Here is a 72,089-nt window from a genome sequence, read left to right on the forward strand (position 1 = left end):
GAAGGCAAGGAGGCAAAAAAAATATGATTAATGTAAAGTTGCTCCTAAAAAAATAAAAAATGTCTGTGCCTCTGGGATCCAGAAATGAGGATCCACTTGCATATGACCCTGAGAGCTCCTGAAAGTACCCTAAAAGCAAGTCAAGGACTGTCTAAATCACAACCCAGGACAGCAAGCCAAATTCCAAACACTCGAGGAATTTGGAAAAAGTGCCCCAAGGAATTCACACTGTGCTGAGGAGAAACAATATGTATACTATTTGGAGAGCACAAGCACTAGCTTGTTTAAAAGCACTAGTTTGTTATGGAAGCATTTAGAAGAATGACAGGACCAGCTCATCCATATGCTTCTAGGATATTTAATGTAAATGATATACAGAGGAGACAAAAGATCTGTTACATAGAAGACTGTTAATAGTTTCAACAAACCATAGAATGGCTGGATAAAGGAAATGTGGACTTGAAGTTCATAAAACATCATTTCAGTTACAGTGGATAAATTTCTTACCTTCTATGAGATTGTAATTTTCCTGTTTCTATAGATTCAAAGATACACACACACATACACACACACACACACACACACATATGCACACACATATGCACACATTCACACTATCTTTGTAAGCAAAACCATGGTATGCCATCAGACATATCCACGTCTCCAAGTCTTCCCCTCCCCCACAATCATTTTAAAAGAAACTGAAATTAACAAGCCTAACCCTATCATGACACTTTGGGCAACCATTTCTTTTTTATATAAATTTATTTATATACTTTACATTCCAATATCAGCCCCCACTCTCCTCCCAGACCCGCCCATCTCACAGTTCCTCCCCTTATTCTGACTGCCCAGTCTCCTCTGAAAAAGGACAACCCTCCACCCCCCCCCGCCCCCCTCCCCCGTGCCCTGCCCTACGTATCACCCCCACAGCACATGCATCATTGCAGGACTAGGCATATCCTCTCTTAAGGAGGCCAAACCACACAGCCCAGTTAAAGGAACAGGATCCACAGGCAGGCAACAGATTCAGGGACAGCTCCTGCTCCAGTTGTTAGGGGACCCACATGAAGACCAAGCTTTCCATCTGCTACATATTGTGGGGGCTGGGGACCTATGTCCAGTCCATGCTCACTCCTTTGGTTGGTGGCTCAGTCTCTGGTAAGCCCCAAGGGTCTGGTTTAGTTGATTCTTGTTGGTTTTTCTGTAATGGCCCTATTCTCTTCAGGCCCCTCAGCCCTTTCTCTGACTCTTTCACAAGACTCCCCAAGTTTCATCTAATGTTTGGCTGTGGGTCTCAGCATCTGTTTAGGTCATCTGTTGGGTGGACTTTCTCAAAGGACAGCTATGTTAATATCTGTCTGCAAGTATAGCAGAGTATCATAGTGTCAGGGATCGGTTCTTGTCCATAGGATAGGTCTCAATTTGGGCAGTTATTGGTTGACCATTCCCACAGATTGCTCCATCTTTGTCTCTGCACATTTGGTAGACAGGACACAGTTTAGGTTGAAAGTTTTTTGGGTGGGTTGCTGTCCTTATCCCTCCACTGGGAGTCCTGCATGGCTACAGGAAGTGGCTCCTTCAGGGTCCATGTCCCCCACTGGTAGGAGTTTCAGCTAGAGTCACCCCCATAGCCACCCTGGGGACTCTCCCCCCCATCCCAGGTCTCTGGTATGTCTTAGAGATGTGCCCCCACTCTCCCGCACCCCCACCCCCACCCCCGCACCCATCACAGATTTCCATTCTCTCGCCCGCCCCTGGTTTTCCTACACCTTACCCCCCCTCATTCTACTCCCTTTCCCATCCCCTCTTCCACCTAGTTCCCTCGCTCCATACACATCCCATATCTATTTTATTTCCCCTTCTGAGAAAGATTGAACCATCCCTCCTTGGGCCCTTCTGGTTTGGTTCTTTGGGTTTGTGGATTGTAGTGTGGTTAGCCTGTATTTACTTACAAATGAGGATATACCACGCAGCACACTGATCTATCCTTAATGTTTAAAATATGTCACACTCACTCTCAAAACACTTAGTTTTTAAAAACCTCAACTTTATTCTTACTATTCAAGGTAAATGTGAATGCCATTTTAAAAAACTCTCCATACACAATATTTTGCTATAGACCATTAAAAAGTTGTTGCATTCCTTTTGTGATTAAAGACATTTTGTATTTTACTTTTCCTATGTTGTATTTGCTGGTAGATCATGTGGAGGAATTCTGGAATAAAATATCCCCCATCAGTGGAAAGACATTAGTATTCTATCTTTCAGAAGAGTTGACTCTCTGGGCATATAGAATTACATCTAATTAAGGGCATTTGCATCATTTAGTTCTAGCAAATGCAAGGCTGTCATTCTGTCACATTAATTTCATTCTGTCACTTTAATGTTTAATGGCTGGATCCCAAAAGCTAGGCTGCTTGGCCAGGTAGAAGAACAGTAAGCAAGATGTTAGTAACATAATCATCATTTAACACATATTTGTTGACTTATAATATTTACACAGTCATAGGAATCCAATAGCATAGCTCTCTACAATGAAGTACACCTCCAGAAAATTTGAAAATTTACCTCAGTAGACAAATGTGCAAAACAGGCTGATTAAGAGAAATCTGAGGCAGTGTGTGTGTGAATGTTACAGCTCCAAGAGGTGTTACAGTTCAGCGGAGAAAGGCTTCTACAATAAAAGTGTTATATCTCTGCTGTGGTTGGAGAAGATTTCCCCAAAGTGTTACAGCTCAGAAGAGAAAGGTATCAGGGCAGTAGGTAGCCAAGGAATATCAGTCACTGTGCACAACAAACCCCAAAAAGGAGATTTATTGGGGTTGAGGAAGGACCCAGGAGTCTCCTCACCTCTGCTTAGGTGAGGAGCAGCAAAGAACTGAGGAGCAGAGGGGGTTTATATAGGATTTCTTGGAAGGCAGAGCTTTCCAGGTGGAGATTTCCAAGGTGGGGATTGGTGGGATTTCAAGTCCAAAACTTGACGTGAGCCAGGGATTGATGGGATTTCAAGTCCAAAGCTTGAGGTAAGCCAGGGATTGGTGGAATTTCAAGTTCCAAGCTTGGGTTTTTACTCTGTAGTGTATGGCAAGAAGGTGGCCATTAAAGCAATTAGAGTGTTCTGTTAGTGGAACCTGGCAGTTGGAGGTCCTCAGGGGAGGGGTCTCACTACTCTGAGTCTGGAGAGAGGTTTACAATGTGACCTTTTGCTGGATACAAAGTAAAAGTGTCAAAGAGTTGCTAGATAACAATTAACCACTACATATAACTTGAAGCAATAGTCATTTGCAAATAAGTGCATTAACCTTACAGAGATAAATATACTTCACCTCTAAAAACAATTTTCCATGACTTATTTCCTTATTTCATAACTGTCTCCAGAAACCTTACTGTTAAACCTAAATCCTTAGTGGATTTGAAGTTGACTTCCCAGTGATAAAAGACAACAAATCTAGGCCTGTATGTCAGTAAGAAGTAGTAAGGCTAAATGAGAGGGTACAGGACTGACTTTACCACAAGAGTAGTGTTGCCTAGTTCTATCTGATCTGTTTCAAGGTGACATGCAGTTCTGAGAGAGCTTCTGGATGTTCAAAAGATTGTAAAAAGCCAGAAATTTTAAATTGACCTTTAAACAATCCAAGATCAAAATACTAAGCCAAAATTATAAACAAACAAGCAAATCTAGCCTGAAACTCACCACATTTAAATTTTAGAGCCAAAAGGAGTAAGGAGAGGACAAAAGGGGAGGGAGGGAGAGAGAAGGCTAGGAGAGAGGATTAAAATAGAAAGAGATAGAATAGTCTGTGTAGGTGCAAAATAAACAATTGCTATATGAAAGAATCTTCTAACCAAGACAAGAATATACAATGAGGACAAAATAACATTTTTGACCATTTAGGCTGAAGTATCAATGAGAAAGTAAATTTTTAAATGAGTCTGTATATGAAGTCTTAATTTCATCCAGTTAACTATACCAAGAAAGAAACCTCTGCATATACATGAATATATAACACAGGCCTGGATTGGTCACAACAAAAAAATCATTAAAGCATATATCACATTGCCATTTTTGTCCTATGTTCAGAATACCCCAGTGCTCTTAATCACTCTATATAGTTCAACTATTTTATTAACTTACTCAAATACCTCCTGAAATTAATTCAATATAAAAATTTCCAGCTAAGTCTGATTTTAATACTTTTGACTTATTCATAACAAAATAAAAATTTTAAAAATTGCTTCAAGTGACATGGTTTTTAATTCCACAGGATTGGAAAACTGATTGAGTTTCACAAGAGTTAGCTACTTCTCTGATAACTCAAAGCATGGCTATCCCTTTTCACATGAAACAAAAGAGCTTTAAAGAACTGTAAGAAAAAATTCAAAGATTGAAATAAGGCATGATGGGACATGCCTTTAATCTCAGCACTGGGCAAAGAGGCAGGCAGAACTCTGTGAGTTCCAGGCCAGCCAGGTATATATAGTGAGACTGTCTCAATATGGCAATATCCTTCTCCACAAGGGAAATAGTTGAAAAATAAAGTTATTTGAATGTCTGAGACCTAGAGCATAAGTATGCCTCTGTGTAAGCCAGCCATCAACCTCAAGTGTCATTTTTCAGGAAACATCTACATTGATTTTGCTCTGGATCATGATATCAGGCTAAGTTAGATGACCAATGAGTCCAGGAATTTGCCCAGCATGAGGATTACAAGTTCATACCACCATGAAGATTTCCTCTATAACCCCCCCACCCCAACCCCCACACATTTTATTGTTTTAGGTCCTCCACACTGTTTTAAGGTAGTTCTGGGAATTGAATTTCAGCACCTCATATGTCCATGGCAAGCATTTTATCAACAGTTATCTTCCCAGTTCCACTACTTTTAAACACCGTATTTCTTTGTGCTTTCGTGTTATACAGTTAAATCCAGTAGAGGTAAAATGGAAACATTTTGCCTTTATCATCCTCACCATGCAAAGATAAATAAAAAATATCAACCTTTGCAAAGGTAAGGATTCTTGCCATTTCCTCATTAGTAAATTCTTCATAACTGAGTAAATAATGAACTATTAGCCTGAATAAGTTACTTAGAATATTATGCAACAGTATGAATTAAAGTTGAAATGCATTGCTACATTTTAAAATTCTTGTTACTTTTACCTTTGCTCCAAGCTATAGAAATAAATCTGGAATAAATTATGATTCCTGAATTTAAGTCTTATAACTTTCTAAATATTCTCCAGTACTTACTAATGAAACAGGAGAAAAATTGCCTAAACAAACAAACAAACAAAAACAAAAACAAAAAACAAAAAACTAGGCCAGGCAGTAGGAGTCTCCAGAATGATCCAGGCATTTATATGTAGCTATCTTCTCTGGGTCACCCAACGTCTGGAATGATGAATGCTGGTGTTTTCCAATTTAGGCACAGCTATAAGGACATCAATAAGCATTGTTTTATTTGGTATCTATTCTTGCCTAATGGGGTCAAAAATGATTACTGAGAATTTAACAAGTTGATAAAAGGCTAAAGTTATCCTGACCCTATAATACCTATTAGCCCTTTAACAGGGCTGTGGGTGAGCCACTGTAGTCCCAATACTCAGGAGGCAGAGGCACGCAGATCTCTGTGAGTTTGAGGACAGCTTGATCTACAGAGTGAGTTCCAGGACAGCAGGAAAGATACAGAGAAACCCTGTCTCACAAATAAAAAGAGACAGAGAAACAGGTGTAAAGTAGAATCTTCTCAAAGGAAAATGGCTTAAATGTCACAGCAGTTTTAGAATAAATTTCATTTAGGGTTTCTGTTTTGAAATAACAACAAAAATAGGGAAAGTGGTTTGCCTTTCTGCCAAGCTTACACATACAAAGATATGTAATTATTTAACTTGGAAACAAAAAGTATGTATTGTCCCAAACCATTATTGTCTCATCCCATTGGTACTAAAGATAGGAAATGCCTCAAAGTTTGAATGTTCTTTTGCCAAAATGATGTCTAATACAATCTGGTTTACTGGTAACATACAACAAAAATTGTATGTACCATTATAGATACATTTTTCCTGCTTTCTGTGACATCTTAGCCAGGCTAAAGGTACAAGTCAGTGGTGTTAAATAAGGGATCCATTGTGTAGCCATCAGCAACAACCACGTCCACAGCTCTTTTCATCTCATGAAACTGAAACTCCATTAACAAATATTTGAACATCTATCTCTCCCTGAAGTTCCTAGAGTCCATCATAGAGCTCATAGAGCTTTTGTGACTTTGAATACTAGAAGCACTTCATATAAGAGACTCATATGATATACTTGTCTTTTTTATTGGGTTTTTTCAATTAGTATAATGTTCTCTAAGTTTACCTATCATATAGCATGTATCAGAATTCCCATTTAAGGTTGAATACAATTCCATCACATGGATTTTGTCAATTAATTCATCAGTCAATGGGCACATCATAGATTACTTCTATATTTTATTTATTACAATAATGCTGTTATGAAAATGAGTATAAAAATATCTGTAAGACACCACTTTTGATTTGGAGGACATATATCCAAAAATTAAAATGAAGGATATTTCCTGGAGAAAAATCCTTTCTCCCTATTTTAGTCATTCTTCAGAATCTTTATTGTATCTTAATAGTTTCCAAATACTTTTAGTATAGATCCTTTATCATATCACTGATTTGAAAATATTTCTACTTGCTGAGTTACCTTTTATACTGTTGATATTATCATTTAATAGAAAAAATTTAGATTTGTTCCATTAATTGAAACTTATCTATTTCTTTGTTCAGTGACATTGGATATCATACTCAAAAAAATCATTGTAAAATACTACGTCATGAAGCTATACCCTGTATTTTTAATTGTTTCAGGTCATACTGTTGATATTATCATTTAATAGAAAAAATTTAGATTTGTTCCATTAATTGAAACTTATTTATTTCATTGTTCAGTGACATTGGATGTCATACTCAAAAAAAAAAATCATTGTAAAATACTATGTCATGAAGTTATACCCTGTATTTTTAATTGTTTCAGGTCACATATTTATGTCTTTAATCAGTTTGGAGGTATTATTCGAATATGATGTTAGTTAACAATCCAATTTCATTCTTTTACAGGTAATTGATGTTTTTATCATCACCTCTAACTTCATCTGACAGCCTTAGTACTGCTATTCCCTCCAAGAGTTATTTGACCAGATATGGAGCAGTATTTTCCTGTACTCTCTATTCTGGAAAACTTGTCCATATTTCTGACCTTAGATTTTGGGTATTGTGGTACAGTGATTTCCATATGAATTTTAAAATGTGCTGTTCTAGTTCTGTAAAAATGTCATCAGGGATAAACTCTTAACATATAACTAATCCTTTTATTATTTTTATTTTTTAGTATTGTTTTAGTATGTGTATATGTGTCCATGTGTGTGTGTGTGTGTGTGTGTGTGTATGTGTCTTTATATTTATGTTCCTGCTACATCACATGTGTAGAGGTCAGAAGACAACTTGCAAAAGAATCAGTTCTTCACGTGTTTACTCTAGCAAAATATCATTTAACTGACTCTCCAAGTAACCCTTAAGTTTTTACTCCATAGATCTTATGATTGTAAAGAAACTAGTTTTCAAAGACTGCTATGAAAAAGTTTCTTCTAAGAAAAAAGTTCACTCAAATGAGTCATGTCAAAATCCTGACATTTAGATTTTAGTTCCAATAGAGTTTTGTGTCCTTTCTGGAATCAGGATTTACCTGTTCTCTAGTCTTCTTTTGAAAGTACCATTTTCCTTCTGCCATATCTCAAAGTCTTGGATTAGTTACCATTGTGTCTACATTTAAATTAGTAGTAGTAGTAGTAGTAGTAGTAGTAAATTATTTTATTTACATTTCAAAAGGTACCACCCTTCCTGGTCCCCCTATCCCAGAGTTCTTCACCCCACCTCCCTTCCCCACCCTCTGACAGGGTGCTTCCCTACCCACCCACATATCTCTACCTCACACCCCACCAGTATAACAGTATAATGGTATACTCTTCCCTGGGACATCAAGTTTCCACAGGATTAAGCACATCCTCTCCCACTGAGGCCAGACAAGGCAGCCCTCTGTTACACATGTGCCTGGGGCCATGCACCAGACAATGTGTGCTCCTTGACTTTTGGCTTAGTCCCTGAGAGCTCTGAGGGGTCTAGGTTAGTTGACACTGTTGTTCTTCCTGTGGGGCTACAATCCACCTCAGCTCCTTTAATCCTTCCTACTGACTCATGCTGAGGCTGAGGCCCAGCTGTTTCTGCTAAGTAGTGCTACCACTCTTGATTCATGTTTGCTATTCTGACTCTGCTGAACTGGATTACTGGTATATCCTTGAAATGTTTGCAAGTGGATCAGGCTGTTGCTGCTGACCTGTGAACTGAACTGCCAATTTGCAGACAACATAGGAATTGCCCCAAAGAACCTTTATAAACTGGTCCCCTTCTGCATGTCCTTTCTTTTCTACTGCCTCTGGAGTGTGGTGGAGTGTGGTTACAAGGGAGGTTAAAGCACTTAAGAACTATCATTAATTACAGATCTTCATGTGTTCTTTTATGCCCTGCATTAAAGTTCCAAAGAAATGTTTAAAAAAAAAATCATGTTTTTCCCTCCACCAGTTAGTAACAAGGGCCCTACCTACTCATCTTGCCAGTCCAAAATCTATCTTCTTAATGAATATTTAAATATAAAATATAGTATTGTTATTTATGTGAAGTGAATATTCCAGGGGGTATGGAGAGCCATAGCTGTAAAGATCCTACAAAGTTTATTAACTAATTAGAACTTTATGATGATAGAGTTTGAATATTGCAAATCCAGACACAAATTATCTGGTTTGTCTTCAGTCCCCTAGTATCTGTTCACCTCTGTGTCTGACCTAACATCCTTTGAACCATCACAATCCAAAAGTAAAGAATGTCCTCAAATAGTAACAAAAACATATAGAGTTGTCCCTGTTTTGCCATAACTCACTTGCCTGTTATTAATACTGATATATTTGGAGAAAAGCTTGATTTGTGACTTTTGGTTTAATGACTATAAATTCCATGTAATAAATTCCATGTTAGAACATGTCATTTGGAGAAACCTGAATAGATGTTCCAGACCATGCTTACACACACACACACACACACACACACACACACACACACACATTATATATATATATATATATATATATATATATATATATATATATATATATATATATATATCAGAAAATTAGTGATTATTCCCTTTGAGGATAGATGTATGCTTTATTATTAACAATTACAAGAGAATTTTGGAATGGTATATCCACATTTTAAAGGATATCTACAATTGATATAGGATCATGTATTGGTCGTTTCTTTCTCACTACACTGTGTTCTCACTCTATTTCTTTTGTTTCAATTAAAAAGCAGATGTCAATATTATATTTCTGCTCTTGAAGGTTATGTAGCTCTTTTATTCTGGATACTTTTAACACTATTTTTTTCTTTCTATTTCTTAAACTTCTAGTATAATGTACATTTAGACAGTTTTCTTCATATTTAAATTTATTGGCATTTGTATCATTTCTTTGTTCAAGGACTGACATCTTTCATCATTTTATATTTGAATTTTCTAGCCAAGTCCTCTCCAAATGCTATCTAACAATGTTTAACTCTTGTGCATTTCCTCTGTTTTGTCTAATCATGTATTCAATTGAATAATTTTAACTAATGCTACATGTAACTTCTATATTTATAATTCATAGTATCTAATCTGTCAGAATTTTCGTTCACTCAATTATCAATTTCAGTTATTACCTTTTTTCATTCCTAGTACTTTATAACACACACACACACACACACACACACATATATATCTTAGTAGTATTTGGCTTTACCATAGGTCTCTGGGCCATCCAATCTCTGGTTCTTGGTCACAAAAGCAGTGTTTTTTATGACTTCCATCTGAAGATGCATATTAGATCCTAGAACTAGAACTTGTCTTTTATTTTCTTAGTTACCTTATGTGATTGTTTTTATTATTATTATTATTATTATTATTATTATTATTATTATTTAACAAGTCAGATTTATATATCAATAAATTCTCAATTCACAAAATGCCTACACAATAAATTCAGGGCCAATTGGTAATGGTACAAACAGCCCACTTAGATTAGAAAAAGTTACCCAATGTCTTAGTCAGGGTTTCTATTACTACACAAACATCATGACCAAGAAGCAAGTTGGGGAGGAAAGGGTTTATTCAGCTTACACTGCAACACTGTTGTTCATGGCCAAAGGAAGTCAGGACAGGAACTCAAGCAGGTCAGGAAGCAAGAGCTGATGCAGAGGCCATGGAGGGATGTTTCTTACTGGCTTGCTTCCCCTGGCTTGCTCAGCCTGCTCTCTTATAGAACCCAAGAATACCAGCCCAGGGATGGTACCACCCACAAGGGGCCCTCCCTCCTTGATCACTAATTGAGAAAATACCCCACAGCTGGATCTCATGGAGGCATTTCCTCAACTGAAGCTCCTTTCTCTGTGATAACTCCAGCCTGTGTCAAGTTGACACATAAAACCAGCCAGTACAATTGACCCCTTGTCAACTTGACACACAAACACATCCCTATTAATCTTTAACCCTTACTTTCTTATTCATCATCAAGATCTAAATAACTTTAAAAGTCCCACAGTCTTTACATATTAAAAGTTTGATCCCTTTAAAATGTCCAGTATCTTTTAAAATACAGTCTTTTAAAAATTCAGTCTCTTAACTGTGGGCTCCACTAAAATGCTTTCTTCCTTCAAGATGGAAAAATATCAGGGCACAGTCACAATCAAAAACAAAATCAGACTCCAACTATCCAATGTCTTGGATTCAACTCATGATATTCTGGACTCCTCCAAGAGCTTGGGTCACATCTCCAGTCCTCCCCTTAATAGCACACACCTTGTCATCTAGGGTCCAGCTGCCTGTATTCCCCTGCTGTTCTTGGTGGTCATCTCATGGCACTGGCATCTCCAAAACACTGTTGTCTTCTGTTGTAACTAGGCTTCACCAGTAGCCTCTCATAGGCACTTTTCATGGTGCCAAGCCTCAACTTCTAAGGATGACCCCTCTGAAATTTCACAAGCCAGGCCTCCATTATCCACACTATTCTCAACATTACCTTCTCATACACAACATCCTACAGAGTTCTTAACACCAAATGTATCATCTAGCCCAAAGTTCCAAAGTCTTTCCACAGTCCTCCCCAAAACATGGTCAGATTGTCACAGGAATACCACACTATGATGGTACCAATTTCTCTTAATCAGGGTTTCTATTCTTGCACAAACATCATGACCAAGAAGCAAATTGGGGAGGAAAGAGTTTATTCAGGTTATACTGCAACCCTGTTGTTCATCACAAAAGTCAGGACTGGAACTCAAGCAGGTCAGGAAGCAAGAGCTGATGCAGAGGCCATGGAGGGATGTTTCTTACTGGCTTGCTTCCCCTGGCTTGCTCAGCCTGCTCTCTTATAGAACCCAAGAATACCAGCCCAGGGATGGCACCACCCACCTTGGGCCCTCCCCCTTGATCACTAATTGAGAAAATGCCCCACAGCTGGATCTCATGGAGGCACTTCCCCAACTAAAGCTCCTTTCTTTGTGATAACTCCAGCCTGGGTCAAGTTGACACACAAAACCAGCCAGTACACCCAATTATTCTCAGTGCAAGAGTATAGGGGAATTCCAGAACAGGGAAATGGGAAGGGGTGGATGGAAGATCAGGGGGACGGAAGAGGGCTTATGGGACTTGCAGGGAGTGGGGACCCAGAAAAGGGGAAATCATTTGAAATGTAAATAAAAATATATCAATAAAAAAAAAGTCATGTTGGCTCAGGATCTTCTTCCTGTCCATCCTCTATCTTGCTTTTCCCCTCACTCCTCTGAATTCACTCTCTGTCCCTGCAGCTCTTCAATCTGCCTTCCTTTTCCCTGTCCAATCACAGGCCTCCTGTTGCACTAATATTTTAATGTAATTGGACAGGGAAAATCCTTCCACACTGGTGGTCATCTACTTTTCCAGGAAAATTACCAAGTCACACTTCCCCAGCCCTTAGACTCTAAAGAGTATGAGCTGCCACTTTCTGAAATGGAATTGCTCAGGGCAAGGCACAGCCCGAAAGCCACTGATCTGCACAATATGAGGTAACTAAAGTAAGCAGTGCCCCTCTATGGCCTCGGCTTCAGTTCCTGCTTTGAGTTCCTGACCTTACATCTCTTCATGATAGGCTGTGACAGAGACATGTAAACTAAAACAAACCCTTTCTTCCCCAAGTTAGTTTTAGTCATAGACTGTGTCACAGTGATAGAAAGCAAATTCAGAGTAGTGTTTCAAATTGTGAAATAGATGTATACACAGAGACTTCATTTGCTCTTCAGGTTTGAGAAAATGAACTCTATCACAGAGAGTAGCCCTGAGTGATGTGTACTTACGTGGTACATGTAGCCATGTCTTTGTGGAAATATACTCTTTAGAACAGTGGTTCTCAACCTTCCTAATGCTGTGACCCTTTAATACAGTACTGCATGTTGTGTTGACCCTAACCATAAAATTATTTTTGTTGCTATTTTATAACTGTAATTTTGCTATGGTTGCGAATTGTAATTGAAATATATGATATGCTAACCCCCAAAGGGTCATGACCCACAAGTTGAGAATCACTGCTTTAGAATGACAGAGTTTGAAGCTTGACTTTGCTGCATGCACACTGTGCATCTTTTGTGGAGCAAATGTTGCCAGGTTCTTGCTAGAGAAAATTTCCTTTCTGGAGTTTCAGTTCCACTGAGTCGGGTGAGGTGCACATACATTGCTCCTCAGTTTGGAGGGCTTGTTTGTTTTCAGTTGAGTCTTTAAATAACATCAATTCATTTTCCTTTAAAAGGTGCAGATATAAAAGACAGTATTATAGTGTTGCTAAGTACTGATGTGTCTGGTTTCAAGGGACCACTCAACCTTTTTCAAAGAGGATCCCAGAACAGCATTCCTTACTCAGTGAACTCTTGTCATCTAAAAGACCATTACCATCGTAACTCCTTGGAGACAGAGACTTCAGCTTTTATAAACCAAAAGGGTTAATCTGATTAGAATCTCTGCAAAGCTCCTTTCTAATACCCATAGCCATAGATTTTTTTTTTAATTTTGGATGTTTTAATATTTTTTATAAGGATGTTTTATATCTTCATCCAGTTGGGATGTTACAAAATATTACAGGATGGGAAATTTATGAGGAAAATAAATGTATTTCTCACATTTTGGGAGGCTAAGAATTCTAAAACCAAGGAAGTAGGAGGCTTGTGTCTGGTGAGCACCCAGTCCTTTCTTCCCATTTTTTCTAAATTTATATATTACCCTTTAATAATAGTTATCAAAGAAATTCTTTGTATATAACACTTATACAACAATAAACATCTATAACATCTGTATTAGTTTGGGTTCTCTAGAGTCACAGAACATATGGATAGTCTTAATATAGTTAGAGAATTTGTCGATGACTTACAGTCTATAGTCCAACTCCCCAACAATGGTCACCTGCAGCTTGGATGGAAGTCCAAGGATCTAGCAGTTGCTCAGTCCCACAAGGCAAGCAGGCAAGGAAGAGTGAGAGTAAATCTTCCTTCTTCCAATGTCCTTATATATCTCCAGCAGAGGGTGTAGCCCAGATTAAAGGCTGTAGGTCTCCAACAGAGGGTGTGGCCCAGATTATTGGCATGTGGGTCTCCAGCAGAGGGTGTGGCCCAGATTAAAGGCATGTGCCTCCATGCCTTTAATCCAAAATGATCTGGAACTCAGAGATCACCTTGTCTTAGCCACTATGCTTCAAGATCTCCATACCAAGATCCAGGTCAGAAACTTATATCTCTGAGCCTCCAAATTAGGATCATAGGTGATCCTTCCAACTCTAGACTGTAGTTCATTCCAGATATAGTCAAGTTGACAACCAGGAATAGCCACTACAACATCTTATAATTTGAGTATGGATATACACACATGCAAACATACATGTACCATGCATATGATGACTATGTATGACTATGCATGTCTATACATGTTCTTTTTCTCATATTTATTATATGTGACTCATCTCCACTTCTATAATGTTTAACACTTGTCTGAGAATCATCCCTTAGTAAATTCAATAGACATCACATGAGTATGAACAAATTATTTATTTTCTGACTCTGCTCATCTAGCACACAGTGACAGCCAAGGCTCCCTGGTGTCCCTGAGAGCCCAGATCTACTCATTCTTCCCAAGATTTCTGGGGAATATTGTCTCCTGTCAGACTCTCTGAGTAAAAGACCAGGATGATGGAAGCACAGACTGGGCATGAAGCAACAATGATTAAGAAGCACATTCCCTCAAGAGCCACATTTCATAGGCCAGTAACGAAAATGGTGCTCTTATCACATTTAAGTAAATCAGTAGTTTACCTAATAGTGACAAGAAGAATCCTTTTCCTTAGGTATCTGGAGCAGGGGGACAGGTGGGAGGGAATTCTATCATTTTGTGAGTCATTGCAATTAAATATTATATAAATGTATTACTTTTGTGTGAGCAGCTATATCAAACACATCACATGAGTATGAACAAATTATTTATTTTCTGACTCTGCTCATCTAGACTCATCAAACACTGTAAGATTGCATGAGTAACAAGAGAAGGAAGGGCCAGGGCAGATGTGCAGCGAGGCTGGATGCTGTTGAATCCCTTGCTGGCTTGCAGACTCTTTGCTATTGAAGACCATCTTTAGTTGGTGGTGATCTGATAGGATGCATGGGATAATTTCAATCTTCTTGTATCTGTTAAGGCCTGTTTTGTGACTGATTATATGGTCAATTTTGGAGAAGGCCCCATGAGGTGCTAAGAAGGTATATTCTTTTGTTTTAGGATGAAATGTTCTATAGATACCAGTTAAATCCATTTGAACCATAACTTCTGTTAGTTTCACTGTGTCTCTGTTTAGTTTGTGTTTCCATGATGTGTTCATTGATGAGAGTGTGGTGTTGAAGTCTCGCACTGTGTGAGGCACAATGTGTGCTTTGAGCTTTAGTAAATTTTCTTTTATGAATGTGGGTGCCCTTGCATTTGGAGCATAGATGATCAGAATTGAAAGTTGTTGGTAGATTTTTTTTCCTTTGATGAGTTTGAAGTATCTTTCGTTATCCTTTTTGATAACTTTTGGTTGAAAGTCAATTTTATTCGATATTACCATGGCTATTCCAGATTGTTTCCTGGGACCATTTGCTTGAAAAATTGTTTCTCAAATTTTACTCTGAGGTAGTGTCTGTCTTTGACACTGAGGTGCATTTCCTGTATTCAGCAAAATACTGGGTCCTGTTTACATATGCAGTCTGTTATTCTATGTCTTATATTGGGAAATTGAGTCCATTGATGCTAAGATATATTAAGGAATAGTGATTGTTGCTTCCTGTTATTTTTAATGTTATTTTTATATTTGTGTGATTATCTTCTTTTGGATTTGTTGAAAGATTGCTTAATTGCTTTTTCTAGGGTGTAGTTTCCCTCCTTGTGTGGACATTTTTCATCTATTATCCTCTGTAGGACCGGATTTGTGGAAAGATATTGTGTACATCTGGTTTTGTCGTGGAATATCTTGCTTTCTCCACCTATGGTAATTGAGAGTTTTGCTGGGTATAGTACCCTGGGCTGTAATTTGTGTTCTCTTAGGGTCTGTATGACATCTGCTCAGGATCTTCTAGCTTTCATAGTCTCTGATAAGAAATCTGGTGTAACTCTGATAGGTCTTCCTTTATATGTTACTTTACCTTTTTCCCTTACTGCTTTTAATACTCTTTCTTTGTTTTGTGCATTTAGTGTTTTGTGCATTTAGTGTTTTGTGCATTTAGTGTTTTGTGCATTTAGTGTTATGTGACTGGAGGAATTTCTTTTCTGGTCCAATCTATTTGGAGTTCTTAAGGCTTCTTTTATATTTATGGGCATCTCTTTCTTTAGGTTAGGGAAGTTTTCTTCTATAATTTTGTTGAAGATATTTACTGGCCCTTTAAATTAGAAATCTTCACTCTCTTCCATACCTATTATCTTTAGGTTTGGTCTTCTCATTGTGATGTGGATTTCCTGGATGTATTGGGTTAAGAGCTTTTTGCATTTTGCATTTTCTGTTGGTAATCTATGACTCCTGATCTCTTTCCTAGGTTTTTTATCATCAGGGTTGTCTCCCTTTGTGATTTCTTTATTGTTTCTATTTCCACTTTTAGATCCTGGATGGTTTTATTCAATTCCTTCACCTGTTTGGGTGTGTTTTCCTATAATTCTTTAAGGGATCTTTGTGTCTCCTCTTTAAGTGCTTCTACCTTTTTCCTGTGTTCTCCTGTATTTCTTTAATGGATTTATTTACATCCTTCTTAAAGCCCTCTATCATCATCATGAGATGTGATTTTAAGTCATAGTCTTGCTTTTCTGGTGTGTTAGGGTATCTGGGGCTTGCTGTGGTGGGAGAACTGGGTTCTGATGATGCCAAGTAGCCTTGCTTTCCCCTTCCAGTAAGAGGGTGTAGCAAAGAGCAGAAGTTAGAGAACTTCAAAATCTCTGAACTGTTATTTAGGTACCAGATATTTTGAAGACTTGGAGAAGATGAAGACAAAATTTGCATGTGGCAACATTAGAGGGAAGGAAAACATCAGGAAGATGTTCTTGTTCAACACTCCCACAAGGAATTGCAAGAAAGCATTTAAAAAATTCTCCTCCTAATTTCATCTACTTGCTTCCAAATTTCATGATGTTATTTTTTAACAATTGAGTAATACTCTGTTGTGTAAATATATCAGTTTCTTTATTCAGTCTTCAGTTGAGGGACATCTAGGCTGTTTCCAGTTTCTAGCTATTATAAATAAAGCTGTTATAAATGAAGTTGAGCAAGTGTCCTTAAGGTAGGCATCTTTGAGTAGATATCCAAGAGTAGTATAGCTAGATCTTGAAGATTGAGTCCCATCTCCCTGAGGAAACAGCACATTGATTTCTTTAGTGGCTGTTTGATGTTACTTTTATGGCTCCCAGATTCCAATGATGGCCCATGAATAGTCATTTTTAAGGTCAGATCACAAAAGACTCCCTTGTTTGGGTGTGAGTGCTGGTCACAGCCCTAGGTGGTCCATCCAAGTGTTCCATGCTTGCCTTAGAACATGTGCTCATGTTCTCCTTCAGTCTCTGTCTTTTTCTAGACTTCTAACTTGCCAAATCCTGTGCAGTCCTGATAAAAAGTTTCTTCCACACAGCATAGATGTATTCTGTAGTCTCAGTTCTGTGTGTAGTCTTGGGTCACATTCTCTAAATTTCTTGAGAATGTGGTTCATGGAAGTTCTAGAGTAGGCAGCAGGCAAGAGCCTCATTAAGACTCTATATCCCAAATCCATTTCTTTCCACTTCATATTAATCTTCCTTTATTTAATTCCCCGTGCCATTTAGCAGGCCAGCTCTGTCTTGTCCTGTGTCCTTATTGCATTCTGGAGAATCCTCTGGGTATATGTCCAGGAGTGGTATAGCAGGGTCCTCTGGAAATAGATGTCCCTCAATGGAAGAACGGATACAGAAAATGTGGTATATTTACACAATGGAATACTACTCAGCAATTAAAAACAATGAATTCATGAAATTCTTAGGCAGATGGTTGGATCTGGAAAATATCATCCTAAGTGAGGTGACCCAGTCACAAAAGAACACACATGGAATGCATTCACTGATAAGTGGATATTAACTCAGAAACTCTGAATACCCAAGACACAATTCACATATCAAATGACTCCCAAGAAGAAGGAAGGAGAGGTCCCGGATCCTGAAAAGGCTTGTTCCAGCATTGTAGGGGAGTACCAGGACAGAGAAGTAGGAAGGGTTGATAGGAGAATGGGTGGAGGGAAGAGGGCTTAGGGAAATTATGGGGAGGGGGGAACCGGGAAAGGGAAAATCATTTGGAATGTAAACACAGAATATAGAAAATAAAATAAAAGAAAGTAGAAATAGAATCAATAAAGAAAACCCAAACCAAGATAAATCTGGAAACAAAAATTTTAGGAATTCAAGGAGTATCCTCAGAGGCAAGCCTTATCAATGGAATGCTGGAGATAGAAAAAAAATATTAGGCATTGAGGACAGTATAGAAAAATGGCAGCATCATATATCATAGACATCAACATGGTTTCTGAGCATGAATTATGAACACATGTTGATGTCTATGACACATGCTACTGCTAAGGACCAGCTGATGTCCATGATCCAAGATGCCTCAAGAAACAATTCTGAAGTACAAAATTATGTTGAAGTCCATGATCTGTGCTACCACTGGAAACCATGTGGAAGTCTATGATCCCTGCTGCCACTAGCTGCTATGGACAAAAAAGTTTCTTTTGCAGTGATATTGATGACTGTAGACTCATGACTGAGAAAAATAGACATTGAAGGCCTCTGTGACATCACACTCCTAAAAAACTAGTTCAGATAGGAAGCTATTATGGAAGTATTAAAAATGTGATAAAGAAGTATAACTTTTCACTCTTAATGGCTTCTAGTGGGCAGATATGGTGATGAGGGAGACACAGACACAGTGTTCTTTAAGAGGGTAGTTGGTGAGAGTTTGACCATGCTCCAATGAGTATAATGACAGCAGAAATTAAATTTGCGGGTAAAGTCATAAGGATGAGAGGGTAAACTCATGGGAATTCGAAGCCAGTATGACCAGGATACACTGTATAAAATAATTAATAAAACTATTATATTGGGAGAAAATAGGAAAAGGTTGCTTCAATTCAAAGAAAATGTTAAATCTAAAAAAAAAAACTTTTTTTCAGGCAAAAACATCCAGAAAATATTGGGAACTACAAAAAGACCAAATCTAAGAACAAAAGGAATAGAAGAAAGAGAAGAAATCCAAGTCACAGGCACAGAAAATAATTTTAACAAATATAGAAGAAATTTCCTCTAACCTAAAGAAGGAGATGCTTATCAAGATACAAGAAGAAACAAATCCAGCCATATAGAAGGCTCCAAAAGAAACTCTAACACAAAAAGTTGAATCAAATCCAAGAAAACACTGGAAATAAATAATCAAAGACCAGCAACTCAAAAGAGAACACATACACACACACAAAACAATGAAAGCACTGCTCATTGATAACTTCACAGCAGTGGTGTCAATTCCCCCAATAAAATGACACAGACTAGCAGAACTTATGCAAATTTCCAATCCTTCTGCTATATTCAATAAACTTACCTTAATATCAAGGATAGCCATTGCCTTTGTTTCAAATCAAAACTACTCAGAGAAGATAGAGGATGCTACATACTCAAAAAATGGGGGGGGGGGGGCATCTACCTAGAAGACTTTTTAATTCTTAACATCTATGCACCAAACACAATGGCATACAAGTTTATGAAGTAAACAGTACTATAGGTTAAATCACATATTGACCCTCACATAGTGATAATGGAAGATTTCAATATCCAGTTGTGGTAGTTTAAATATACTTGGCTAAGGAGTGGCACTATTAGGAGGTGTGGCCTTGTTGGAGTAGATGTAGCCTTGTTGGAGGAAGTGTGTCACTGTGGAGGTATGCTTTGAGACTCTACAACTGTCTATGAGATAGTCTGCTCCTGGCTTCCTTTGGATGAAGATGTAGAAAACTCTCAGCTCTGCCAGCACCATGCCTGCTGGATGCTGCTGTGCTTCCTGGCATGATGATGATGGACTGAACCTCAGAACCTGTAAGTCAGCCCCCAAATAAATGTTGTCCTTCATAAGAGTTGCCTTGGTCATAGTGTCTCTTCACAGCAATGGGAAATCCTAACTAAGTCACTTATTCTTACAAACATATGGCCATCCATACAAAAACTAGAGAGAGATATACTGGACCTAACTGATGTTACATACCAAATTAAATTTACTGGTATTTATAGAAGATTTCACCCAAACACAAAAGAATATACCTTTTTCTCAGCATTACACAGAACTTTCACCAAAACAGATCACATACATGGACATAAAGCAAGTCTCAAACAGAGAGAGACAGAGACAGAAACACAGAGAGAGACAGAGAGAGGAAAAAGAAGAAAAATAAGAAGTAGAAAAAGAAAGGAAGGAAGAACACCCTGCATTCTATCTAACCACTATAGATTAGCTGTATTTTAACAACAGAAAACGCAGAAAGCTTACAAAGTCATGAAAACTGAACAACCCTCTAGTGAGTGAAAGGTGAGTCAAGACAGAAAAAAAAAATAAGAAATTTAAAACCCTAAAACTCAAAGAAAACAATATACCCAAATGCATGGGACACAATGAAAATGGTGCTAAGAGGAAAGTTCATGGCACTAAAAGTTCTATGGGGAAAGTTCACCCCACCAGTAGTCCAATTCATTTTTAAGGCCACAGTTACTCTGATACCCAAACACATAAAGGCCCAACAAAAAATGACAGGCAAATTTCCCTTACAATTACTCCTCGAATTTTTCCACAAAAGTAAAACAGAAGAAACATTGGCCAATTCATTTTTTTAAATATTTTTATTTTCTATATTCTTTGTTTAAATTCCAAATTCCATGTAGGTTTGCCTACAGTAAAACCTAGAGAGATCTTAAACTAGCAACTTACAGGAGAGGATGGTATGAAATAATCAAAGTCTAGGCTGAAATAAAACACAAGCAACGAAAAAGAAATCAATACAAAAAATCCATGAAACAAAGTGTTGGTTCTTTGAGAAAATCAATACAATTTGCAAATCCTTATTCAAATTAACTAAAAGGAAGAAAGAGAAGATACAAATTAACAAAATGAGAAGTAAAAAAAGTTCATAACAACAGATAAAAAGAAACTCCATAAATCTTAAGGATATACTTTAAAAACCTGTATTTTGCCAAATTAGGAAAACTAAAGGCAATGGATAGTTTTGTAGATTCCACTTAACAAAGTTAAATAAAGTTCAGATAAGCAATTTGAACAGACATACAGTGCCTACCAGAGTAGAAGCAGTCATTAAAATCTGCCCCGCCCCCCCCCCAAAAGCCTAGGGCTAGATGGCATTAGCACAGAATTTTACAAGACTTTCAGACTTTCAATGAATAGCTAATACAATTACTCCTCGAATTTTTCCACAAAAGTAAAACAGAAGAAACATTGGCCAATTCATTTTTTTTAATATTTTTATTTTCTATATTCTTTGTTTAAATTCCAAATGATTTCCCCTTTCCCTGAAAGAAAACTAATGAATTCTATTTCCTTCTCTGACAGCAATCGGAGGTGAGCACAGGCAGCAATGATGCAATTGGCATTTGATTCATCATGCCCGCAGTTCTGCACCTGTGCCACTGGCAGCAGGGGTGAGGCAGTACAACATAATACTTTGCTCATCCACATCCCCAGGGACAGAAGAGTACACATAGCAAGGAAAACAAATTCCTATTGCAAATGGTTTCTATTAACAACCAATGTGTACAGTTTAGATGAACCATCCCCTAACACCTTTTATTTTGTTATAATGTTTACACAGTATTGTATAAATACTTGTTGTTTGAAGGATTCAAACTTTCAAGTCTGTGGAATTTCTTTTGTTCTGGCTATCAACAAGGCCACCAGTGGTTTAAAGGTCAGAGCAGATGGACTAGCAAAAATTATTGAAACTGTTCTCAAGATTTAACAAGAAACACCAAGCACACATGGACTTGGTAATCTGTTCCATCTTTTTTGAGATAGTAATCAAAAGGGCTCTTCCTCCTAGCTTACTTCTGCTCCAGCAGGACAAATCTCCTGTTGGTGCCACATCTCTAGAGGAGAGTCAAAACAAAAGAGCTTTGAATGACAACAGTGCCTTGTTGCTCTCCATGCCTGGTAGTCGTGCCTACTCCTCATTCTTACCCACACAGTAACACACCTGAACTCCTCACAGAGACAGAAATCTTTGTTCTTGTTCCTATGTGCTTTTCGTCTACCACCCAAATGCAGTAACTGCAGTTAAGATTATGGACAAAATAAAAAAAACCATTTGAGGGGTCATGATTGCCAAAAATTTGAAAAGAAGCAGTGTCATTCCTTTCAGAAAAGAAACAAAACTAGTGATTTCAAATAGGAAAAAATACAGTATAAGAACTGATAACTAGTAAAAGAGGTTAACACCAAAAGATACAAAGTGAGTCTCAGGAATACCAGAATAGGGAGGATGAAAAACAGGCTCTCCCTCTAGACCTGAAGGAAGATATGAAGGACTGCGTTTGTTCCCATCACAGAGGTATGATGTCAGCTGAATAGTAGAGAAGATCACTGAGGTGCCATAGGTAGAAGTGGTTCAGGATAGTGAAGAACCGACCCCCTTCCCTCCCACCCTGGATGGTGAATATTGCTTAGTCTGTCATACACTATTAGCAACAACATATTGAAAGCAAAGCACCCAAATTCAGCCAATCCACTTCCACTGTGATGCCTTGCAATGTACCTTCAATGCTATCTACTGACAATGTTTATACTATGCCTGTCGGCAGATGAAATATTTACAAGATCCATCTCCCAGATTATATAAAAAACATATATTCTCACATTCCTATTATGTACTAGACAATCACTGAAATAAGTAACTTGAAGTAGAAATTAAAACTGCCTTTGTTTCTATAAAATATAATTGTATGGATGGAAAAAATTACAAAATGCAACTACATAAAAGCTTTGAGAACTAATTAAAAATTATATAAAAGTATAGAATACCAGATTAATAGCTTAATGTAGAAAAAGCAAGATTCCTTTAAATTTCAATGAACAACTGAAATTTGAAACTAAAAATACAATATTATTTACATTAGCACTTAAAATGAAATGCTTTGGCATTAATATAATATATATACCCAAGTATGTATATATACATATATGCATATATATATATATATATATATATATATATATATATATATATATATATATATATATGACTCATATAAGGAAAACTATAAAACCCCAATTAAATAAGCCAAAGTTACCTAAATTTTAAAAATAGGTGGTGTTCATTAAAAGACTCAATATAGTCCAAGCGTTTCTTCTGACCAGTTTGATCTATGTATTCAACACAAAGCAAATAAAATCCCCAAGTGACTATATACAAGTGGTTCTGATGATAAGGTCCTATTCTCCAGTTGGTTCTTGATCTGTCAGTAAAGGAAGCCGTGGACCAATTGCTGGGACTTCCAGATCCCTGGAGAAAAGGGGAGATGCAAGGGAGGAGAAGAGAGTTCATGCTTTGAAGAGAAAAGGACTAAACAGCAATTTGAGGTTTTGGGAGGAGCATTGACAGAGGGCATTCTTATAGGTGGGTGGTCAGAGATATTTAGCAGGGACTAGATGTATTATAGCAACTAAAGTTTCGGGCAGGTGGGAGGAGCAGAGATCAGAAATTGAAAAGGGCATGCTTTTCCAGGCTGGCGATAGTAGCGCCCATCAATTGTGACAATAAGGCAAGTTGAAAACAAACAACTGTGTGTGTGTGTGTGTGTGTGTGTGTGTGTGTGTTTTATCTAAAGATTCTAGGGAAGCTGGGTGAGTGCTGGTAGCTCAGCCTGTTCCTGGAACTAAGGCAGGGTAGCAAAAAGCTACATGCAACACTCGAACAATAAGAAAATCATCTATTTTAAAGGTGGGCAAAATTTTGAATGCATACATGAATATACACAGGCAGAATATAGGCATCTGAATTGGTGTCCAATACTATATCATGAGACAGTTATAAATTGTAAACAATGGGATACTTAGAGTTATTTACTAGATATACCATCCATACTAGATAGCTACTAGAATGGCTAAAGTGCAGAAAAAACTTTGAACACCAAATTCTGACAAGAATAAGGAGCAAAAAAAGAGCTCAGATTTGCTACTTGTGGGAGTTGAGAGAAAAGGAAAAAAAAAAAGCACTTTGAAAGACAGTTTGACACACACATGTATATAATGATAAACACTCTTACCATATGATCCAGCAATTACATTAATTGTTCAAAACATGTCTATGAGAAACTTGCACAAGTTCATGATAGCTTTCTTAATGATTTTTTTAAACTTGAAAACAACTGAGATCCCTTCTAGTAGGTGAATGAACAAACTATATATAGTGTAGCTACATAATAAAAAGAAATGAATTTTTAGGCCATAAAAAGCATGGAACATTCAAGGATCCATGGCTCCAGCTGTATATGTAGTAGATAAAATCCTCAGCTTGAATCAATGAGAGGGGAAGTCCTTGGTCCTATGGAGGCTTGATGTCCCAGTTTAGGGGGATGGTAAGTCAGTGAGGCAGGAATGGATAGGTGTGTGGGGGTGTCTAGGTATGCATTATCATAGAAGCAGGAGAAGAGGGGTTGGGATAGTGGGGCTGTGGAAGGGAAACAGGGAATGGGGACATCTAAAATATAAATAAAATAACCAATAAAAAAAGGGAAAAAAAGCATTGAAGAATGTCCATGCCTAAGTGTAAAAAGGGTACACACTAGATAAATCCAACTATAGATGGTATGGAAAAGGCAGTCTATAGAAATAGAAGAAAGGTTATCCTAGGATCTAAACAAATGATAGAAAAATATATAAATATCTAGAATTCAGTTGTTCAAGAAAATGAAATTATATGATGCTACATTATTAAGCATATAAAGAATGCATTAATCAAAATCCATTAAACTAAACCATGAATAATGGTACACATCTGTTATTCTAAAGAACTATTGGACTTCTAGATGATACAGGAGGATTGACATAAGTTGGAGGCCAGGTTGGCCTATATAGTGGGTACCAGGCTAGCAAGGGCTATATACCAAGATTCTGTGGAGAAAAAAGAAATATAAAAAGCAAAGATTAAATTTATATGTAAAGTTCATACTAAGTTAATGGTATATCAATAATCTTGTATTGACCTTAACAAAATTTCTTTACTAATTGGAAGATAATCACAGGGGAATCAGGAAATAACAAGAGTATATAGGGATTCTTTGTGCTGTCTCAGTTTTCCTGTAAACCTAAAAGTGTTCCATAAAACAAAGTCAACTTGTTTTGCACGATATGATTTTGTGCATAAAAAATGCACAAATCTCTGACTAAATGAAATGCTATCCATTTACATTTAATTCAATGACTACTAAGCATAAATTATATTCAATTCAAGGCAATGGCCTAGACTAGTGGTTCTCAACCTATGGGTCATGACCCCTTCTGCAAGCTTCTATCTCCAAAAAATATTTATATTAAGAGTCATAATAATGGGAAATTACTGTTATGAATTAGCAACAAAATCTAGCCCTCCCCCTAGAACAGTAGGGAGCTAGAAATCATAGTCTGAAAAATGAATGGGATAAAAGTATATAAAAAATCACAAGGAAAAGGCAGTGGGATATTATTCCTCACTACAACATGAGACACTTCATTAAAGGATTACACCATTAAGTTTGAGAACCATTGGCCTAGACTGTCTGAGGCATTTAATGATGAATACATTACTTTCCCTTTAATTCTATATTCTCCTATAGTAAATTACATCCATAATATGATATAGAATGGTATGTAGCAGCTTATGTTGCTATAATCAAATACCTGAGAGAACATTATAAATAAAAGATGTCTTCATTCATTCTGGTAACAATCTCATGGAAAATCTTAGATGGCAATGGCAAGAACATATGTTGCAGCACATAGCCACACCTTGAACAGAAGAGAAGAGAAACAGGACATGTCAGACATTCTTGCTGATTTTATAAATAATACTTTATGGAGCTCAAAGGGGTTCATCCCTCAGTGTCTTCTAATAGGTTCCAAGGATTTTGCAACCTCCTAACAACCCTCCCTAAGAATCATACATGTTATCACAATTGACCCCAAATTATAGTAGGTATGATAAAGAGAAAACTAACAGAATTAAAACACGGAGTAAACTGCTTCCAGATGAAAGAGCAGAATGTAGCTGCAGGAGAATCTGAAGTGACTTTGAAGTCTCAGATAAGCTAGAAAATATATGAGAAATGTTCACAAATAAGATATATTAGACAATGTGTTTACCTCTTCAAACCTGAATCTATATAAGCAATATATAGGCTGTAATTAACACTAACGAATGTTTTTACTAAGTAGAATGTGAGTAGAACACAAATTATGGATTCTCTTATGGATTCAGTAATTCAAAGACTTTGGCACAAAATACTAAATACTTTGCAAAATTTGTAACAGATCTTTGATAACAGCAGGTGTAGTATGAATCAAAGAACACACACACATACCTAGAATTCTTTCAACTTATTAAAAATCTGAGAAGATAACACTGTTTACCATCTTACCTGTCTATCGTCTAGATTTTTACCATACACAGATCCCACCAAGAAATGAATCATGAATTGTAAAGATAATACATGGAAAAAAATTCAATCCTAGTCATATTACAATTGAAAGACACTGACGGATCATCATTTGTTCAGAAGGGTGACCAGAACTGTGAGGGGCTAGAAATCATAGTCAGAGAAATTAGTGGGATAAAACTATGTAGAAAAAAACACAAGAAGGCAAGGGGAGAGTAAAACTTAACAAACTGTGGATTTTTCTGGAAATGGGTGGTACACCTTTTTGTAGTGGCAATTTTGGAATTTTGGTTTCTTTTAAAAACACAGAAATATAAGAATATGTTTTCATTTTAATTCCAGGTTTGGGAAATATGGGACTGTTCCAGATTGTCCACAGCAGCTGACTATGAGTTGCCTCTGCTCTAGCAGGAGGATGATTTTGCCAGGTGCAGATAGTTCCTGTGACTGTGTAATATTTGGAAATTTAGGACTTCTCAGAAGGTATATAAATGCTAGGTGCCTGAGAGGTGCGGTGTGGGTTATGAGTTATTGGTTGTTGTTAGTTGCTGTTTGTTGAGTTGTACACAAAGAAGAACCAAGAAGAAAAAATTAGATAGTCTGATGGCAAAGATCAAACTTTCCCCCAAGGAACTCAACACCCTAATCATCAGTAAGTATTCTAATGATAACATTACCCCTCTTCCTAAACTCTGACTTTATTGAGAAATCTTTCCTTTCCTCTCTTTTCTTTTTTTCTTCTCTTATCTAGTATTAGGGGATTGAAATTATGGAAGAAAAGGGATGGAGAAGGGTAGTCAAAGTCTATCTAAACCATTTTTTATTCATAATGATTAAAGCAAATGATTTGCTTCTATATATGCAATAAAAGGGTCACTTGCCATGTTACCAGTTCTCAAATGTGCTCTCTCTCTCTCTCTCTCTCTCTCTCTCTCTCTCTCTCTCTCTCTCTCTCTCTCTTCCTGTTACTTTTTTAAAGTATCAAAAATGTAGTGATGTTATACCCATAGCTATCTGCCTATATCAATCTATATTATCATGTGCTTGTCAGATGGTCTCTAATACTAAAAGACTAAAAGACTGAAAGATTTGCATTTCCTTAATGACTAATGATGTTGAACATTTCTTAAGGTGCTTCTCAGTCATCCGAAGTTTTTCGGATGAAAATTCTTTGTTTAGCTCTGTACCCCATTTTTTAATAGGGTTATTTGGTTCTCTGGGGTATAACTTCTTGAGTTCTTTGTATATATTGCATATTAGCCCTCTGTCAGAAGCAGGGTTGGTGAAGATCTTTTCCCAATCTGTTGATTGCCATTTTGTCCTTTTGACAGTGTCCTTTGCCTTACAGAAACTTTGTAATTTTATGAGGTCCCATTTGTCAATTCTTGATCTTAGAGCATACACTATTGGTGTTCTGTTCAGTAACTTTTCCCCCATGCCCATGTCCTCAAGGGTCTTTCCCAGTTTCTTTTCTATTATTTTCAGTGTGTCTGGTTTTATGTGGAGGTCCTTGATCCACTTGGAGTTGAGCTTAGTACAAGGAGATAAGAATGGATCAATTCACACTCTTCTGCATGCTGACCTCCAACTGAACTAGCACCATTTGTTGAAAAGGCTATCTTTTTTCCACTGGATGTTTTCATCTCCTTTGTCGAAGATCAAGTGACTACAGGTGTGTGGGTTCATTTCTGGGTCTTCAATCCTATTCCATTGATCTACCCTCCTGTTACTGTACCAATACCATGCAGTTTTTAACACTATTGCTCTGTAGTATTGCTTGAGGCCCGGGATACTGGTTCTCCCAGAAGTTCTTTTACTGCTGAGAATAGTTTTAACTATCCTGGGTTTTTTGTTATTCCAGATGAATTTGAGAATGGCCCTTTCTAACTCTATGAAGAACAGAGTTGAGATTTGATGGGGATTGCGTTGAATCTGTATATTGCTTTTGGCACGATGGCCATTTTAACTATATTAATTCACCTCACACCAGTCAGAATGACTAAGATGAAAAACTCAGGAGACAGAGGGTGTTGGCAAGGATGTGGAGAAAGAGGAACACTCCTCCACTGCTGGTGGGATTGCAAGATGGTACAACCACTCTGGAAATCAGTCTGGTTGTTCCTCAGAAAACTGGGCATGACACTTCCGGAGGACCCTGCTATACCACTCCTGGGCATATACCCAGAGGAATCCCCGGCATGCAATAAGGACACATGCTCCACTATGTTCATAGCAGCCTTATTTATAATAATAAGCTGGAAAGAAGCCAGATGTCCCTCAATGGAGGAATGGATACAGAAAATGTGGCATATTTACACTATGGAGTGCTACTCAGCAATTAAAAACAATGAACTCATGTAATTCTTAGGAAAATTGTTGAAACTGTAAAAATCTCATACTAAGTGAGGTAACTCATTCACAAAAGAACACACATGGAATGCAGTCACTGATAAGTGGATATTAGCCCAGAAGTTCTGAATACCCAAGACACAACTCACATATCAAATCACTCCCAAGAAGAAAGAAGGAGAGGGCTATGGTTCTGTAAAGACTTGATGCAGCATTGTAGGAGATTGCCAGGACAGAGAAGTGGGAGGGAGTTGATTGGGGAATGGGCAGAGGGAAGAGGGCTTATGTGACTTATGGGGAGAGGGGAACTGGGAAAGGGAAAATAAATTGGAATGTAAACAAAGAATATAAAAAAATAATAAGACTAAAAGACTAAAAGACTAAGAATATAACCAGTATAACCAAGATGATACCTTCTGTTCTAAAGGTATCCAAGAAAAAGCAGATATATTTGAGCTCAATTGAAAAAATAGACAGATTTGTTCCATCCTGGAGACAATCTTCCTAAAAAGTATTAAGGTTCCCCATAATTAAATTATCCCACGAATCTACAGGGCTATCTTGCAATTTGAATAAAAGGGTCATGTATTAGTTTGGGTTCTCTAGAGTCACAGAACGTATGAATAGTCTTTATATAGTTAGGGAATTTGTCAATGACTTACAGTCTATAGTCCAACTCCACAACAATGATCAGCAGCAGCTGTGGATGGAAGTCCAAGGATCTAGCAGTTTCTCAGTCCCACGAAGCAAGCAGGCAAGGAAGAGTGAGAGAGAGCCCTCCTTCTTCCAATGTCCTTATATATCTCCAGCAGAGGGTGTAGCCCAGATTAAAAGCTGTAGGTCTCTAACAGAGGGTATGGCCCAGATTATTGGTATGTGCATCCATGCCTTTAATCCCAAATGATCTTGAACTCAGAGATCTCCTTGTCTTAGCCACTATGCTTCAAGGTCTCCATGCCAAGATCCAGGTCAGAAACTTATATCTCTGAGCTTCCAAATTAGGATCATAGGTGAGCCTTCCAATTCTAGACTGTAGTTCATTCTAGATATAGTCAAGTTGACAACCAGGAATAGCCACTACAGGTCATATTCTAAGTAGAGAATTACAAATAATTTCTAATACCTCTTTTAATAAACATATGAAAATATCTAAAAGTAATTATGTTTATGAGCATTTTGTCTACATGTATGTCTGTATACCACATGTGTGCCTGGTGCCCATGGAGGTCAGAAGAGGGCATTGGATCCTGTAGCTTTATAATTTCAAGTAGTTTTGAAACACATAATGTTTATGCTAGGAATTGAGCCTGTGTCCTCTAGAGGAGAAGCCAGTGTTCTTAACCATTGAGTATTCCTTCCAGCCTCTATTTCCTCTTTCTGAAGGAGCTTTCTCAGAATAAGAACTCTTTGCATAATGAATTCGGTAGAGGTAAGCTTTACAACTTAACTGTGAGTCCTATTTCTTATAACTTTTTTAACTCAATTACAAATATAGGAGAATTTACAAGTATAGAGAAAATGCTGGCAGTTATAACTTTTTAAAGGAAAGGGAATATAGTTTCTCTAAGGAAAAATCATACAGAACCAGCATAAGAAACTATATGAATAAGGGGCAACCCACAGATAATTTGTTTAAAAATCTTAATTGTTTTGTCAAGCATAAAGAGATGAATTAAAGACAGGCAATCAAAGGTAGTGATTATAAACCACTTATCCAGTTGGCATCATGCTAACAATGGGATCCCCTAGCCATCATGTAGCACTGATATTATTTTGACATTTTTATAAACAATGTGTGAGAGAAAGACATCTTCAGATCTAAAGAATACATTAAGCTACTGCAAGTACTGAACTGTCAAACTGGTTGGGGAGAAACTGCCTAAAAGTGTCATATGATTGAAGGAGTGGGATGCAGATAAGAGGCAGGTGGGCTTTAAGTTAATGCTTCTAGACAAAAACACTACAAAGGATCAACTATTTGATAGTGGTTGACTTTCAAATCTCTATATACATTCCCCACATCTTATCATGAAGTCTCCAAATTACATATTTCCAACTGTATGGTTCATATACACATCAAACTCACAATATCTTCATCTTAACTAATCTCCCAATACACATACACACATTTTAATTTTGGCTTTTATAATCTCTAACATTTTGGTTAACAACATCACTCATTCAAGAGAGACACACAAGAGTCGATATATTGTATTCGTAACAAAGGCCACCAGCTGTTTACCATATAATTCACCAGAACAATATCTTTGAAGTGAAAAAATTAAATAATTCTCCCATTTACAATTACCCAATAACTATAACATACTAGATCTATCACTTGTCTCTCTAAACTCATGATATGGCCTTCCAATCTATGTCATTTATACTCACAAAATGCAAGAATCTTTTTCTAGAAACACTGAACTATTGCTCTATACTACATTACCTTCTGGAGCTAATTTCATTCTGCCAGAGCTATATCTTCCTCTTTAAACAGATACAATAAACAGATACTTTTGGATACACACACACACACACACACACACACATATATATATATATTCATATCTGTGTTAAAAGGAGTCAGACTTATTAAGGGCTATTCATTGAAGCACTGTGTGTATTGGTAAACGATTGGTAACAAATCAAATGCACATCCACAAGAGAATGGATAAATTATAAATGAATTATGATACTTTCATATAAATGCTAAGGCAATAAAATGAATGATACAGTGTGAATAAATCTAAAATACCTTCTGATAAAGTGAACTATCAAAGAAGAATTTATGCCACATCACTGAAATGCACAAAATAATATTTACTATGGAAGTAAACTGTGCTTGGGATAACATTTCTGACAAATGAAGCAAGTAAATGAAGTCAGGAGAGTGAATATAGGCAGCTTCAAGCATGTTTTAATATTTCAGTTCTAAGAAAATATCTAAAGCAGTTGTTGCGACATAAAAGAGAACATGTAACACATCAGGATGGTGTTCTATGGGTATATTTGTCTAAATATTTTAAATACTTAAAATATGTTCAAAAATGCACTTCTAACCTTGGTATAGTTGTATGTACCTGTAATTCCAGTACTGGAAAGTACATGCAAAACTGGTTAGTTGTGTAACTGATCAAATACTGAAAGCAAGAGACTGTGGGTGTTTGCCTCTAAATGGAGCATCTGTATCACACCTACCCTCAAGCTTCATTAAACAACTTGGAAGACAAGGCAGAAAGACTGTAAGAGTCTGAAGATTGGAAAGGGAGCCATCAAATACCATCTTTAGAACATGGCATGGATATTACACTCATGACTGTTAGCAACAAAGTTTACCAGCACAAGGCCAGCACAAGATAAAGCTATCCAAAGCTCCAGCATAGGTGGAGAAGCTTCTCTCCAGACCCTACTTCTAACTGGGGAGTTAATGGGAGCTGATGATTGCTGTGGGGAACCGTCCCGAGCTATTCGGACTTATGCTTACTCACAGCCCTAAGATGGCCACTGCCAAGAAGGAAGAACAATTAACTAGAGCCTTCCCGAGAATACCACAAGATGTTCCTGCCCTAACTGTGGAATGTTCCCGGAATGTTAACTCCGGGTGTCCCCACTTGGATGACCTCCTCGCTTCCTGCTTCCATTGCTAGGGGTGTCTCCACCCTTTCCTCTTTTGTTCTTGTGTGAAGGTCAATTCCTTCTCTGTAAGCCTTAAAACCTGTTCATCTCCCCAACATTAAAGGAGACCTTGACACAACCCAGACTGACTCTGATTTTGTTAGTGTGCTTGGGCTCTTTCCTTCTCTCCCCCTTTCTGACCCTCAGGTAGTGCCTCTTCGGGACCCTGGAATAACTGGACCTGCTGGACGGGTCAAGTTGCTATGGAAAGGAAACTCCTCCTCCTCTTCTTCTTCCTCCTCCTCCTCCACCTCCTCGTCCTTTTCCTCCACCTTCTCTTCCTCCTCCTTCTTTTTCTTCTACAGTGCAACTATTGGTAGGTTTCCCATGCTCCAGTCAATGGCACCATACTAGTAGAAATGGAGTGGGGAAGAGAGGGGATGGAAAGGGGACATAGAGGGCATGCTGGATGTTATTGTGTCAACTTGATGTAAGCTAGAGTCATTTTGGAAGAGGGAATATTAATTGAGAAAAATGCTTCCATAGTATTATGCTGTATGTAAGTTTGTAGGGCATTTTCCTGTTTGGTAATTGATGTGGGTGACCCCCAAATCATTGTGGGGAGTACCTTCTTTGGGCAGGTAGTCCTGGATAGTATAATAAACAGGGCTGAGCAAGCCACAGAGAGCAAGCCAGTAAAGCAGTACTTCTCCACGGCCTCTGCAGCCTTTAAGATTCCTTTGAGTTCCTACCCTGAATTTCCTTCTCTCCCCCCTTTTTGACCCTCAGGTAGTGCCTCTTCAGGACCCTGAAATAACTGGACCTGGGGGTCATAGTGGCACCCAAACCGGGAACCCGAAGTACACTCAACTACCGGACGACGGAGGAGAAATCCTGGGAAAAGGAGGACCCCACAGACCGCATTGCTCGTGTGTCGCTGGAGGGGCAGGTAAGTGGCCAAAACATTGTCATCCGATTGTCATGGGGAAACAATTATTAAAAGAGGCTAAAGAGGCTTGATTCATAGGAGAAATCAAGCAATCATTCAGGGAGAGAGGAGTAAGAGTTAAGAAAAAAGACTTAATTAAGTTCTTTTGTTTTGTCAGTGATAAATGCCCTTGGTTGGTTTTAAGTGAACCTGACATTCACCCGCTAACGTGGAATAGGGTTGGTAAAGAAATGAATAAGATTTTGAAAACAGGTACAGGTGAACCAATGTCTGATACATTCTTTAGTTACTGGGGGCTCATTCAGAGTGTGAAAGAGGACCCTGCTGAATATTGTCTCCACCCTTTGTCTCGGGCAGCTTCTGTGACCTTGCTTTCCCCTAAAAAGAACTCTCCAAAACCTTCCTCGGTCATTATAGACAGGTCTGAGTGCCTGCCATCCGCTCCTGTAACTTCTCTTTATCTTCCACTCCGGAGGGACCCATCCCTTCCTGATAAGCCATTAAGTTAAGAGACCCCCCCCCACACCCTGGGAGAAAGCCAACTTGGAGGAGAAAAGCTGCAGAGAGCAAGTAGCCCTCTTAAAGGAGCTACAGGGGACAAATGGTCACTCTAACTTCAAGATTTATTTCAATGTCAAATGCCTAGAAAAAGCCAGAGCCAAAACAAGCCCCTCCACGTGGCCTGCCACCCATTACCCAGCGATAGGCATGCAGCGGGGCTCCTCTCAGCCAGGTTCCTTTTTTTTTTTTTTTTAATTTTATTCAATATATTTTTTATTTACATTTCAAATGATTTCCCCTTTTCTGGTTTCCCACTCCCCGAAAGTCACATAAGCCCCCTTCCCTCCCTCTGTTCTCCCACCCATCCCTTCCCCCTTCCCTGTTCTGGTTTTGTCTTATACTGCTACACTGGGTCTTTCCAGAACTAGGGGCCACTCCGTTCTTCTTGTACCTCATTTGAAGTGTGGAATATGTTTTGCATATTCCAGTTTTCCAACCAGGTTCCTTAGACCTTTACTGGGTCCAGGCAATCACCAGAGATCATCCTATACTCAGCCTTAAAATAAATGGTAAAAGCTTTGAGGGCATCTTAGACTCAGGTGCCGATTCTACTGTGATCTTGCAAAGTGCTTGGCCACCCACTTGGCCTTTGCAAGCCTCTCTGACCCATCTGCAGGGGATTGGACAATCAAAAAAATACTCTCCAGAGCTCACAGTTGCTGACTTGGGAGGACAGTGAGGGAAATACTGGCTCTACTCAGCCCTTCGTGGTCCCTGGTCTGCCTATTAACCTCTGGGAAAGAGGCATTCTCTCTCAAATGAAAGTCCTTATGTGTAGTCCCAATGAGGTTATTGCTCAACAAATGCTCTCCCAGGGCTATCTCCCTGGACAGGTACTAGGCAAAAATGGACAGGGAGACCCATGCAGGTAGAAGTCAGAGACTGCTGCTGAGGCGGCCAGGGAAAAGCTGCTCATGGGCAGCATGTAAGACCTGGACTGCAGAGAAATTCCTGGGCTCTCCTCCCCTCTCCACGGGTGTATGTGTTCACCTAGGCATCCCCCTTCCCCCTTGTTAAATCTTAAGAGAAAAAGCAGGTTTCAGAAAAGCAGTTTTTCCATGTGTAGGACATAGTATATAAAAAAAGAATGGTTGGAAGCTATTTCAAAACTCTCCTGGTGAGGACAGGAAAACGGGAGATGTCCTGTTTTCTCTCTGAAACCTACTGGAGATCTCCTTAGTTCAGGTTAAGATCTCTTTGGGACATCAAGTTCCCTCGCTGTCTGTTTGTCTTTTAGTGCACCAAAACCTATCCATATGTGTGTCAATTTGTGTTGTCCATTGTTTTGTTTGGCTGAATTATTTGTCGTTTTTATGTTTTATGTTAAAAAGAAAAAAGTGGTAAAAAAAGCTTTATTTGCTGGCAGTCCTGTCAGTCCTAGTTTACACAGAGGAGGCTAATTTGAGATGCCTCACATTCATAAGTAGGAGTAAAACACAGCTAAAGGAAAAAAAAAATATGTGCAGCAGCGGACAATGGCACTTGGGTGGCAGAACGCAGGGCAGCACATGCCGCGCTGGGCACAGGTCAATAATTGTGGCCGCCAGAGAGAGTCCGGAACTCTTCAGGCCACTGGCAATTGGCCCTGGCGAGTGGTTAAAGGCAGAGTGCTAGCGCCTCAAAGTTATTTGGCCTTGCTCCGGCTTGGAGGGACCCTGGAACTCTGCCGGCCACGAGCTGGTAGACCCAGCAGCAGCAACGTGCTCAACTTTTTCTCTTAAAGGGCTAATAACTTCCAGTTTGGGAAAACTCTGGTGTGATAGCTTTATTCTTGTTTTTAATTAGGTCTTAATGGTATAAGGTTTTACATATCTTTACTATAGAGTTATAAATTAATTGGCTATGATTTAAAAGGTATAGTGTTATTAAGAAAAAGGTTAGTTTAAAACTGGTGATTCAGTGTCAGAGCTGTCTTAACTAGCTACACGTGGCATGATGCAATCCAGGAAATACAGGCCTCTAAGATGCTTCTAAATTTTTACATAAATGATTTTTAAAGGTTGTTAGGATATATTAATTGGCTTTATCTTATAATAACCTCATCTTAAGCTTGCCCGTGGAAGACCTAAACCTGTTTTCAAGGTAAAAAATGTTTGTTCCTTGTTTCAAACAGCAATCAAATTGGTTATTACAAAACATGGATGGTTGATCTATTGCATGGCAAGCCTTTTTTAGGCAAAATTAATAATTGTTTTCTAAAAGATAAATTGTTAAAAATATGCCTCTATACATATTTTTATTGTTATAGATTTGTATATGCATCTATAAAAATACATCTACTATGGGAGTAAAGCTCCTATAATTAGATCACATGTTTATTCTTGTGATCACATCACTTATTCTTGAGTGTCCCCTTGCTTCAGCACAGATAATTGAATTGGGTGCTGTAGCTGTTCTTTCTAAAATATTAAAAATCAAACTTTTGATTTATATATTAATAATAATATATATAACTCATGGCTTACAATTGCTTGACATTGTTTCTTTTTTAATGCTACTAATTCTTAACTTTTACAATACAAATGCAATTCAAAAAATTAATCAAAATATACATATGACCATAGACAGCTTTTCAAGCTTTCTAGTTATAACTGTTTTTACATATGTTATTTTTTATACTGAATGTTCCAAATCAGATTAAGACAGATATTTTAACTGATTATTATAGTCAGTCATTTGAGTGTTTTATTAATAATTTAATATTAGTCATATTACTGAGATTCCTCATAATTCGCAGAGGCAAGATATTATGGAACAGGCCCATAGAACTTTACAACAATACTTTTATAATGAAAGAAGGGAGAATCATATCACTATATGCCCCCAAAATTTAAAAATTTTAATGCCAGGGAACTCTTAAGTGTAGAGAGGAAGGCATGTTTGTGTTCTTTCTACAGGATGCTGAAGGAACATGCTAGCTGCCAGAGTATGCTGATGCTGAGACTTCTCCCTGGCTCTCCATCTTGCTCCCCAGCCTTTTGGGGCTCCTCCTGGGTCTTTTGTTGCTTTTTTCATTTGGCCCCTGGTCCTTTAACAGATTAACCAGTTTTGTTAAATTACAGATCTATTCTGCCTTGACAGAGCAAGCATCAGCCTTCAGTTCTCCACCCTTGCTACAGGCACAGAGCTTTCTTGGTTCCATAAGCTGTAGAAACGTCAATGCCAGGGAAGGTGACCTCCGGCTCCTAATAGTGGCTGAGGGCCTTAAGCTGTGGAGTAGCCAATGACAGGAAATATTGTAGTGCCACGAGCCAGATGCATACCGCCTATTGGCTGCAGGGTGATTCCATGACGGGATTATTGTGAGTCTGCTACCTGGATGCCCGTCACACCCACCAAGGGCCTGATTAAGCCATTGGAGTGGGATGTGATGCCAGGAGTGGGTGCAATGTACATAGCCTAAGGCAGAGGCCCTGCCCTACTAGGATCTAAAAAGGCCTAGTTACTGCGGTGCTGGAATTGGGGGCAAAACCACCTAGCCTAAAACAGGCTCTCCACCGACCCTCTTTCCATAGCCACCCCCCCAACTTAAGAAAGAAAAAAGGAGGAGAATCATATCTCTATATGCCCCCAAAATTTAAAAATTGTAATGCCAGGTAACTCTAAGTGTAGAGAAGAGGCATGTTTGTGTTCTTTCTACAGGATGCTGAAGGAACATGCTAGCTGCCAGAGTATGCTGATGCTGAGACTTCTCCCTGGCTCTCCACCTTGCTCCCCAGCCTTTTGGGGTTCCTCCTGGGTCTTTTGTTGTTTTTGTCATTTGGCCCCTGGGCTTTTAGCAGATTAACCAGTTTTGTTAAATCACAGATCCTTTCTGCCTTGACAGGGGCAAGCATCTGCCTTCAGTTCTCCACCCTTGTTGCAGGCACAGAGCTTTCTTGGTTCAGTAAGCAGTAGAAACATCAATGCCAGGGAGGGTGACCTCCAGCTCCTAATCTCCATGACAGGATTATTGTGAGTCTGCTACCTGGATGCCCGTCACACCCACCAAGGGCCTGATTAAGCCATTGGAGTGGGATGTGATGCCAGGAGTGGGTGCAACTTATATAGCCTAAGGCAGAGGCCCTGCCCTACTAGGATCTAAAAAGGCCTAGTTACTGTGGTACTGGACGTGGGGGCAAAACCATCTAGCCTAAAACAGGCTCTCCACTGGCCCTCTTTTCATAGCCACCCCACTTAAGAAAGAAAAAAGGAGATGTGGGGAACTGTCCCTAGTTATTTGGACTTATGCTTACTCACAGCCCTAAGGTGGTAGAAGGAAGAAGGTAGAGAAGGAAGAACAATTAACTAGAGCCTTGAGCTATCTGTGCGAGAAGATTCCCGAGAATACCACAAGATGTTCCTGCCCTAACCGTGGAATGTTCCTGCTTTTACTCACAGTGTTCTATCACAGCAATAGAAACCTAACTACGACATGAGGGTATATAAAGGGAGTTGGAGGGGAAAAAACGGGGTATATGTGATCATATCTCACTGTGTGTGTAAGTGTGTGTGTGTGTGTGTGTGTGCGTGTGTGTAAAATTTGCAAAAGAACAAAACAATAAGATAAAGAGGTATGGTGAAGGACCCAATGTGGATGACATTAGCCAAATTACCCAACAAAGGGGAAACAGAACCTGTAAAGACCATCTCTAGTAGATAGGCATGACTATGGGAGCCACCAACCCATTCCAAATCTTTTAACCTAGAATTGTTCCTATCTAAATGAAATGCAGAGACAAAAATGGAGCAAAGACTAAAGGAAACTCTGTCCAGTGACTGCCCCACCTGGGGACCCATTTCACCTGCAGACACCAAACTCTGACATTATTGCTGATGCCAAGAAGCACTTGACAGCAAGAGCTTGGTATGGCTGTAGCCTGAGAGGCTGTGCCAGCACCTGACTAAGACAGATGTAGATACAGCCAACCATCAAACTGAGCCAGGGGACCTCAATGGAAGAGTTAGGGGAAGGACTCAAGGAGCTTAAGAGAGTTGCAACCCCATAAGAAGAACAATATCAACTAACTGGAACCCCGGAGCTCCCGGAAACTAAACCACCAGCCAAAGAGTACATGGAGGGACCCATGGCTCCAGCTGCATATGTATCAGAGGATGGCCTCATCTGGCATTAATAGGAGGGATGGCCCTTGGTGTTGTAAGAAGATGCTAGAACATTGAAGTAGGAATTGAGGGGGAGCACCCTCATAATGGCAAAGGGGAGGAAAGATGGGAGTTTGTGGGAGGGGTTACTGGGAAGGGGGACAACATTTAAAATGTAAATAGATAAAATAACCAATTAAAAAAGGAAGTATAGTAAATAGGGAGCCAGCCTTGGTTACACAGCATAAAAACATATATGAAGTGGAAATTTCCAGTTTCTTTGGAAAGTTTGTTATTTCAAATGATGTTTTGCTGGGGCACACTGGTGGAAGAATGTCTTGCTAAAGCAGACACATGAAAGCATATTTTCCTGAAGGAGACACAAGTGAAAGGGTGTTTCAATATAGCAAACATGTGGAAGGACCTGTGATGAAAGAGTATAAATATGACTCCACATACAGTGGGAGACAGCATTGATTTGGTTTGCTCTGCCTTGGTATTCTTCACTATTAATGGACATGTATTGGTTCACCCTCCATAGCACTGTTGAACTCACCTAACTGCTCTTGAGATTCCTGCTGTAGCTTGCCACTTAAGTAACCTCACCTCAGGCTGGTTGGCTAGCCAGGTGGTTTCTTCAGTATTGAACTACAGATGCCTGGTGTCTGCCTGCCTAGAGGACTGGTCTGCAGCTGCTGAATTGTGTTTGCTGTTTGCTTCAGGACTGAACTGCTGCCCAAGAAGATTGAGCTCGCTCCTGAAGAACTATTGCTAAACAGATCTGCTTCCCCCATATCCTAATAACTTCTCTTCCACTGCCTCTGCTGCATAGTGGATTAGAGGAGAGGTTGAACCCTTATTAAAAGTTCGTTGCAAAAAAATCTTATGCCTACACATATATGTGCATTATGTATTATATACAATGGGTTTTTTAATTGTCATTCCCTCATTCAGCACATTAAAACTGGCTCTATGACTAAGGGTCTATGAAGACCTTTAATAATCATGAAGAACTGGTTTCTAGATTGCAAAAAAGATATAATCTAAGGAAGATTAACATAAAACAAGTAAAATAGAGCTGTATATTGTTGGAACAATGAAGAAGCTTTTTAAATGCTCTTAAATCTTTACATTTCTATGATCTGTAGCAAAATGACTTTGCAATGGATATTGAAAACACAGAAAAAAGAAAGCAGGAAAGAGACTGAGTCAATTGATTAGGATTTGGTAGTTCTTTTTGAGGAACTGTTTTGAGCTATTCATAAAGGCTTTGGGACATATCAAATGATTAATTTCCTAATCAGTGTAACAGGTGATGTGGGGATATCCTATTTCTTTGTTAATTCTCTTTCAACTTGGGTTTTATTTTGTGTTGTGTCCGTGGTTTTGTTTGGGTTTTGGGTTTTGTTTGGGGCTTTTATTTTGTTTTGTTTGGTGAGACAGGTTTTCACTTTGTAGCCCAGGCTGGCATCAAACCTGTTCTTTTCAAGTGTTATACAATAGGAAATAGATATGGAAATAAGCCATAATGTTTGCCTATAAAATCTCTAACATTTAATTTCTAAATAGCAGCCAAAGTGTTGCTAAGTTGCTTGAGGGCAATTTTACATAAGACTAAATCTGGCTTTCCATGTGTAAATCAAATAATTTCAAAAGGTCTAAGTAAGGTTAATAAAAACCACTCAAGTAAAAATTTTATATTTTACTGCCAAAAGCATATCTATATATGTTTGTACACACACACACACACACACACACACACACACGTGAAAGAAAGGGAGATTGATTAATTGATTTTAGGGGCTAACTGGCAAGTTTATGCTAACCAATGCTAATCAGGTTGTTTCTGATTACTGAGTGTAAAGAGTCACAATAAACATGAAACAAGTATCTCATTGCAGATTTTCCTAAGCATGCACATCTTGGTCAGAACAGTGATTTGATTATATCAATCACTAATGTTGTGAAACTCTATCATAAATTAGGAATATACTAGGATTCTGAGTCTTTATTGTGGAGAGGTCAACACTAGATTAATTATAATCTTAACCATGGCTTTAAATCATAGCTTAATTAGGGAGGAAAGGAGATTTGCAGAGAATTCTATGAAGAAATAAATCTAAGTTTATATAGTGAAACAAGGTATAGAAATATTCAATGGTACAAACAGATGGAAAAGTGGTAAACCTTCTAACCACTGATTAAAAGCATTATCTACTGCAATTTTCAATTTTCTTAAGTATCAGTAACCTTGAAATTAACTGGTAACCTAAATATTATATTTGTTCTGATTCATAGAATACTGCTTAGGAACATTGGTATGCCACAACCCTATTTGTAATTATTTATTAACCTCTGCATTGCTCATAATGTGCAATACAAAAATTCTATGGAGTTGTAAAATGGGTTTCTCAGTAAATATCACTGACTGCTTGTCTCTAAACTATCAATCTACTACTCCTCCCAGAATGCCAAAGGGAAGAGGTACTGACAACCAAAACAAGTATGAGCGTTAGAATGGCTCATTTTCTAGAACTCATGGTTGATATTAGAACTTTTAAACTCATCTTATGGTTGTATTAAGACAATATATATGAAGCATATGTGTTCTCTTAGTAACTAGATATACAGAGCAATGCAAATTTGTCCCTCTCCCACATAGAATCAATTGCCACATTTTATAAATTCTGCTTCACATCATGCTTATCATCTTTTTTCCTTTCTCTTCAGGATACCAGTGAATTAGTTTTAAATGCTCATATTTAGTCAAATTAGCACACATACATATTACATATCTGCTTTGTTCTTTATAGCATTTTTTTAAACATATAATTGCTTTAAAAATATCAGTAGTGACTGAAAAGAATCCATAGATCTACGTAATCATTAAGGAACAAACTAATATATTTTTGGTTCAATAATGGAATTTAAAGAGGCTATTAAAAAGTATAAGACGTGGCTGAAGAGATGGCTTAGTGGTTAAGAGCAATGAGTGGTTGCTTCCAGAGCACATGGGTTAGATTCTAAGCACCCACACTACAGCTCACAACCATCTGTATCTGGGGAATCTGATGCCCTCTTCTGGCCTCGGTAGGTACTGCTTGAATGTAATGTATGGACATACATTTAGGCAAAATGCCCATATGAATAAAAATAAAATTAAAGTGCAACAAAATTTGAACTGTTTATGAGTCTTTGTTTCCCACTGAAGGTCTCAAATTGTACAAAATTTAATTAAATATATCTGAACTCTTTCTCTTGTTAATCTGTCTTTTATTATAGGAACCTTAGCCATAAATCTAGATCATGTGGTGCAAACTTTCCCCCACTACAAAGCACGCTACACACATATTTTCTGCTTTCTCCATTGACTATATCAGAGAAGTCTATTAATATCACTATATATAATATTTCCCAGTTCTTTTTAGTGGTAGTGTTAAATAAATGAACATCCATTACATTCTCTCTTTAGACATAACTTCCTACAATGGCTGATTGTGATCCGGAGTTTTCTTAGAAAACACATCATGAATATTAAAGGAGTGAGGTTGGGATTTTTCTAGGGGAACCCCATTTTCATTAAAATCCTGCATTATATCACTTCCAAGATCACTCACAATAATGGTCTGGGTTGGATAAGAAGTCATTCGCCCTATAAAAGGAATCAGTATGTAAGGCTGAGATGCATGTGTCTCTCAGAGAGGTAAGTTGTTTGGAGCAGCCTCTCTTTGGCATCATGCTAAAGATATACAGGCATTATTTTCCTTCTGTGTACTTTCTATGCTCTTTGAGTGATTAGCACTCCCCTTTTCTACTGTACCCTGCCAATCTAGTTTTCATTAGAAAAGCTAACATATAACTTCAATAAGATGGTAATGCCCCATTCTCACAGTTTTTCTATATAACTATGCCAAAACCTACAATCTCCACTCAAGTCATCTTAATTTCCTGGAAAGAGGAATAAATCAGTAGTGAATGTTGTTGCCCCCAAATTTTGCCCACAGAAAACTTTTTAGTGATAACACACCCTTGATAACACAATCACAGCTAAAGGACCTATATGTGCCAAGATATATTTATATTATATTTTATGTAGATGTGAGAAAATGAGAGCCTTTAACTATATTGAATATATCATATGGAAAGCATATTTGATTTGCTTGTGAGGTGACTCATATGCTCAAGTAATATAGTTCTACTAACAAATTTCAGGAAGGGAAGAAAAAGAAGGAATTGTGAGCTAATACTTGCAAACTGCACCTGTAATAAAATAAACAATGTTTAAATACTACCCCAAAGCACTAGGCAATTCTGAACCATGAGGTTCAGTTCCTGGCTTAGTTGGATTTGTTTTGGGAGCGTTCACATCCTCCCTTTGAGGGAAAATGATATTATGAGATAGAAGAATTAATTTCACAGTTGATAAAACTTGGCACGTGATGGCAATATTCAGAAGGGCTTCCAGTGCTAGAGGTTTGGCAGGAATTTGAGAGCACCTTTACTTTGTTATAATCCCTTCTCCAATGCTTCCCATTCCCATTGTACTGGCCACTGTTTTTTGTTTGTTAAACATTTTGTGTTAGTGACACTTGGTTGACCTCAGCCATAGCACAAGCAGCCTTGAAAAACAAAATTCAATAAAAATTGGGCTACCTGGTCCTGGAAAGTCTCAGTGCAGCAGTGTAGGGGATTAGCAGGACAGGGAAATGGGAAGGGGGTGATTGGGGAACAGAGGGAGGGAAGAGGGCTTATGGGACTTTCGGGGAAGGGGATCCAGGAAAGGGACAATCATTTGAAATGTAAATAAAGAATATATCGAATAAAAATGTGAAAAATAATATTGAATAAAAACAAAAAAATAAATAAAAATTGGGCTAAATTTAAATAATAATTCTCCCCATATTTCTAGTATTCACAAATAGTATGATAATTATTTCTGTATTGGTTTAAATTTAGTGACAAGTAGGAGATAGATAAAACTATATTAGCCAAATACACTTTCATAAAAACAAAGATGTCTAGGAAACCTGTCTCTAATATATAACAAAAAGGTAAAAACCTGGTTAAAAATGTAATGCCACAAACTTTAAATTGAAAACAGAGGAAAGAAAGAATTCTGAAACAAAACAGAATATATAAAATATGCCATAGCATACTTTCCACTTTACATTCCTGAAAACTTCAGGACCTAAATTGTGACTTATAACCATCACAGAAATTGTTACTTTTCTGATATCTGACAAAAATATATCAGCTCAAAACCAGTGAGAAAAGATGAATAGAGTCAAAATATATATGTCTCAAATGTGGATGTAAATGATAAAGCCAACTCTGTTCCCATGCTTCACAGTCTACGAAAGGTTTTTTTTTACTTCATTCAAATTCACTCACCTGAGAAAACTGGGGTCTCAGATCCACACACAACACTGTTTAATGGCATATAAGGTTATAGACTTTCTCTGTGAATTTATAAGGGCATAATATAGCCAATTATATTTAAGGGTAACAACATTTTCAATTCAGTATCATAGTCACTTTTATCTGCTTGCATTTTTCACAGGTTGACGTGGGTGCTTGGAAGTAGTGAGGTGGGAAGTCAGGATAGAACTACCACACAGTGCTAGTGAGCCACAGGGAGTCTAATCTGAGCTTCCATTTCTTTTCCAACTGAAACTGAGGATATAAATGTATAAAGCTACAAGGGGATAGATAAATTTTAAAGTCTAGAAATTGTTCAGAACAACCTGTGAAGCTCAGTTGAAATCAACTATTTGTTATTGCTTTTGTTTTAATTGAGCCACTTGTGTCAAAAACATAACTTATTGAGACAGCATTTGACATCATTTTGGGTTATTTGACATCATTTTGAGTTCCACTGTGGTATAAAATTCACAACACTTCTCTAAACCATGCAAGCTGACAATAAAAGAAAAAAAAAAACATTTACAAGTGGGGCAAGGGCAAGTTCTTTTCTGAACTAAGAAATTACCTAAGAAAAATAGCTCTTTAAACTTTTTGATAAATGAAGCTCAATTTAGTTATATTACAAGTAACTAAAGGCATATAATAAGAGGTTTGTAATCACCAAATTGGAAGGTATTATTATGAAAGTATAGGCTGTTGTGATTGACCTTAAGGCAAAGAACTTAAAGTAGCTTAACTGCTTGTTACTGTTTCTCTACTTTTCTATTGATAAACATGATGATAAAGGAGAGCAAATTTGATTTACTCAGGCAAAGAGAACAGATGTTATATGCTGTAAATCTTGCTAAAAGCCTGTGAGATAAGAGAATGCATTTACATGGTTGTCTAACTATTTCCAATTTAATTTATGTGGTACAAGTGGAAACATTAGAAAAGTTTTGCTTTTCCCTGTCCAGTGCTGATTAAATCAATCTGAAGAATCTCCCATTAAATGAATCACCCTGAAGACAGTGTTCTTTATGGCCTCTAATGTTACTGTGACATCAAGAAAACTGGTTATCATAGAATTCAGATAAGAACCAGGGAAGAAACGAAGAAAACAGAAGGTTATATAAAATAAATGATCATGATAATAATTTATAGATTAGACATGTATATTTTAGGGTTAAAATTCTTAACTACCAGCTCTCAGGACAAGAGATAACCTGTCCAGCCCAGTAAAGAGTGATTTGCTCTATACAATCTGAAAGGGGAGAGTTGGAAATTAGCAAAATGTGTTGATTTTATTATAATGTGAGCTTTATAAAGAACTCTGCAGTTCCTCAAATTGTCAATCTCTAAATTGACAATAATAAATTGATAAATAATCTCCTCAAAGATGGGAGTATAATCTGCAGGTTTCATAGTCACATAAAAGAATTAAAATCACTTATTCTTCAATCCTTCCATTTAATCACAGACAAAAGGAATATTCACAACATTAAACACTCAAACGGGATGAGGACAGGGGTGCAATATAACAATAGTTATTTGATTTATACCAGAAGTTTAATATTGAAATTTTATTCTGAAATCCTATAGGCTTTTTAGAAACCTAAGTTTGTAAGTAACTTTGCTTCAGGTCTTAGTATTAGTAGTTAAAATATTAAAGGTCGATTTTATTATTAAATGCTAATATATTAATGTTAATACTAATTAAAATCTATTACATGTTCCTCAGGGTAAAATGACACCCATTTTACTCATCTATCAATTTCTTCACAAAATTCCCGGGAGGTGTTCATTATTATTTCTGTTCCACAGATGAAAAAACTTCAAGACTGCAGCAATTAAGTACCTGAAAGTTGGATACTCCCTAGCACCTGACATTTCCATTCGAAAATCTTTGTTCTTCCTTCAGCAAATACCTTCGAATGCCTATAAAACATTGAAATAGACAAATAGAAGTGTAGGAATCATCCTGATCTAACAATTTTCCATTTTACGGTTTCAGTTTTCCATGATCAACTAACTTCCCACAGTATTAAAGGAAAATTACACAAAGAATTTATGTTTTGAGGACTGGAGAGATGGCTCAGTGGTTAAGAGTACTAGCTGAATACTCAAGACACAATTAGCTTATCAAATGATTTCCAAGAAGAAGAAAGGAAAGGGCCCTGGTCCTGGAAAGGCTTGATGCAGCATTGTAGGGGAGTACCAGGACAGAAATGGGAGGGAGTTGATTGAGGAATGGAGAGAGAGAAGAGGGCTTATGGAACTTATGGGGAGGGGGGAACCGGGAAAGGGGAAATCATTTGGAATGTAAACAAAAATGTAAAAAAAAAAAAAAAAAAAAAAAAAAAAAAAAAAAAAAAAAAAAAGAAAATTTTGGTCTGCAGGGACACAAAAGGATCACTAGGTACTGTAACACCCTGAGCTTTAGATTTCTGGTGGTGCAAACCTCCAGGGATCTGCCTGCACTCAGGAACTGAGCACATAGGCTGCTTTTGTCTGCCAGCCCGCCAGGCAGGGGGGGGGGGGCGTGTCCTGCCCAGGAAGCTGTGGAAGGAGAGAAGCCCCACGGCCAAACTTGCTGTCTGCAGGGACACAAAAGGATCACTAGGTACTGTATCACCCTGAGCTTTAGATTTCTGGTGGTGCAAACCGCCAGGGGTCTGCCTGCACTCAGGAACTGAGCACATAGGCGGTTCATCTGCAAGCCACTCCATTGCAGGACCTGTGTCCTATGTGAGAATCAACAGAGGGAGTGACCCCCACCACAACTTCTTCCCTCCATAATAGAGCAGACAGAGAACACCTGGTTGACCTTGACAACCTAAGTATAGCATTGCTTGAGGCAAGATTGAGAAGGGCTCCAAAGGCACAAAAGAGGAAGCCAGCATATCAGTAATCTGTGCCAGAAGAAACCCAGTCATCCAGTGTTGCAGAGATAACCTTAAAGATCCACAGTAGGTTGAAGCACCAGCCAGTGACAATAAGACCATCTAACTCCTGGGAGAACCAGATGGCTAAAGGCAAATGTAGGAACGTTACTAACAGAAACCAAGGCATTATGGCAGCATCTGAACCCAATTCTTCGACATTGGCAAGTCCTGGATACCCCAACACACCAGAAAAACAAGATTTGGATTTAAAATCACTGGTCATGATGCTGGTACAGGAACACATGAAGGACATACTTAAAGAAATTCAGGAGAAAATGGATCAAAAATTAGAAGCCCTTACAAGGGAAAAACAAAAATCATTGAAAGAAATTCAGGAGAATACAAAAGCCAATAAGGAGGAAACACAAAAATCACTTAAAGAAATACAGGAGAACCTTGATCAACAGGCAGAAGTCATGAAAGAGGAAACACAAAAATTGCTTAAAGAATTAGAGGAAAACACAAACAAGCAAATGACAGAACTAAGCAAAAAATTCCAGGATCTAAAAACAGAAGTAGAAACAACTAAGAAAGCACAAAGAGAGACAACTTTGGAGATAGAAAACCTTGTGAAGAAATCAGGGACCATAGATGCAAATATCAACCACAGAATACAAGAGATAGAAGAAAGAATCCCAGATGCCGAAGATACCATAGAAACCATGGACTCAACAGTTAAAGAAAATGCAAAATGCAAAAAGCTTGTAACCCAAAATATCCAGGAAATCCAGGACACAATGAGAAAGCTAAATCTAAGAATTATAGGCATTGATGAGAGTGAAGATTTACAATTTAAAGGGCCAGTAAATATCTTCAACAAAATTATGGAAGAAAACTTCCCTAACCTGAAGAGAGAGATGCCCATGAATATACAAGAAGCCTACAGAACTCCAAACAGACTGGACCAGAACAGAAATACCTCCCGTCACATAATAATCAAAACCCCAAATGTACTAAACAAAGAAAGAATACTTAGGGCAGTAAGAGAAAAAGGGCAAGTAACATATAAAGGAAGACCTATCAGAATTACACCAGATTTCTCACCAGAGACCAAGAAAGCTAGAAGATCCTGGGCGGAGCTCATGCATACTCTAAGAGAACACAAATGCTAGCTGAGACTACTATACCCAGTGAAACTCTCAATTACTATAGATGGAGAAACCAAGATATTCCATGACAAAACCAAATTTACACAATATCTTTCTACAAACCCAGCCCTACAAAGGATAATAGGGGGAAAGCACCAGTACAACGAGGGAAACTATACCCTGGAAAGAGCAGGATATTAAGCTTCTTTCATCAAACCCAAAGAGGATAACCACACACGTATAAAATTAAAATAAAAAATGTTAGGAAGCAATAACCACTATTCCTTGATATCTCTTAACATCAATGGACTCAATTCGCCAATAAAAAGACATAGACTAACAGACTGGTTACGTAAACAGGACCCTACATTTTGCTGCATACAGGAAACACACCTCAATGTCAAAGACAAAAACGACCTTAGAGTAAAATGCTGGAAGACAATTCTACAAGCAAATGGTACCAGGAAACAAGCCGGAGTTGCCATTCTAATTTCAGATAAAATTGACTTTCAACCTAATGTCATCAAAAGAGACGTGGAAGGTCACTACTTGCTGGTCAAAGGAAAAATCCAACAAGAAGAACTCTCAATCCTGAAAATATATGCCCCAAATACAAGGGCACCCTCATTCATAAAAGAAACTTTACTAAAGCTCAAAGTACACATTGCACCTAACACAATAATTGTGGGTGACTTCAACACTCCACTCTCACCAATGGACCGATCAGGAAAATAGAAACTAAACAGGGAGACAGTGAAACTAATTGAAGCTTTGAACCAATTGGAGTTAACAGATATATATAGAACTTTTTATCCCAAAGCAAAAGAATATACCTTTTTCTCAGCACCTCATGGTACCTTCTCCAAAATAGATCATATAGTTGGCCACAAGACAGACCTCAACAAATATAAGAAGATTGAAATAATCCCATGCCTCCTATCAGATCACTATGGAGTAAAAGTGGTCTTTAGTAACAGTAAAAACAACAGAAAGCCCACATACACATGGAAACTGAATAATACTCTACTCAATGATACCTCGGTCAAGGAAGAAATAAAGAAAGAAATCAAAGATTTCTTAGAATTTAATGAAAATGAAGGCACAACATACACAATTCTATGGGACACAATGAAAGCAGTGCTAAGAGGAAAACTCATAGCTTTGAGTGCCTCCAAAAAGAAATTCGAGAGAGCTTACACTAGAAGATTAATGGAACAACTAAAAACCCTGGAACAAGAAGATGCTAATTCACCCAGGAGGAGGAGAAGACAGGAAATCATCAAACTCAGGGCTTAAATCAATCAAGTAGAAACCAAGAGAACCATACAAAGAATCAACAAGACCAAAAGCTGGTTCTTTGAAAAATCAACAAGATAGATAAACCCTTAGCCAGACTAACCAAAGGGCACAGAGAAAGTATCCAAATTAACAAAATTAAAAATGAAAATGGAGATATCACAACAGAAATCGAGGAAATTCAAAAAAATCATCAGATCCTACTACAAAAACCTGTACTCAACACAACTGGAGAATCTGGAGGAAATGGACATTTTCTTAGACAGATACCAATTACCAAAATTAAACCAGGATCAAATAGACCATCTAAACAGACCCATAACCCCTAAAGAAATAGAAGGGGTCATAGATAGGCTTCCAACCAAAAAAAGCACAGGACAAGATGGTTTCAGTGCAGAATTCTATCAGACCTTCAAAGAAGACTTAACACCAATACTCTTCAAACTTTTCCACCAAATAGAAACAGAAGGAACACTACCCAACTCCTTCTTCGAAGCCACTATTACACTGATACCAAAACCACACAAAGATCCAACTAAGAGAATTTCAGGCCAATTTCCCTTATGAATATCGATGCAAAAATACTAAATAAAATTCGTGCCCACCGAATCCAAGAACACATCAAAACGATCATCCACCATGATCAAGTAGGATTCATCCCAGGGATGCAGGGATGGTTCAATATAAGGAAATCCCTAAATGCTATCCACTACATAAACAAACTCAAAGAAAAAAACCACATGATGCTAAAAAAGCATTTGACAAAATTCAGCATCCTTTCATGCTAAAAGTCTTGGAAAGGACAGGAATTCAAGGCCCATATCTAAACATAGTAAAAGCAATATACAGCAAACCGGTAGCCAACATCAAACTAAATGGAGAGAAACTTGAAGCAATCCCACTAAAATCAGGGACTAGACAAGGCTGCCCCCTCTCTCCATATCTTTTCAATATAGTTCTTGACGGCCTAGCTAGAGCAATTAGACAACATAAGGAGGTCAAAGGGATACAAATTGGAAAGGAAGAAGTCAAATTATCACTATTTGCAGATGATATGATCGTATACTTAAGTGACCCTAAAAACTCTACTAGAGAACTCCTACAGAGTTCCAAATCCAACCCAGAGATCCAAATAACCCCATTAAAAAGTGGGGTACGAGCCGGGCGGTGGTGGCGCACGCCTGTAATCCCAGCACTCTGGGAGGCAGAGGCAGGCGGATTTCTGAGTTCGAGGCCAGCCTGGTCTACAGAGTGAGTTCCAGGATAGCCAGGGCTATACAGAGAAACCCTGTCTCAGAAAAAAAAAAAAAAGTGGGGTACGGAGCTAAACAAAGAATTTTCACATGAAGAACTTCGGAGAGCTGAGAAACACCTTAAGAAATGTTCAACATCATTAATCATTAGGGAAATGCAAATCAAAACAACCCTGAGATTTCACCTCACACCAGTCAGAATGACTAAGGTCAAAAACTCAGGAGACAGCAGGTGTTGGCGAGGATGTGGAGAAAGAGGAACACTCCTCCACTGCTGGTGGGATTGCAAGATGATGCAACCACTTTGGAAATCAGTCTGGCGGTTCCTCAGAAAACTGGGCATGTCACTTCCTGAGGACCCTGTTATACCACTACTGGGCATATATCCAGAGGATTGTTCAGCATGCAATAAGGACACATGCTCCACTATGTTCATAGCAGCCCTATTTATAGTAGCCAGAAGCTGGAAAGAACCTAGATGTCCTTCAACAGAGAAATGGATACAAAAAATGTGGTATATTTACACAATGGAGTACTTTTCAGCCATTAGAAACAATGAATTTATGAAATTCTTAGGCAAATGGATGGAGCTGGAGAACATCATCCTAAGTGAAGCAACCCAGTCTCAAAAGACCAATCATGGTATGCACTCACTGATAAGTGGATATTAGCCTAGAAACTTTGAATACCCAAGGACATAATCCACAAATTAAATGATGTCCAAAAAGAATGGAGGAGTGGCCCCTGGTTCTGGAAAGACTCAGTGCAAGAGTATAGGGGAATACCAGAACAGGGAAGTGGGAAGGGGTAGATGGAGGAACAGGGGGAGGGAAGAGGGCTTATGGGACTTGCGGGAAGTGGGGACCCAGAAAAGGGGAAATCATTTGCAATGTAAATAAAAAAAATAAAATAAAAAACAAGAAAATTTTTAAAAATGACTGAAAAAAGTCATGAATATGGGAAAGATATTGTGGAGGGACCTTGACAGGGGTGGGAGAAAGATAAGTGAGGGTAGGAAAAGAATAATCAGAATATATTATTTACATGTATGAAAATATCAAACAAAAAATTAATCCATAAAAACAAATTTGTGTTTTTAATTGATTTTAACCACATGTTGTAGTTGTTGCCCTACTGTATTAATTGATATTTCTTACCATGTCTAATTTATATATTCAACTCTATGATAGATGTGGATGTGTAAGTGGGAGGGAGATAAAAGAATACATTAGTAGAAGGCAGGAAATATCAAACTCAGGGCTGAAATCAATCACGTAGAAACAAAGAGAACCATACGAAGAATCAACAAAACCAGGAGCTGGTTCTTCGAGAAAATCAACAAGATAGATAAACCCTTAGCAGACTAACCAAAGGGCACAGAGACAGTATCCAGATTAACAAACTTAGAAATGAAAAGGGAGATATAAAAACAGAAACTGAGGAAATTCAAAAAATCATTAGATCCTACTACAAAAGCCTATACTCAACACAACTTGAGCATCTGGAGGAAATGGACAGTTTCCTAGACAGATATCCAACACCAAAACTAAATCAGAATCAAATAGATCAACTAAACAGTCCCATAACACCTGAAGAAATAAAAAGGGTCATAGAAAGTCTCCCAACCAAAAAAAGCACGGGACCAGATAGCTTCAGTGCAGAGTTCTATCAGACCTTCATAGAACAATTCTTGAATTCATCTGGAATAACAAAAAGCCCAGGATAGCTAAAACTATTCTCAACAGCAAAAGAACTTCAGGGGGAATCAGTATCCCAGACCTCAAACATTGCTACAGAGCAATAGTGATAAAAACAGCATGGTATTGATACAGTGACAAGCAGGTAGATCAATGGAATAGGATTGAAGATCCAGAAATGAGCCCACACACCTATGGTCACTTGATTTTTGACAAAGGAGCTGAATCCATCCAGTGGGAAAAATATAGCCTTTTCAACAAATGGTGCTGGTTCAACTGGAGGTCAGTATGCAGAAGAATGCGAATTGATCCATTCTTATCTCCCTGTACAAAGGTCAAGTCCAAGTAGATCAAGGACCTCCACATAAATCCAGACACACTGAAACTAACGGAAAAGAAACTGGGAAAGACCCTTGAGGACATGGGCACAGGGGAAACATTCCTGAACAAAACACCAATAGCTTATGCTATAAGATCAAGAATTGACTTAAACAAATGGATGGAGCTGGAAAACATCATACTAAGTGAGGTAACCCAGTCTCAAAAGATCAATCATGGTATGCACTCACTGATAAGTGGATATTAGCCTAGAAACTTTGAATACCCAGGACATAATCCACAAATTAAATGATGTCCAAAAAGAATGGAGGAGTGGGCCCTGGTTCTGGAAAGACTCAGTGCAAGAGTATAGGGGAATTCCAGAACAGGGAAGTGGGAAGGGGTAGATGGAGGAACAGGGGGAGGGAAGAGGGCTTATGGGACTTGCGGGAAGTGGGGACCCAGAAAAGGGGAAATCATTTGCAATGTAAATAAAAATAAATAAATAAATTTAAAAAAAAAGATCAAGAATTGACAAATGGGACCTCATAAAATTACAAAGTTTCTGTAAGGCAAAGGACACTGTCAAAAGGACAAAACTGCAACCAACAAATTGGGAAAAGATCTTCACCAACCCTACATCCGACAGAGGGCTAATATCAATATATACAAAGAACTATCACTATTTGCAGATGATATGATCATATACTTAAGTGACCCTAAAAACTCTACTAGAGAACTCCTACAGCTGATAAACAACTTCAGCAAAGTGACTTTCTACAAAATCAACGCAAGCAAATCAGTAGCCTTTATATATTCAAAGGATAAGCAGACTGAGAAAGAAATTAGGGAAATGACCCCCTTCACAATAGCTACAAACTGCATAAAGTATCTTGGGGTGACTCTAACCAAACAAGTCAAAGACCTATATGACAAGAACTTCAGATCTCTGAAGAAGGAAATCGAAGAAGATCTCAGAAAATGGAAAAGCCTTCCATGCTCGTGGATTGGCAGGATTGATATAGTTAAAATGGCCATCTTGCCAAAGTCAATTTACATTTTCAATGCTATTCCCATAAAAATCCCAACCCAGTTCTTCATAGAGCTAGAAAGAGCAATTCTCAAATTCATCTGGAATAACAAAAAACCCAGGATAGCTAAAACTATTCTCAACAGTAAAAGAACTTCAGGGGGATTCAATATCCCAGATTTTAAACTCTACTACAGAGCAACACTCAACCCTAAATGAGATATTTCCATCAAATCCCTCTCCATGGGGCTCGGGGAACCCTGCAGAAGAGGAGGCAGAGAGAGTATAAAAGCCAAAAGAAATTAAGGACACCAAGAAAACACAGCCCTCTAAATCAAAATGATCAAAGCTCATATGAACTCATAGAGACTGAGATAGCATGCACCGGGCCTGCACAGCTCTGGGTTAGGTCCTTTGCCTATATACTATGGATTCTAGTTTGCTGAGTCCAGCCTCAGCATGAGGAGGGTCCTAGGAAGGGGGAATGGGAAAAGTAATGCTGATTCAATAATGACTTGCAGACAGAAGTGGATGGAAGCTGACAGTTCGAGTGCTTTCTCTTTTCCCAAAGATTCTCATCATTCTTACTTCTTCCTCTTTCTTTCTTCTCATTCTTTGCCTTCTCCCAATCAGAGCCTGACTCCAGTCTTTTATTTGCTATATCATCAAGGCTTTGAATATTGTTAATAATTTTTTTTAGAAATCCTCCCATTTATATAAATTTTATAAAACCCTGATAATTAGTCCCAACCCCTGCTTCCTTAAAACAGAAACTATAAACAAAGCAAAAGCACATTTTCTCGTAGTTTTTATACAGCCTGTTCTTCCTGGGCTGCTGAACATACCTCTTGAGTTTCCTGGTACAGCAGAAAGCATGTAGAAGAATGCAACTTGATCCATTCTTATCTCCTTGTACAAAGCTCAAGTTCAAGTGGATCAAGGACCTCCACATAAAACCAGATACACTGAATCTAATAGAAGAGAAAGTAGATAAGACATCAAACACATCAGCACAGGGGAAGACATCCTAAACAGAACATCAATGGCTCAGGCTCTAAGATCAACTATAGACAAATGTGATCCCATAAAATTGAAAAAATTCTGTAAGGCAAAGGACACTGTAAATAGGACAAAATGACATTGCTGGTGGAATTTCAAGCTGGAACAACTACTCTGGAAATCACTCTGGTGGTTCCTCAGAAAATTGGACATATATAGTTAAGGACCCAGCTACACCACACCTGGGCATATACCCAAAAGATGCTTCAACATATAACAAGGACCCATGTTCCACTATGTCCATAGCAGCCTTATTTATAATAACCAGAAGTTGGAAACAACCCAGATGTCCCTCAACGGAGGAATGGATACAGAAAATGTGGTATATATACACAATGGAGCACTTTCAGCCATTAAAAACAATGAATTCTCTGGGAGGCAGAGGCAGGCGGATTTCTGAGTTCGAGGCCAGCTTGGTCTACAGAGTGAGTTCCAGGACAGCCAGGGCTATACAGAGAAACCCTGTCTCAAAAAACAAAAAACAAAAAACAAAAACAAAAACAAAAAAATAACCAATGAATTCATGAAATTCTTAGACAAATGGGTGGAACTGGAGAATATCATCATGAATGAGGTAACCCAATCACAAAAGAAGACACATGATATCCACTCATTGATAAGTGCACATTAGGGGGGGGAAAAGCCCTGAATACCATGGTACAACTCACAGACCATCTGAAGCTCAAGAAGAAGGCAGACCAAAGTGTGGATGCTTTAGTCTTATTTAGAATGGGGAATATAATAATCACAGGAGGTAGGGTTCTGGAAGAAAGAGGAGAAGGGAGGGAAAAGGGGGGCACGATCAGGTGTGGGGGGAGATGGGGGAGATTCACAAAGGATTATGGAATTGAACAAAGGTGAGTAGCAATGAGGGGGTGAGGAACGGAGGGAAGCCACCAGAAAGTCCTACATGCCAGGAAAGCAAGAGGTTCCCGGGACCCAATGGTGATGACATTAGCTCAAATACCCAACAAAGGGAGGGAGAGAGAACCTGCAGAGACCAAATCCAGAGGTTAGGCACAGCCCCCAGTTGAGAGATGGGGCCACCCACCCATCTCAAAAATATTAACCCAGAATTGCTCCTGTCTGAAGGAAATGCAGGCACAAAGAGTGGAGCAGAGACTGAAGGGAAGGCCATCAAGAGACTGACCCACCTGGGGATCCATCCCACATGCAGACACCAAACCCAGCACTATTGCTGATGCCAAGAAGTGCTTGCTGACAGGACCCTGATATAGCTATCCACTGAGAGGCTCTGCCAGAGCCTGACCAATATAGGTTCGGATGCTCAACACCAACCATCAGACTGTGCACAGGGACTCCAGAGGAAGAGTTAGGGGAAGGACATAAGGAACTGAAAGAGTTTGCAACCCCATAGGAAGAACAACAATGTTAATTGTGTCTTGGGTATTCAGACCTTCTGGGCTAAAATCCACTTATCAGTGACTACATTCCATGTGTGTTCTTTTGTGATTAGGTTACCTCACTTAGGATGATATTTTCCAGTTCCAACCATTTGTCTAAGAATTTCATGAATTCATTGTTTGTAATTGCTGAGTAGTATTCCATTGTGTAAATATACCACATTTTCTGTATCCATTCCTCCATTGAGGGGAAGAATGTTTCAGGGGTCCCAACCCATCACGGCTAAATTATTTGCTACAAAGAGATTCAGGGAGAGACAGAGTCATTACTTTCAGTTGGGTACTCAGTAATGACTCTAGCAGGCTCCATTACAGCTCTCACACAAGTAGCTCTGGTGAAACTAAATGGGCCATAAAACAAAATCAAAAGTAATGAATATCTATTTCTCCATTGAGGGACATCTGGGTTCTTTCCAACTTCTATCTATTATCAATAGGGCTGCTATTAACATAGTGGAGCACGTGTCCTTATTACATGCTGGGATATCCTCTGGGTGTATGTCCAGGAGTGGTATAGCAGGGTCCTCCGGAAGAGTCATGCCCACGAAGTAATTCATTATATATGTTATCTTTAAAGACTTAATGTCTAAGAACTTTGGAAGCTCATATAGGATTGTCATGGTCACTGGGTTGCATTGGGAGACCCTGTCAGGACAGAGGGTGAGAAGTGAGATGCAGGACTGGGATGCACATTAAAAAAAGGAAGAACAATATCAACCAACCAGATCCCCCAGTGCTCCCAGGGACTAAACCAACAATCAAAGAGTACACATGGAGGGACCATGGTTCCAGATGCATATGTAGCAGAGATTGCCTTATCTGGCATCAATGGGAGGGGAGGCCCTTGGCCCTGTGGAGGCTTGATGCCCCAGCAGAGGGAAATGCTAGAGTCCTGAGGAGGGAGTAGGTGGGTGGAGTCGGGAGCACCCTCATCAAAGCAGGGGTTAGGGGAGGGGATAGGGGGCTTTTGGAGGGGAAACTGTGAAGGGGGATAACATTTGAAGTATAAATAAATAAAATATCCAATAAAAGAAAGAAAGTAAAATAGAAAAAAACAGAAGATCAGCTTCAGGACAACAGCAACTGCCAGCATATGCAGGGATCAATGGCGCCTATTCATGCTCCAGGGGGCAGGCACTGTGTCAAACCTCCCCTTACACAGCCACCAGGCACCAATTAGGTGTTTTTATGGCATTCCTAAGCATGTGAATGAGTGGGTCTCTGATTTTTGTGCTTTTTCTTAGGCTCTTTTTCTTCTGTTTGTCTAATTCCTATGTGTTAGCTTTTATTTTATTTTATTATTAATGTAACATTATGATAAATGTAATAGAACTAACACATATATGAGGTGCTTAGAAAAGGTAAATACACAGAGATTATCATGGGCTCTATGGAGGCAACCATCAAGGATTACTGTGTCTGTTTGGGAGTAAGTTTTGCAATTAAAATGGTTTAAATGGAAGCTGGGAAGATGCTCTGTGGATACAGTGCTTGCTGCACAAACACAAGAACATTAATTTGGATTTTCACACTCCTCCCCCCAAATGGTAGACATTGCATGTCTAGAGCAGGGAGGATACAGACAGATACAGATACATGGAATTGGCTGACCAGCCAATCTAACCAAAGCAAAAAGTTCCAAGTTTAGAGATTTTGTCTCAAAAAAAAAAAAAAAATGAGGTGAAGATCAAGAAAGCCCATACACACAGTTAAAACTGTTCCTTTTGTTCTGGATTTTTATCAAAAGATCATATATATTTCTAGAAAAAAGAATAGGTTCTTGCCACTGACTAGAACCATTTTCCCAAGCTTTAATGATTTATATGTAAGTACATATATCTAGGCTATAAGTGCCATGTTCTTAAAGCCATGCTTCTTTATATCCTCTGTAGGATTATGCACACGGAAAGTACTACAAATTAATTATAAAAATTATTGTATTTGTCATGTATGGTACCACATTTCTGTAATTCCATCACTCAAGGGGCAGAGGCAAGAGAATAGGGAGTTCTAGGTCATTTTCAGCAACATAGCAAGTCCAAAGCTAGTCTGAGCTACTTGTGATCCTGGCTCAAAGAAACTAGAGCAAGGTGGAACATGTCTGCAATCTGGGCACTCCAGAAGCAGAAGCAGGAAGCATTGCAAGCTTGAGGTCAACCTAATCTATACAGTGAGTTCCAGCTCATCTGGGGGTTACATATTGAGACCTTCCCAAACAAAAGGAAAAAAAAAGAAAAACTAAATTTTACCAAACCAAATTGGGCCCTTGACTTTGTTTTACTTTTGTTCAGTGTATCTTAAATTATGTTAGGAATTTTCTACCTTTTAAACACCTTTACCAGTGATTCATTCTCAATTCTGAATGATTCTTCCTCTGGAAACTTTATTATTTGAATGCATTTTAAGATATTGCACTGAACTAGCTGCAAGATGTCTATGAAGCATATAAAATCCCAAACTTTTGTTAGCTTCCTGATACCAAAATTGTAATATGCAAAGCAATAAAGAATTCATACATCAAGTACTAGGAGATCAATGTCTACCATAAGAACTTCATAAGAACTTTGAACATGAAAAATAGTACCTATGATATTCTTTGTTTTTGGTTTTTTGAGACAGGGTTTCTCTGTACAGCCCTGGCTGTCGTGGAAATCACCCTGTAGACCAGGCTGACCTCGAACTCAGAAATCTGCCTGCCTCTGCCTCCCAGGTGCTGGGATTAAAGGCATACACTACCACTGCCCAGCTTACAATATCCTTGAAAACATTTTTCTTCTACATTATATTCAAATGATAATTTTCTGACTCCTCTATGATGCTGACATCAACTAGAGGGAAACAACACAATGTAATAATAATAAAATGAAATAAATGCTTTTTATCTCTTCAGCCACTGTGAGTATAACTTTTGAGAAGAAAATTTTTTATTTGATATATTTTTTATTTACATTTCAAATGATTTCCCCTTCTCAGGCTCCCCCACTCCCTGAAAGTCACATAAGCCCCCTTACCTCCCCCTGTTCTCCCATCCACCCCTTCCCACTTCCCTGTTCTAGTTTTCCCCTATACTGCTTCACTGAGTCTTTCCAGAACCAGGGGCCACTCCTCCATTCTTCTTGTACTTCATTTGATGTGTGGATTATGTTTTGGGTATTCCAATTTTCTAGGCTAATATCCACTTATTAGTGAGTGCATACCATGATTGATCTTTTGAGACTGGGTTACCTCACTTAGTATGATGTTCTCCAACTCCATCCATTTGTCTAAGAATTTCATGAATTCATTGTTTCTAATGGCTGAATAGTACTCCATTGTATATATATACCACATTTTTGCATCCATTCTTCTGTTGATGGATACATGGGTTCATTCCAGCTTCTGGCCATTATAAATAGGGCTGCTATGAACATAGTGGAGCATATATCCTTATTACACGCTGGGGAATCCTCTGGGTATATGCCCAGGAGTGGTATAGCAGGATCTTCCGGAAGTGAGGTGCCCAGTTTTCTGAGGAACCGCCAGACTGATTTCCAGAGTGGTTGTACTAATTTGCAACCCACCAGCAGTGGAGGAGTGTTCCTCTTTCTCCACATCCTCACCAACACCTGCTGTCACACACCTATGGCCACTTGATCCTCGACAAAGGGGCTGAAAACATCCAAAGGAAAAAATATAACCTTTTCAACCAATGGTGCTGGTTCAACTGGAGGTCAGCATGCAGAAGAATGCGAATTGATCCATCCTTGTCACCTTGTACTAAGCTCAACTCCAAATGGATCAAGGACCTCCCCACATAAAGCCAGATACTCTGAAGCTAATAAAAAAGAAACTGGGGAAGACCCTTGAGGACATCGGTACAGGGGGAAAGTTCCTGAACAGAACACCAATAGCGTATGCTCTAAGATCAAGAATTGACAAATGGGAACTCATTAAATTACAAATTTTCTATAAGGCAAAGGACACCATCAAAAGGACAAATTGGCAACAAACAAATTGTGAAAAGATCTTCACCAACCCTACATCAGATAGAGGGCTAATATCCAATATATACAAAGAACTCAAGAAGTTAGACCCCAGAAAACCAAATAACCCTATTAAAAAATGGGATACAGAGCTAAACAAAGAATTTTCACCTGAAAAACTTCGGTTGGCTGAGAAGCATCTTAAATAAATGCTAAACTTCATTAGTCATTAGGGAAATGCAAATCAAAACAACCCTGAGATTTCACCTTACACCAGTCAGAATGACTAAGAGAAGAAATTCTTAATCTGAGTTGATAAGTAGAGGAAAAGTTTGTGTAAGCACTGAGGATATTTATACCATAATTTTTTAAGTTTCCTGTGTGCAAAAGATATAGAATACCTTCCGTGCCTCCCTTACAATGCTGTTGAGAATCAGCTAAGTTAGTAACTTTTGAAACCTGTAAATCATTTTAATCTTTATGTGAGTGCATGATATTCAGTTGTACATATATGTTCATGTATGAGGGTAGAAGCATGTGCATGGGACAACATGCATATGGAGGTCAGACGCCAACCTTGCTTGTTGGTCCTCATGTTCCACCCCATCTGAGACAAGGATCTTTATTTTACTCTGTGTATACTAAGTTAGTTGCTCCCACAAGCTTCAGAGTATTCACCTATCTATACCTTCCATCTTACCAGAATTGTACAGAGATCATAGGCATACACTACTACACTAAACTTTACATAAGTTCTGTGGATCCAAAACCAGGTCTTTCTGTTCACATGGCAGGTACTTTATTCACTGAGTCATCACCTCATACTAAAACCTATAGAATATTTGGTAATATAATGTCTTCATTATATTAATTTCAGAATGCAATGGAGTTTATTCCCAGACAAGTAGGTAAACCATCAACAAAACTTTTTGCATTAAAGAATCCAACTTCCTTAAGAAACTGCATTCATACTTTGGTAAGTTAAATTCTAAGGCAATGATTAGTAATATGGTAAACAGAAACATAGATCTAAACCAATCCTAAAATATATTTAAAAAAATTCATCAAAGTAAGCAAGATTTGATATGCGAATATTTGAAAAGAATTCTTATGTATTCAACAGATAAGAGGAGAGATTCATAATTTTCTAGAGATAAAATAAAAACATTTTAAAATGGTAGAAAATAACAAAGATAAGAAGTTGTAAGTTCTTTACAAGCTAGTAGTATCTTGAATCTACACAGTGTTCTGAATTCAGATAGCCAATATCTAATGATATCTTTTGCCTTCTTGAAAACTGTAGTAAAGTTCATGCTCATTAAGAATCTGAACATTTCGATTGGAAGCAATTCATTCTGAGCCAAAAGTCTTGAATGATTCCTTTAAGTAATTGAATAGCATTGACTTTATCAATGTTTCATTCTAGCCAATGGAGGTAAGACCCTTGTTCTTTCCCTGTCTTTCAAGGATGGAGTATAGGGAGGCTAGGATATAACTACTGGCAAGAGTAGTACCGTCTAGAATAGCAATGTCAACATTAAAAATAAACATTGCCTCCAATGGAGGAGCTAGAGAAAGGACCCAAGGAGCTGAAGGGATTTGCAGCACTGTAGAAGGAACAGCTATATGAACCAACCAGTACCCCTAAAGCTCCCAGGGACTAAACCACCAACCAAAGAGTACACATGGAGGGACCCATGGCTCTAGCTGCACATGTAGCAGAGGATGGCCTTGTTGGACATCAAAGGAAGGAGAGACCCTCGGTTCTGAGAAGGCTTGATGCTCCAGTATAAGGGAATGCCAGGACAGGGAAGCAGGAGTGGGTTAATTGAGGAACAGGGGGAGGGGATATTGGTTATGGGATTTTTTTTGGGGGGGGGAACCAGGAAAGGAGACAACATTTGAAATGTAAATAAAGAATATATCTAGTAAAAATTAAAATAAAAGTTGCAAAGTTCAACTTTTAGAGACAAAATCCCCAGGTTCTACTGAGGAAGCACATAACAAAGTCTAAGAAATTTAGAAGTCACATTACTCTTGCATTAAAGGTAAATAAAAAGATTTCAAGACCTAAATTAGACATTAATAGTGAATCACCAGTTTGGTTACAAAAGTCAAAAAGTAATTACTTCAAGATGCTCAGGGTTAAAAGATTTCCTCCTAAGAAACTGTACCTGAATATGTTGTTGGGAATAGACTTTAAATGCACTAAGCATATTCAGAACACTAAACAGAAAAATAACAACACTAATTGGGCTGACCCTCTTGCCTCTACAAAATAAAGATATATGCTTGACAGGTAATTAAATGCAAGATTCTAAAATGAGAGTGGAATCAACAGAGAAACTCAACAGAATACCAATGGCTGAGTAGCTTGTTTCTCTCACCTTCTTTTGACTTCCACATAATTCTTTCCACTAAAGCACCACTAAAATGGACATCTTGGCTATGCCAAATGAACTTCTCTTTATAGTTAATGCATATTTTGTATGATGAGCCATATGATGCTGAAAAAAGGCATGAGCTTCAACATTGAGTGGACACCAGGCTAAATTCTGACTTTGTCACTTAGCAGTTCATAATGCTGAGTTATTTAATTTCTCCTTGTCTTAAAGTGCTGAGTCCAGCAAAACCATGTAAGAGATAGCATGAAATGGTTTCCCAGCCCCACATAGCCAGCAGGGCATGGACCTCCATGAGTATAGATGGCAGCTGTGGGTGAAAGGCTTGTTTATATAATAGTGTATATATTTTCACATTCCTCCTTTGAGAAATGTCCTCTCTGCAAAGGTTAATGACTCCATGATAATCAGAGACAGCCTGAGTCCAGGAGTTGAGGGCTTGTCTATGTCTCAGCAAAACAGTAGAACATTGTGGTATTCAGGACAGCCCTTAAGGCTGAGGGAAAGAACATTGAAAACAAGAGTTCAAATACATATAATTTCTCAACTATGCAAAATATAAGGATACAATATGAATTGTATAAGGAGCTTAACAGATCTATAGGAACAGAGGCTCTATGAGCCAGCTTGTCAGAAAGATACTAAGGAAGGAGATAAAGAGATGTAGGAAGTGGCAATTGCAAGGCAATATCCTATCCAGCTTAAGTTTTTTTTTTGTTGTTGTTGTTTATGCTTACAAAGGCGGGTAGATTGCTGAGTTTGAGGTCAGCCTGGGACAGAGCTAATTTAGGTCTAGTATTGTCTGTATGTGTTCTTGATGTCTTTTTCTAAGAATCAAGGGGCTTGGATCATGGTATACTGATTCATGGGATAACCAAAAAGGAACCTGTGGTAAAGACTAAATTGATACATGAAATTAAAAAAAAAATGGGCTTTTGGTCTGCAAGAGATGAGATATCCAGAGTTTTTAGAATAGCAAGAGAAAGTTTTCTGGAGCAGAGAACTGTCTGGAGATTTCCAGAGAGAGCAGAACAGACAGAGCAGTCAGAAAAGCAGAACATAGGCTTTCAGGTTCAACCCATAATTTGACTCCGAGTTGTTTGTTTCATTGCTCTCAAACACCCCTTCCTTTAGAATCCCTCTCCAAGATGAGGCTGGCCCTTGGCGTTAGTGTCTTTCCTCCATAAAATAAGAACAACATCTTCTTTGCAAAACTGTCAAAAGAGGAAAATACTGATTATTTATATAACCCATTACAGTGCTAGAGCATAGTAAAGTCACAATTAAAGTTTGCAGATATATATATATATAAAGTGTCAGTCTCAGAAGATACCATCCCAAAAAGAACAGCATCATAGCAATGATAATAGTTATTATTTTCCTGAAATGATATAGTTAACTACTATTGGGACTATTTTTAGCTCTAAGAGCTTTCAAACACAGATCTAACTTTTGCTCTTAGCACTTAGGCCTATCCACAAGCACAGTTAATCCGTATCAGTCTTCTCTTTTAAAAGGGTTATAATGGTATCAAACATTGTAGGTTTTGATTGGATAACTCAACGAATTTCCCTCCTGCTGTGATTCTGATTGGTCGAGTGGAAAAAAATAATCTAGATACATGTGAGTTGACCTACAAAACTCATTTTCCAACAAAAAAAATGGACAATGGTATTTTCAAATAAAATATAAGTTAAATGCTATGTTACAGTCACCATTTAAGAGTTCAAAATGCTAATCTTATTTTTAACTCTAAATCAACATAAAACAAAAATACATTATAAGGAAATCTACAAAAATCTACTCAAATAATTACAAAAATCAGATATTTATTGAGTATTATATGTCAATGAATAAGTCTGCTTGGGTTTAACTACAATAAAAAAAGGATGGCCTATTTGTGGTGATTTCCTTCAGTTTGAGCATGGACAAATTTTCTTTGCACTAAGAATGGATTCTTTTATTCTCAGTTTCATTCAAGTAATAGTGGACTCAACTTTTCCTTAGTATTGCAGGATACCATGCTGTGGAAATGACTCCAAATAATGAGCACTGGGAGGGCGGCTGAAATGCTGCTCATGTTTACACTGGCACACAAGCACAAACAAAAGCTCCAGCACACCAGCAGCATTCTGTTCATCTGCTGATTTTCTCCGATATGGTTCCTGCCGAGACACAATAACAAGGGAAAATAACAAAAAGTCAGCTAAAAGATCCGTTATGGGGATGGTGAGCAGCGTCTTTTTAGAATAAGACTGTAATATGCTCGTATAGTGCTGAAATTCAGCCAGACTGCTCAAAATAATTCATGAAGATGAAGTTTCAAGTCTATTGAAAATATTCCCACAGGGAACTCTACTGGCATACACATGTCAAATAATAGAATCCAAGGGTGTTAGTCACTCAAAGGAGATGCTGGTTTCTGTGCTAGTCCTTCTATACACCCTTCTTACCTACCACCCTCCTCTAGGTTATTGTTATAGGAAGCTACAATAGGTCATGTGGCCATAAATCGGCACAGATTTATAATAGGTATATTGTGCATAACATAAATGTGGTCATTTTAAGACCTATGTGTAACATGACCATTTCCCTCTTTGTAAAATAGTCACAATTTCTAATTAATTTATGTGACTTCCTTTCAGTAGGCTTAAGTCAATATTATATACAGGATTAACCACTCCCATCTGAAATATCATTATTTTTTATAATCACATTATCAATGATTAAAGTTCTATAATCTTTAGAGAAAAGGAAAAACTTAATGTGGGATTTTCTTAATTAGTCATAATGATTTTGTGTGTGTGTGTGTGTGTATATATATATATATATATATATATATATATATATATCTTTTTATTGCCCAAGCTCAACATCAGTTATCATAATGGAAGACATGGCAGATTTTGTAGTTGTTTGTTGTGATATCTTAGTAATTAATCAATAGCTGTCACTGGTACTGATACAGACATAACAACAACAACAACAACCACAGTAACAAATGAAGCTAGGCATAGGGAGATGGCTGGCCTTAACCCTCAAATTGTTAGGAGATGGAATAAAAGTGAAAGCAACACAAGAATCCATGTAATGAATTTAATGACAGTCAAATAGCTTGGTCTCTGCTGGACACCACTGGCCTCACTCTAAACATCCTATTCATGCTACTCACAATACCGGTAGCATCACTCTTACTGACAATTTTCAATTTGCCCTGACTCTGGACCAATTCTACCATCCATTCACTCTAAGAGTTGGAACAAAGGTAAGTCAGTGATTTAAAGTAGCAAGTGATTTTTATTTATATGTTCTTCCTCTTCCCCTACCATCATGACTTGCCCCTCCATACTACCTAACTTGTATAGGAAAAAAAAATTGAAGAGAAATAGAAGGCTAGGAAGAAGAGAACAAACCAGTAATTAATGGTTGATAACATCCAATATCAGAATCTGTGGTGTCATTCCATCAAAGACCTAGAAATAAATTTGTCAATAAGACCCTGCCATGGAATAAACTTGACTTTACTTGACATTATTTAAATCCATACATTCCTAGGTATGAAAGCAATGAGGCCTAGATGAATTGGAGTTTAGCAACTGCTAGTGAATTAATATGCCATCTTTCCACTGAAATTAATAGGTATCTAATATAACATGGCTCAAATGAAACAAAGAAGAGTGTTTTAAGATTTTAATTCAAATTTCATGGACAATCTAGCTTCAGGAATGGTTTGAACTAGGTCCTGAAACAGTGTCCTAAGGATTCCATTTCTCTCTCAATCTCTATTCTTCATTTCTGTGTTCCTCTAAAGATACTTTCCTATACTTCAATCTACCAAGTCAGATATACCATCAGGAAAAAAATTAAGCTCTGTCTTCTCAATACTTGCAATGAAATATGAAGGAGTGTGTTCTACTCATCAGCACAAGTTCACATATAATTCCCTATTGCAAAGGAAAGTATAGACAAATTTAGTCTGAGAGTTTTCCAAGGGAAAAGTAAAGTGTTATGACCTCAACAGAAAGGAATGAGAATAAGTCAGAACAAAGAAAAAAAGTATTCACCAAGTACAATTACATATTTAAAGAAGAAAATTCATGTAAACATATATAATTTTGTTAAAATAACAGAAAATTTTACATGTCTTCCAGTTTCTATTTTCTTTCTTTTGCTAACAGTCTTCCACAGTTTAATCTGTATGTGGCTGGCTACCCTAACAGCTAGGTGTAGCTGTTTGACCAAGATTGGGCTGATAGATATAAAAGAAAGCTCAACTCTCAATTCATCTCAAAATACAGATGTTTCTATGGATAATTTTTATTTCCCTTCTTGCTAAGAAATAGCCACAACAATAGCTGCTTCCTTGGTCTAAGATCCAGAAGTCATGTATTAAAGGTGGCAAAGTCCTTCCACTAGTTGGAGTCACAGAATGCTGCTGTCCTATCACTTTGATGTGACAAAATCAGGTTAAGAAAGGAAGTGTTTATTTTCTATTACAGTTCAAGAGTACAGTTCAGTATATTGTGGGTATGAAATATTAGGATCTTAAGGCAAATAATCTCCTCATATCGAAAGGAAGCTCAGTGGGCTTTTTTTTTTTTTTTTTTTTTTTTTTTTGTAGTCCAGGACTCAAGCCCAGGGAATGGTGCTAGTCATTTGTAGGATGGGGTCTTCTCCCTCAAACTATTCAAAATAAGCCCTAACAGGCAAGACCAGAAGCTAAGTAGATCAAAACAATCCTAACTCTTGTGTCTAGACCTTTGTTTGTTAGGTGGGTCCAGATCCTGTCAAATTAACATTCAATAGTACCATCCTACCTGGCGAAACAGAATTTTTTTTTCAATCTAAATTACCTTGGATGTTTAGCTGAGAGAAAAACGAACATCTTATATCTAGCTTATGTCTTATTTAAGCTACTATATTTAGGGATATTCATTTTTGTTTAACCTAAATCCTAAATATTTATGAAAAGTCTCAATACAAAAAAATTAGAGAGGAATTTGACACAGGTATGTTAAAATAATGGAACTCTGGTGCTTTCTGAGTACATATATATTTTGTGTAAGTACAATAGTGACATCTATAATAAGAACATCTTTCTTAATCTAAGACTCGGTGTTCAACCCTACACGGGTCATAGCCCCATCACCACCAGACTTGGGTAACTTTGAGAAAGAGGAGTTATAAAAAGTATTCAAGCCAGCAAATGAGGAGTACAGTGAAATGCTGTCTTTTGAACATAGCATAGGTATTGCAGTCATGAGCTCACAGTCACTGAGGTTACTTGCACAAGAACAAGTCAGCCAAAATCTCAACATGGATATGGTAAATTATTCCCACAACCCATACAGAGAAGTTATTGGCAAATAAGATAATTGGCAGAAGATAATTGCTGGAGGAGAGAAAACCATTCTTTCCTGACTATATAGCCATTGATGGGTTTTCTATGTTCTAGTGGATGGCTCCATACGCATTCACATTTAGACATTTCTAACTGGACTTAGTGGGTTATGGGAAGGTGGGAATGAGATCTGGTATTAGGTGAGGGAAAAAGAATGAAGCCCTGAGGGCCAGCAGAAAGAAGGGAAACAGGCAACCTCAGGAGGTAGGAGGTTGGGGGCACCCTCCAGAATGCACCAGAGACCTGGGAGGTGAGAGACTCTCAGGACTCAAAGGGAGGGTAAATGCTCAAAATTAGGGAGAGGGTACTTATATAGGCCACCTCTAGCAATCCCACAGTCAAAACTGAACCATAATTGTTCCTGTCTGAAAGAACTGCGGGGATGGAAATGGAGAGAAGGTCCAGTGACAGGCCCAAAGTGGGACCCAGCTCAAGGGGAGGTCCCAGGGCCTGACACTATTACTGAGGTTATGGAGTGCTCACAAAAAGGGACCTAGCATGACCACAACAAGGGAGACCCAACAAGCAGCTGAAAGAGTCAGATGCAGATATCCACACCCAACCAATGGACAGAAGCTGCTGATCCCTGTTGTTGAATTAGGGAAAAGCTAGAAGAAGCTGAGGATGGTGACCCTGTAGGAGGACCAGCAGTCTCAACTAACATGGACCCCTGAAAACTCTCAGACACTGGACCACCAACCAGGTAGTATATACCAGCTGATATGAGGTCCCCAACACATACACAGCAGAGGACTGCTGGGTCTGTGTTCAGTCAGAGAAGATGCACCTAACCCTCAAGAGACTGGAGGCACCAGGGAGTTTAGAGGTCAGGTGGGGTGGGGGTGGGTTATCCTCATAGAAACAGAAAGACAGGGAGGGGGTATAGGATATGGAACAGTTGGAGGGTGGACTGGGAGGGTAATAAAATCTGGAGTGTAACATAAATAAATAAATAAATAAATAAATAAATAAATAAATAAATAAATAAATAAAAGATTGAATTTAAAAAAGAAAAAAAGACATGAAATTGGGAGGAGGGATGTTGGGGAAATACAGAGTTAGTTATAGGGTGAAATGGGGAATAGACATGATCATATTTCATTGTATAGATGAACAGGATTTTCAAAAATTAATTTTGCAAAACTAAATAAATAAAATGAATAAAACAAAAATAACAAACAAATAGAATATCTTTCTTATGTTAGATTTGTATACAAGTAATAGAATAATAGTTATCACTGGCTGATAAAATTAGACATTATTTTGATTCTGTCTTTGTACTTTTATTCATTCTAAGTTTTCTAAAATTAACTTAAGTTTGAAGTAAAACAGAGGCTTTTATCAATTCTATAAAACTGAAGGAAATCGTTTTTCCAAGGGAATTCCATTTAGAAAATTAAGATACGTTTACTGATCATTGAAAGATGGCATAGTAATGGCCTTCAAACAAACATACAATCTTAGATACCACAATAGATTGAAAAAATTGAGGACAAATTTTATCTGTTTCTACATCTATCCCATTGAAGCACTTTCCATCAAAAAGTAAATCTATCTCTCAATCTCTTAAAATTGGAGCTTGGTCAAGTGACTTGTTTTGGCTACAGGACAATAACAAATACAATGTCAGCTGATTTACTGGCGCATTGGAGTTTGTTCTTTCTCAGTGCTCTTGGTAGCTTTACACATGTGATATGTGGAATCAGTGAGACTCAGTGAGTAAAGGTACTTCCTAATGGACAACCTGAGCTGAACACCCTAGACGATGTAATGGTGGAAGGAGAGATCTGACTCCTGCAAATTGCTCCAGTTGAATTATAACGTTTGCCCAAATCATCCCTGTTATCCCAACAAAAATCAATCAAACCATCAAATATGTGGAATGAAAATATACTATACATTGCTGGCCTAGACTGATAAAGCCATCTATATAAACCATATAAGTGAACTATATAATTAAATTGTATTACAGATGATAGTTTTGAATTTTATTAAATACATAACATCCTATAACCTTTACTAGTTTAACCATTTAAACTAGTAATATATATGTTGTATAGATTTATTGGTAAAAATAACAAATTTGCCAGTACACACACACACACACACACACACACACACACACATCTATTTGAATTCATTTGGCCTAGATCACAAAAAAAATAATTAAAGCAGAAATTAGAAACTGGAATCAACAAAGAAGTATAATAACAAATAAAACATTTTAAAAGTTATAAAGTTTAAGGAATGCATATAATACTTTTTAAATGTTCACAACAAACAAAATGGAAAGGAAATCAGAGATGTTTTGAATTAGAAACAAGTTTTGAATCAGTACGGTTTGTGCACCTTGTGCTACAGCTGAGGAAACAGGGACAGAAAGGTGAATGGCTTCCTTATGTTTTACAATCCTTACACCAACTCTGAAAAAAACTTGCACGGCACAGTGAATACCTCTTGATTCTAACCCCCAATCATATGGCAATTTCAGAAGCTTGGGGAAATTGAGTTTAGAAAATTTAAATCAAAAAACTGCCTGACACTTAGTAAGAGTTCAACATATGAAAATCACAAAGAGCTAAATGATGTAACGAGCTCACAGCTAGTCCAAAGAGTTCTCTATAAACATGGGCTCAATTCCAAAATTGCGCCCTTGTGCTCTTCCTCTGAAATACAGAAAAAACTAAAGTAGACACAATTTTGGAAGTGGGAAGGATAGATGCATTCTTATTGGCAATCAGAGATAAAAAGAACTTTGTTAAAGCCGTAGATTTCTTTTCTGTGCCAAGCACTCCTAATGGAAAAAAAATGTGCACAGCTGAGATGAAAATCCTCTAGAATTATGCATTCAGCTTATTGCTATAAACCAACCACCTCAAAATTCAGTGGCTTAAAACAACAACAATTTATCACTTCATACAATTCTATATGTTGACTATGTAGTTCTGCTGATCTCTATGGGATTTATATTTGAGTAAGAGCTATGGACAGGTTCAGCTAGAACATATGGCATAGATAAATTTGTCCTTCCTCGTTGCTCTTTAATCTAACTCCCCCTTATAAAATTGAAGTCCCAGGGCAGTGTGTGAACAGAATAGAGCCTCTGGAGCCCCCATACTACATTCTATTAGTCAAGGAAAGGTAGATGGGCAACTCCTCCTAAAGGGGTATAGCAAAATATTCAACTTTTTGATTAAAAAAAATCAAAATTTGGTGCTCCCCCTTTTTTAATAAAACACACATTGTATATCTTTTTCATGTAAACAGTCTTTATTGATCTATTTATAGGAAACCATATATCATTGCCCAAAAGTGTCTGCTTATACAGCTGGTCTCTTGTTTGTCTAATCCTGTGACATTTTTCAAACTTTAGTCAAATAATCTCAGATGAGGGCTCCTTTACTGACTACATAGCTCTAATAAAACACAATGCAAATGCAAATTACCCCTCAAATGATAAGAAAGGCTCTTCCCAAGTGTTTAGTCAACAACCACTACAACTGCCCAGAGTTTCATATTCATGTCACCTTAATTCTCAGATGATGCCTACCTACCTTTTCAACCTAACAAAATCAGCTCTGATTTGGATTCAGCTGTCTAGTTTTCTGATAGAACTAGAATGAGAGTCCTCTGGAATTGTACAACTAATGATTCAATTGTACCAAACTCATTTTCATTGTACACAAGCACTCTATTTGCCTTATTGCAATTTTCAAGTGTCAATAATCTTCCTAAACAATATGTGTCATCATCCAAAGATGTTTCCAACCTCAGCATTACCACTAAAGATATAACCAAAAAAGTGTTAGAGTTTTTCCGATTTTCTTTTATCTTTTTTGTTTGTTTCCATTAATTTATTTATTTATTCATTT

The sequence above is a fragment of the Apodemus sylvaticus genome, chromosome X, assembly GCF_947179515.1.
Source record: "Apodemus sylvaticus chromosome X, mApoSyl1.1, whole genome shotgun sequence".
NCBI lineage: Eukaryota > Metazoa > Chordata > Mammalia > Rodentia > Muridae > Apodemus > Apodemus sylvaticus.